Source organism: Delphinus delphis, chromosome 4 (assembly GCF_949987515.2).
Source record: "Delphinus delphis chromosome 4, mDelDel1.2, whole genome shotgun sequence".
In the NCBI taxonomy this organism is placed as follows: Eukaryota; Metazoa; Chordata; class Mammalia; order Artiodactyla; family Delphinidae; genus Delphinus; species Delphinus delphis.
This window is the reverse complement of record NC_082686.1, coordinates 74453195-74525283: the sequence shown is the minus strand read 5'-3', so window position 1 is coordinate 74525283 and position 72089 is coordinate 74453195. Positions and strand designations below refer to the sequence as shown.

At 45.3% G+C, this 72089-nt stretch overlaps 2 long non-coding RNA genes across 3 annotated transcripts in view; both read right to left on the bottom strand.

The window, feature by feature from the left end:
• Window positions 1-3504, bottom strand: part of LOC132424818 (uncharacterized) — a 6618-nt gene extending 3114 nt beyond the window's left edge. For both annotated transcript variants that reach the window (XR_009519275.1, XR_009519276.1), the window contains exons 1-2: window positions 2799-3504; window positions 955-1027 (exon numbers count right to left, since the gene is read on the bottom strand). This is a non-coding gene — a long non-coding RNA (uncharacterized lncRNA). The remainder of the gene's footprint in view (window positions 1-954; window positions 1028-2798) is intronic.
• Window positions 3505-27683: 24179 nt separating this feature from the next.
• LOC132424817 (uncharacterized) lies at window positions 27684-31075 on the bottom strand. The gene is made up of 3 exons (XR_009519274.1): window positions 30578-31075; window positions 29121-29270; window positions 27684-28125 (listed from the first exon to the last, which is right to left on the bottom strand). It is a non-coding gene; the product is annotated as an uncharacterized lncRNA (long non-coding RNA).
• Window positions 31076-72089: the final 41014 nt, after the last annotated feature.

The window sequence follows — 72089 nt, the reverse complement described above, 5'->3', positions numbered from 1 at the left end:
GAGAGGCGGTGCAGGGGGAGAACAAGGGAAGGAAAGGAAAAGGGAGGGGTTAGTATGTATGGAACAAGGGGCTTCCCACCAGCAGACACTGTCTCATTATCCCCAGCAAAGCCCAGCTTCAACCCTCCAGCCCCCTGGACCATTAGGCAGAGCCTCTGCAGCAGGTCCTGCCCGAGGAGGGAGAGAAATGGCCAATGAAACGTAAGGATAATTAGAGAGGCAAAAGCCGCTCGTTGGAGTTCAAGTTATGTCAATGTTTCCATTATATGCCTCACTTTTTGGGGGGTTTATAACATAGCTATAAAAGCTCACGCCAGCTGAGAATTTGGCAGGCCAGGTCGCAGCAAAGGAGGGACTGTTTTTTAATTCAACTCAGCTGCTCGTAACTTGGGGTGGGAGAGCACACTGTACATAACTCAAAGGGGCTGGTTGAAAGTACTGAGTACTGTACTGTTTTGCTCTCTGATCACCCCCTCCTCCTCCTGTCATTCCTTTGTGCTATCTCAAAAGGAACAACCTTATGGAAATGTACCCCGAAAAGCTTCCTGAGCCAGGAATCTACCTGCCCCTCTCCAAGTGTCAGCTAATCTGGCTTTGCTCCATTCCTAAGAAGCATGAGGGTCCACCCTTTCCAGAAAACGTGCAAACCATTTCACCCAAACCTCTACACAGAAGACGGTCGAGCCTCTGCAAGGGAGCTGTCTGGTACCAGAGCTTTTCCAGACAAATCTCAGTATTTGGGGTGGCCCTTTCCTACTGTAGAACAAGACCTGACCTGGTGGATAAGTATTACTCCCATCTCATAGATAGGCTTTTTGCCCTCTCGGGCACAGAGTGAAGAGAGCTTTCTCCACATTTTAGCCCATGGTCTCCTAAATACCTAATAAGGACAATCAGAAGCCAGGTGGCTGACAGCAGAGGTACAAGTAAAGCTCAGAATGGATAGGAACTTACCAATCCCTTCTTCCTTAATAGATGAGAAGACAGCACATCTGATTGATTCCTTACATTGTTATTGACAGTAACACTAAAGAAATGATAAGATGTGAGGTCAAAATCTCCAACAAGAAAATAGTAATAAGATGCAAGCAAGAGCATATATGTGCATATGCACATAACCATGTTAACGTATAATAGTAATAAAAAAATTAAACCACACGTGTACATGTTCTCATAACTATATTAACAAATATTTCTATGAACAATAGGCATATTTCATCAATATACACTGGCTTTGCTCTCCATTGTAAATCAATCCCCAGCCCCTAATGCTATGAAAGTGCTTTTGTAAACTGTGGATAAGTGACTGTATAAATGGATGGCATCGTTATCACTGTAGCACACATAACGTTCAATAAAAATTTGCCAAATGCATGAGTAAACTACTTAAGGTAATGTAACTGAGCTAAATAACAATATTTCTTCATATACTAAAGAAAATATTGTTAGCAATTGTAGTTAATTTAAGTTCCATCATATATACCCAGCTCTAATCTAAGAGCTAGTAATAAATGGGATTCCAGTCTTCCCTAGGGGTTCAGAGGGCTATGGGCCCATTGTCTCAACCAGGCAATGGGGGAATAAACATATGTGTCAGTGTGACTTGGAGGCTGGTCTCTTCAATACATTTGCACTAACCTTGACAGCTTGAGGTAGTAGAGCTGGGAGGGCCCAAGTATGATGAATGGGTGGGTGGGTTAAGAAGATATATCAAAGTCAGAGATGCAGGCTGGTTTACATAGTAGTCGGCATCCAATTGTGTTTTCTGGAAGATTACTAGTATTGCTCTATAATTTTTGTTTGATTAGAACTTCAAGGTCTTCAAAAATTTAGAAGTATAACTGAAGCCTATGTCTCAAAGTTAGGATACATTGACATATATACACTAATATGTATAAAATAGATAACTAATAAGAACCTGCTGTATAAAAAAAATAAAATGGGGCTTCCCTGGTGGCACAGTGCTTGAGAGTCCGCCTGCCGATGCAGGGGACACAGGTTCGTGCCCCGGTCCGGGAAGATCCCACATGCCGCGGAGTGGCTGGGCCCGTGAGCCATGGCCGCTGAGCCTGCGCGTCCGGAGCCTGTGCTCCGCAACGGGAGAGCCCACAACAGTGAGAGGCCCGCGTACTGGAAAAAATAAAAAAATTTAAAAAATAATAAAATAAAATGAAATTCAAAAAAATAAAAATAAATAAAAGTAAAAATCTTAGGACAGAAAAAAAAATAAGAGTTAGGACACAAAGCTAATTTGAACTGCTTCTTTCTGTAAGGAACAAAATCTGAACAAAAGTAAGATTGTCCATTACAAAAAAGATCAAGTTCAAACGTTATATATAGTACATCTATATGTAAATGTGGAAGGAATTAATTATTTAGATAATTAATAAATAACAATCAGAAGTCAGATGGCTGAGAGCAGAGGCACAAGTAAAGCTCAGAACAGATAGGGAATTATCAATTTTTTCTTCCTTAATAGAAGGAAAAACAGAAATTTATTTATTTTTATTTATTTATATTAGTAGGAAGAAATAATTAGAATGGTTGAGCTATAGGTCAGTGGGAAAATGCCAAGAACTTTTAATCAGGAAGCTTGAGTTGGAATCTAAGCTCTACCACTATATATTATGTCATCTTCATTTTTCTGAACTTCAGTGTCTTCATCTATAAAAGAAGTCAATATTAATTATGCCATCAGAGAACTAGAACAGATTGTATCAGTCAGGAGTGTGTTTGGCTGCAAGTAACAAAAGAAGAGATTATGGTGACTTCAACAAATGAAAATGTATTTTTCTCACCGAGAACAAGTTGAGGTAGGAATCCAGGGCATGCAGCTCAATGATGCCTTTGGGATCCAGGCTCTTCCTGTATCTCTGCCCTATCGTCCTTGCCATGTTGGTTCTCTTCCTCGTGCTTGTCGTCTCTTGGTCCCAAGATGACTAGTGTAACTGCAGCAGTATATACACATTCAGGAAGAAGGTGCAAGGGGCAGAAGCCCTTCTCTTTGTGAGTTGTTGTCAGTTGATTCACCCTTACACCTCTTGAGACACTACATGGTACATTCAGATCAATCAATGGTCAAGGGAACTGAGATTACCGTGATTGGTTTAGACCCATCATCATCATCATCTTCTGGCACTGAGGTAGAAGCCTAATACTGAAATCAAAGAATCTTTCTATACTACCAGAACAACTCAGGGCTCTGTCAGCAGGGATGAGGGGATAGCTCTTGGGTAAGCAACTAACAGGGTCTACGCCAGGGCAAAACAAGATAAGGTCGGAGTTCTCAAAGTGCACTCCCCACATCAGCAGCATGTGGGAATGTGTTAGAAATGCAAATTCTCAGCCCCCCCCCCCAACCAAACCTACTGAATCAGAAACTCTGGGGTGGGACCCAGCAATCCGTGATTTCACACAACCTGTAGGTGATTCTGATGACTGCTCTGGTTTGGGAACCACTGGGATAAAAATTGAGAAAAAAACTTAGCAACCAAGCTTGAGGACTCAGTGATCTTACTGAAATGTGTTGTTCATCAGAGCCTTCCTCTGGGAAGGGGAGGGGAAAAAGAGGAAGGGAAGGGAGGGAAAGAGAAGAGGCTAATCCTTATTGAGTACCTACTAAAGATGGACAAATGCCCTTGGTGGACATTTCACCTATGTCTTTTCACTTTATCTGCACAAACCCCATTTTCCCAGATGAGAAAACTGAGTGTCAGAAAGGTTAAATAACTTGTCCACAGTTATTCATCTGACACAGCTCAAATTCAGTGTGGTCTGATTCCCAGACAGCGCACTTCCAATTGTTACACCAAAAAGGGAGCAATCCCAGTAAACTTAGAATGACTCAATTTGTAAAAATGTGATTTAAACGTAAACTTATTGTTCCTTTGCTGGATGTTCAGAACCCTCTGCAGTTTTACCCTCATCTATCTTCCATCCTTACCTTCACTACAGCACCCCCTCCCCCACTCCCATATGCACATCCTGGGTCAGAGCCACACCCGACTCCGACTCCGACTCCTCCTCATCTCTTGGGCAGGCCCTGTAGCCTCAAGGCTTCAACTAAACTCCTACTCCCTGGAGTGCCCTCCCTTCCCTTTTCTGCCTGTTGAACTTTATTCTTCTGTAAATTATTAACAACTAAAATTGGCCCTCTTGGAGTGTTCATGATATAAAGCATTCAATAATTGTCTGTGTAAAAAAATGAATGCAAGAATGCCTAGTTTTAATTCTTACTCTACCAAGAGGCGTCGCCAAGTTTTCCTTTCTAACACCACGGCATTTTGCTTGCATTTATAATTTCCCAATCTGTTTCATGATGAGATGATATATCTGCCCCTGTCTCCCAACAAACGTGTGAACTCCCAAAGACAAGGCAAGGTTGCACTCATCTGACTACCCTCCACAGCACCCAGTACAGGGTCTGATACTTAGTAAGGACTCAAAAATGACATACATAGACTTGAACTATATAACATGAAATGTATATGTGCACTTCCAAGAACTAGACTTTTCAATTAGTTGATGAAACCTACCATTTGTAATAAATAAAAGCCTATTTCATACTAATGCTGTCGATGTGGGAGCAAAGCTTTCCTTTGGATCGTTCTAGTGGATTTTACTTGCCCAGTGCTTAGCTAATCCAATTCTGAGAATACAGAGTCACTGCTGGATGTTGAAATGGAGCCATTTTGGGAAGCTGAGGGGAAAACCTCCCAGTAGGAGCTATTTACGCACCTGCTGGATTGCCTATAATAAACGATACTGGCCAACTCACAGCACAATCTCTTCGTTCACCCTGTACTCTGACCATGCCTTCCATGACTGAATTTATTGGGTGACTTCCAAGAAGGTTTGGAAATTAAACATATTTTGCAGCCTCCAAAAAGTACCAAGGGACAACTTTAAAAGTGACACTGAGCCATGGATAATTACATTTCTTTAAAAAAAAGTCTTTAAAAGAACACCTTTTTACAATAAATGTTGGGGGAATGGAGAGCAAGGGTTGGAAGGAGGGATCAGAGAGAAAATGTGAACATGGTTAATACAATCTGGCACTTTCTAAGCAGATAATACCACAGATTAAAAGAAATCTTATAAATAGCAAAGAAGGCAGTAATGACATATTTAATCACTCTATCACTCTCTTTTGTCTCCTCAGGTATTCTTCAGCATTTTCTGGACATTCATTCCAAATAACTAACCAACAAAGATTTATGGAATATCTTCCATACCGTGGACCCAGCCTATAAGAAGCAAAAAGAGGAAGAACATCAAGAGAATGGTTGCCATTTCTTACATTTTTTTTAGCTTTTAAGAACTTAAAAATGCTTTTAAATACTGTCCTTGATCTCATTCAATCCAAGGTATTACTCTTGTTTCGCAGATAAGTAAACTGAAGAGCATATGACCAGGATCCCATGGTTTACAAGTGACTAAGTTGGGGACTCAAGTTCTCTTATATCTCTGTTCCTCTGCCTACAAAGACTAAGGTTGTTTTTAATAAATTTATAGCATACGGTATATGCTCTCACAATATGAAAAATGTTAAAGAATGTCTTTTACAGACTCCTGGGTAAAAAGGCATTGGAACTAATTGTTTAACGTCTTGCACACCAGATCTCCTCTGAAAGGACCCAGAGAAGAATTAAAAAAGAAGAAGCTTTGCAGGGAGGGAGGACCAGCACAGGAAAGCGTGCCTTCCGCAAGGTGGCAAGCCTGGGGCCATCCTGTTCAACGTGGTGCAGGTGGGCCCGGAGGAAGGAAGGCACTGAAAGCCATCTCACACCTCTGCTTCCTGAGAAACAGCAGGGGCTCCAGGAAGTAGGCGGCAGAGAGACTGAGACCCCACCAAACCTGACTGCCCTCCCCACTCCAGTGGTGAAGCTTTGAGGGCCAGAGGCAATGATGAAAAGGGTGATGCTCAGAGGAGGCAGAAAGTTATGAGTGAGTTAAGGAAACTTAAAAAGCAATAGCTAATTAAATTTTTCATTAAGAACAATAAAGAGTAGAATGGGCACAGCAAAAAGTCAAAATCGGAGGTACAGAAGAGAAACTCTACCATGGAATGAGGAGGAAAAAGACAAACTGATTGAAATAACAAGAGAAAAAATTGTTGGGTTTAAAGAACAGATAATACAGAAAATACAGATAAGAGATGTTCCTGGGGAAAACAAAAGAGAACAGAATAAACAAAACAAAATAACCAAAAATATAAGAGAAGAAAACTTTCCTGAGCTGATATAACCATAAGGATCAGAGTCAGCTGCCTGTGACAGAAATGAAGTTTAGCAACATTAAACTTCAAGGGAGTCTGGAAAATATGGGTTTTATTCCAAGCAGCTATGTGCCCATATGAAAATCAAGAATTAGTTTACTAAGAAGGAAAATGTGCATTTGGGGGAACCGCTACCAACCTCTGCCATAATTGAATAAAACTATATACTTCAGATCAAAAGATCCCACTGAGTACCTGGCAAATTACCTCAAAGATTTCAACTACTAGATATACTCAAGTTCAGAAGCGATAGAAGAATTTACAATTATCCAGGCAGATAGCCTCAGATAGCCCTATAACATTAAAGATCAGATGACAATACAGAAATATCTATAGTTTTGGGTACAAAAGATTGCCAGTTAAGACTTCTAAGCTCATCCAACTTGTCATTCATGTCTGAAAGAACTACAAGAAAATTTCTAGCTACTCAGAGACTCCTAAGTATATCACTCATATCCTTCTTGAAAAAAGTACTTAAGGTACACTCCAGCCAACTGAGAGATGAATCAAAACAAAGAATGGAGAAGTTCTGATGAAATGGAACTCATGTTGATTACTAAAACCATTTAAATATATCATCTAAATAATTTTAAAGCATGATTGTAAAAGAGTTTTTAAAGTACAAAACAATAATTGAAAGAGAAAATAATGTTAAAAAATAACATCTGGTATATATTTGTCAAAATTCAATGAAAATACACTTAAGATTTGTGTATTTCATTGTTTGTAAATTTTACCTCAAAGGGGTAAAAAAACTGCAAGCAAATATTAAATTCTAGTTAATAATATTCATGCTGAAATATTTAGAGTGAAGTATACTGATTTCTTCAATTTACTTTGAAATGCATTTTAAAAAAAGATGAGTTGGTGAATGGACAGAAGGATGGATAGATACATGACAAAGCAAGGAAAGTAAAATGGCAATAGTAGAAACTAGAGGCTGGGAGCACAAGCGTTCACTGTAAAATCCTTTCAACTTTTTTGTATGTTTGCATATTTTCATAAAGCAAAACACTGGGGGGCAAAAAGTACTATCTGAGTCTAAAATCCCAGATTAAATAAATAGAACAGGAAACTGAGTAAAGCAGGGAAGGGGGAAATAAAAGTGTGTTTATTTCATAACCTTACATAGGAAACAGTTGATAGGTAGAATTTTTTTTAATTATTAATTAGGAAAATAAAGTCCATATGTTTTTAAATTTTTCAGTGCAATCCAAATGGAATTTTGCAATAGGGCTTATATATTCCATCTCACTAGCAAAAAAAGGAAAACAAAGAAAAGAAAAAAAACCCCAAAATCAGAAAGCATAAGCAACTTTACTTACGTCAAATAAAAACTAACAGAGTAATTATGATAATACATGTAAATGACTTAAATTCCAATATTTGAAAAACTAAACCTATCCATATGCTATCCCAAGATATATACCTAAAACAAAGAAAGAAAAGTATCAGATTAAAGAAAGATAAACTAGCAAATACATCACACTCACAAATGTACAATCTATAAAAAAACCAGGATCACAATGTTTTTTATCCAAGTAGAATTAAAAGTGAAAAGCTTAAGTGAAATTTAGGTAAATATTGACAAAGCGAACATAAAGAAAACATAACTGTTATGAACCATTATATGCCACATAATATAGAATTTTAAAAAAATACAGCAAGAATTCTCAGAGATTCAGGGGGAAATCGATAGAAATCTAATAGTAATGGGAAACTTTCAGATAATGTCTTTGACAGTTCATACATGTGTATGCAGTACACATACAACAATATAATAGTCAAGAAGCACCCCAGGTGTGTTTCAATCAGTGCAAAGTTGATCAGGACAGTAACTCTGCTTGTTCTAGAGGGTGAATTGTTCCTAATGAAAGCGTATGTATGTGAACTTATTTGGCATCATACGACATGGATTTATACACGTAATTGGCTGACGCTATCAACAAACCCCATCTGCACACGTGCTGCTCACAAACCATTCTCCACCACATGTGAGATCCAACCAGGCCCATGAACTATAAAATCTAGAGACGTTTCATTATCGATTTAGAGGAAGAAGAAATAGCATGAGCTATAAGAACTGGAAAAGATTTCTTGTAACTATTAATATTGAGATATTTCAAAGCAACGGGTCCTAGTAGAAGATCAGATGACAGAATAAGGAGGTTTCAAATCTTCCAAGTCAGCTTTCATTCCCTAAGGCCAGATCCTCCTTCCACAAACAGAAATGAGGAAGATGGGAAGAGCAGTGAAGTTAAGGGAAAGTTGATGGGTGTCCATGAAGACATTTTGAATTTGTTATAATGACAAGATAGCCCACTGGAGAAGCTTTGCAGACTGATGAAAATGCAGAACGGGATCTGGATTGGAGAGTGACCATCACAAAAGTGAATTAAAGCCACACAATGCAAGTTACTTAGGAAGAGGATATAGGATTAGCAAAGCCTGCTAAAGCCAGGCAATGAGACACTTAAGTCCAGACAGAGAAGTCTGTGCATGACATGGTAGGCAATGTAAAGCCAGCCAAGGTTTTGAATCAGGGAAGTTGTTGTAATAGGAAATTCCAGTTTCTAAGCCTAATTTCACCTCCCTACGTGTCTCTCAGCTGATGCTTCTTCTGCCCTATGGGATAACACAGAATGCATCTGCTGCCGCGACAGCAGATGACACGTGACAATAGAGAGAAAAGCAGAAATAACATTTAGCTTTTGTGCGGTTCACAGGACTAGCAGGAAAAGCCTTTGGAGAAGGCACAACGCACTCTGAGAAAACCACATTAATCATCAACCCAGGAAACTGGAACACTCTATAAAACCATTGCTATAGATTCAATATTTACACAAAATCTGGAGGTTGAAGTTCTTGTCACTACAGGGAAGGAAAACAGGAAAAGCTGCCAGAAAGAGAACCCACTTGCAACCTGGACTCCCCAAATCCATCCTCAAGGGCAACATTCTCGTTTTACAGAGAAGGAAATGATTGCCAAAAGACAATGTGGCTTGACCAATAACATGTCTATGTACTTCGCTCTTCCCAATGGCCGTGCCCATTCTGAGTTGAGGAGACCGTAGCCTCAAGGGCACCATGACCTGCCCAATGTCACACAGCAAGTAAACATCCAAGCTAATAGTCCAACTCAGTCTGTCCTGCTACTCAGCCAGACAGAAAGAGAGAAAATTATCTGTGTTGTGTCTAAGGAAACAAACCCATTCAGAGCTCATTTGGTCTGTATTTTGGAAAGATGAAAACCCGTGGTTGATGGAGGAATCTGCATACACCCAACTGGGTTTGGGGTGAAGTCACTGGGACCCTCTTTACAATTTCTACCAAAAAAGTGAGCATCTGTGGACTTCCTGCAGGGGAACTACCCAGGGGCCTTACTACAGGCTGGTTTGGCTGGAGCCCAGCCCAGATTTCCTGGACCAGAATCTCAAGGTAGTGCCCTGGAACGTGAATTCCTAACGAGCCTCCCCAGTGGATCTTACACAAACCGAAGAACAAGAGCCACTGGGGTTTACATTCTTGACCAAAGAACACGGCAAGAGTGAAACCGGATCTTGTCCCCAAGCCTGGGGTCAGACTGAACAGGGATCATTGTCTTACCTTCAGTCCCAGGTCCTCACAGGCCCTTTGCGCCGCTGTTCACTGTTCAACTCAGCCCAGCCCAGCCCAGAATTAGTCCTTCTGAAGGATGTCCCTCTGCCATTTTAACTTCCCGAGCCTGTCATTATAAGCAGCTCTTCTCTCCTAATGAGGTAATTGGTGCAATAATACCACGGGGAAGGTGGCCCTGGCGTGCGGCTCAATGAAGAGAGGTGTATTAAATGATTTACGTTTCTTTCTTTAGCTGCCGCACTAGTTCTAGACTTGCTAAGTAATAAAATGTTGTTAATGAGCCAGAGTATGGGGCTCATTTGATTCTATACTGTAGCTTTCTAAGTAATTGACGCATTGTTCTTCCCTACCCTATTGTCCAATTTTTCTTTTCCCGATGCCGGAAGCAGAGAGACAGAGACAGAGAAACGGAGAGAGGAAACCACTCAAGTGTCAGATGGCAAAAGGGAGAACATACGTAAAGACTGATTCTCAGCTAGATTGTGACAGACCGACATCGAGAATGCACCTGAAAAGTTATCTCTTAACATAGGGAGTTCTATCCCTCTGGGAGCCCTGGTCCGGAGGGTCTGGTTGCAGTGTTTCCCGTTCTGTGAGCTCTGCTGTTCTCTGGAGGAGCCGAGGGGACACCTTAGTTGGGATCGTCTAGCCGTGTTACGCACAGTGTCGTCCATTGACCAGCATCAGCACCATCGCCTGAGAGCTGTTTGGAAATCCTGACTTCCGTGTCCCACCCCAAAGCTACTGAACCAGAATCTGGATTCAACAAGACCCTCAAATGATCCTTATGCCCTTTGAAATTTGAGAAGCAGTGGTCTAGATCTTTCCAGTATCAACGAGAACTTCCCAGGCCTCCCTCCGAGAGATCCACCCAATAGAAACAAGCCCATGCCCACCCCAGTGGCAGCATTGCTCTTTTCTTAAATGTGGGACGCTACTCATGGGAGAAAAACCTTTTTTTTTTTTTTTTTTTTGAGAAAAAACAAAACAAAGAAACCTAAAAGACCATGAAAGAGTTTCTGGACTTGAAAAGTTGAAAAGCCCATATTTCATCCCATAACCACTGATCTGTCCGGCATCATACCCAATGGCTACAGCTCCACTCTGCTAAGCCACAGCTGAACGAAAGGCCAGAGGGAAAACATTCTCTCTGACACGGGAGAGCCAGGAACGCCAATACAGAGGCAAACCTTCTCACCTCACAAAACGACAGCGGCTGGGAGCAGGAAGGGGCCTTAGACGTCGTTTCCCACCCTTTCACCCCGTAGAACAAGTAACTGAGGCCCACGGGGGACAAGTGATTTGTTCAAGCAACCCAGGCCTGTTAGTGGCAGAGCTGGCCAGGATGGGGCCCGGGTTTCTTGTCTCAGGTTCTCTTTCCATGGTACCAGGAGCCCTTGGGAAATCTGTGCAAGGACTATCTCCAGGCCAGCTTGCAAAGGCCATTTGCACCACGCGAAACTGTATTCTTCTAAAGCAAATGTATCATTACTCCGTTGTAACCACTGCTGTGGAGAGGCAATCCCGAGGAACCAGTCTGGCGGCTGGTCTCAGAATATTAGGCAGAAAGTGAGAACGTAAGCCATTCTCAAAAATTTGAACTGAATTCAACAGATGAGGAAATGGAACCAACTTTCTTTTGACTTTTTCTTTTTCATTCATTCTCCCCCCACCCCGAGGCCCACACCCCGACCCCCCCTGGCAACCACCCATCTGTTCTCTCTGTTCCTACGTATTTGGTTTTTTAAGATTCCACGCATAAGCGAGATCGTACAGTATTTGCCTTTCTCTGTCTGACTTACTTCACTTCACTCTCTTGTTCCTAACAGGCTGTTCCGTTCCACCTTTGGCCCTTTCACAGTTATCTGTGTGAAAAGACTGGTACCACCAACCCATGGGGATATCTCCACAACGGACCGATGGCTTGGTTGTTCAAAGTCACCATTAAAAAAAACAATGGTGAAAAAAATCTTCAAATGCACACAAAACCGACTTGAGGACCAAGACATAATCACATAAATGTCCTTTAAAACCAAAGTCTCAACCGGCAACCCCATAACCTCGTAGACCCCAAGAAACTCAGATCCAAAAGGACCAAGTCACCGCAGTGGAAAAATCCACGTGAGAAGACCTATGGTGAAGAGAGCGCTTCCCAAACGCCGCTGAACCAACCTCAGTCCTCCAAGCCCTCTTCTTCTGCCACCTCCAGAAGCCAAACCATATGCCAGTCTCCGCCTCGCCTCCTGTCCCTCTAATCCCTAAACTGTCAAACGTCAGCCTCCTGCTTATTCTCTCCGTGAAAGTGACATTTCTAAATCCGGGGCTCCTGTAATCGATCCCCTCTTCTTTTGTGGGTTTTTTTCTTCTTGGTCTTTCTAGTTTTTTCTTTTGGTCCTGAGCACCCTGCCATTTTCCTAACATGGAGCCAAGGGGGTGCGGGGGAGAGAAGAAGCCAAGGCCCCTTCCCTGCAGGGATGTGAGTGACTGCTGTGTTTCCATGGCTCGCCTTCCACTGTTCTCCGTGACCCCTGCAGACTCCCCTTATGAGTGAATGTCCCGGAATGTCTCTTTATTAGGTGTCTGGAGAAGTAAAGCTGTCGTGATGCCAGCGCCCCCTCACTGAGGACTTTATTAGTTTTTTAATTTTCTGTCTGGGTGCTCCTGCGGCATCAAACTTTCCACAGCTGTTAGGAGCTATTAAGCAGCCTCATCGGGCCCTTTCCCCACCCCCATCCCCCTTCTTAATAACATGAGATATTTCTGGACATGCCACATGGAGCCTTTAAAAGAAAGATACTTTGTCTCTCGGATGAGAAATTGTTGGGGGTCTGGGTGGGGAGAGGATGCGCTGGCCTAAGAAAAGCTCCTTGTCTTGTCTCATCCGCATCCCGGCTTAGGGCAGGGCTGTTCAGGCGATGTGGGGAACCGACTTGGGCGGGGCCCGGGGGGTGGCGGTGTAAGGTGGGTGCAGAAGTGAGAACCCACTCACTAGCGAGTAGGGAGCCAGAGGGGAGCTCTGACTGTTTTCAGAGCTGACTTGGCGTCCAGCCCAGAGCTTGATGCCTGGTTCAAAGCGTTCCCTTAAGTCTTAGAATGAGTGGACATTCTAAGACCTGCAGGGAAGAATAAAACAGAACGACTTGCAAACTTTCCCCTTGTAGGCACACAGCTGTGGCTCTGGACGAGAGGCCAGGACTATTGCTCGTGACCACCCCCCCCAGAAGGAAATCATGATCCCCACCATCCCCACGCTCTGCTCCTTGCCAGCACCCCTGAGTTGCCCCCAAGCCGGCCATCCACAAGACACCCTGTGTGTAAATCCAAAGATGGGAATATGCGCACCCACACTGACTCGCACAAGTATGCACACGCATGCACAGAGCAATGCATTATTAGACCAAGCAAACTGGCCCTTTCCCACCACACTCATGGATCGGGAAGGTTATGACCACTTGGTGGGCAGAGGACAGACTAAGGGGCTGGAGAGCCCAGAGAATTCTCAGCATCCCTCCCGGCTCCAGGCTGCCCGGCAATTTGCTTTCCCGTGGCCGCCTTTAAGCCTCCCTTTGAGAAGACCTTATTTGCAGGGTGAATGTGAAAGCCTAGAGAGAAGAAAACCCTTTGGTGATGCCCGCCTCAGGAACAATTTTGCTTCTGAGAGCAAGTTGGTATTTGGGGTTAATCCCTCTGTGGAAACACTGGGTTGAAAGCCCAGAGGAGGTCAGGGGTCTGATTACAGCTTCTGTTTACATATAAACTTCCTGGTCCTAAGAGACAATAGCAAGGGTGGGGGAGGGGAGAGGGGAAGAAAAGAAAGAAACGGAGAATTTTTTTAATTAAATGGCCTTCTCTCTTAAAAATAAAGTCAACAAAATGAGGTGGAGCTTGTGTAATCAAGGTTTGATTTTAATGTCTAGGTACAAATATTTCTTTCAAGTTTTTCAGTCAGGATTTACATAATAGGGTTGAAGCATCTTTTGAAAAAAATTTGAAATGTAATACCGATATATATGCATATATTTATGTGCATAAATATATTTAAAAAAAATAAGACAGTAACCTTAGTCAGTTATCTCCTGAGAACCAGCGGGCCAGTTTTGCTGTGTTTTTGAGAGTGGGCTCTGATTTGATTTTTGTTTAGTTTGGTTTGGTTTGGTCAAGGAAAGTCATGAAGACTCTACAACAGACGAACGAGCTGAAAACTATGGTATTTAGGCCAATTAAAAACTGCTATAAACAGACACATACTAGGAAAGCCTAGATGGCAGTATTAAAGCCATATAACCTCATTCTTTCAAAAGAGTTAAGGAGAAAACAATGCTTCCTCCACATGCTCAAAAACAGGCAAAGCAAAACTATGCCGTTGGTGGGAGAAAGGGGGTGGGGGGAAAGGAAAAAAGGGCCAAAATGGTCACCAAAAAAGAGTGGATCTTATTTTTAAGATCCATAACTTGAGCAATTTTTTAAAGGATTAAATTTAAAATCAAAATAGTTACTTTTTTTTTTTTTTCTTTTGAGAAAGAGACAAGGGTTTAAGAGTCTGTCCCGGACAACTAAAAACATGAAGCAAAAATCCATGAAGAAACCCTATTGCCTGGGACATTTACAACCAGATGAAACTCAGGTATGTAGGATTTAAATCCAACAACATCCCCTAATAAAAAAGAAATCCCAAATACTTGATCACTAGTTCCCTCTTGTATTTCTAACTGGTGAGATTTTTTGGAGGCTTTTGCAAATTTTAAAGATGTTTCTCACTTTTTACTTTATCAAATAAAAAGAAAGCATTTCTTCAGTAAATCCTCATCTTTCCACTTTGAGTCTCCACGTAAAGAATTTTGGAAAGCCAGACTCTACCACTCTGAAAATGAATTTGTCAACAAAAATATTTTTCAAAAAGCGAACAAAAGTTGACATCAAATCTTATAGGCCATTAATTGCCCCTCCAAAAGAATCAAGAAAATTTCTAATTCTTTCATTTTTCTCCATAAGTTCTGTGATCGCCCTAATTCATCAGCTACTGGGTTCCTGCCCTGTGTGCTTGGCCTTTTTCCTTTTATTCCTCTCATCCCCTAAATAAGAATGGTTTCTTGATATTTTCTAACACGAATTCCTTCAGAGCATCTGACAGCAGGAAGGTGGCTGTTTCAGTAGCAGGAATAAAGAGGAGACAAGGGAAGGAGGAGAGAGAATGACACAGACAAACAGTCCAGAGACAGACCAGCAGACGCAGAGTCCAAAAGTTCATGGGCTGAGGCAGTCCAGAAATGCCACGACTGAAGGCCTGCATTGTGAAGGGACACCTAACACAAAAGGTCTGCGTTTCTTAGGGGCCCTGATTTTCTGTCGCTCTCCCTTGCAGAACCACTTTGGAGAAGGTGAGGCATTTTGCCAGGCTGAATATGGTGGTTGAATAAAGGGGAAAGAATTCGGGACCCACTGGCAAATATCAAAGGTTGTCAGAGAGCAAGTGGTGAGTCAAAGGGTGACATCAGACTGTGTTATGGGCAGAAGCCGAAGTAAGTCTAACAATAGCTGCCCTTTGGAGTCCAGAAGGCCAGTGGCTGGGCTCTGGACCCTGTAGTGGACTTACGGCCAGGGTGACCATATAATTCAGCCCTCAAACAGGGCACTTTGGAGAGTAAAAGTCGGGAGTCTATCTGAATTATGCCGGGGCAACGCATATAAAACGGACTGCTTGGGCTTCCCTGGTGGCGCAGTGGTTGAGAGTCCGCCTGCCGATGCAGGGGACACGGGTTCGTGCCCCGGTCCGCAAAGATCCCACGTGCCGCGGAGCGGCTGGGCCCGTGAGTCATGGCCGCTGAGCCCGCGCGTCCGGAGCCTGTGCTCCGCAACGGGAGAGGCCACAACAGTGAGAGGCCTGCGTACCGCAAAAAAAAAAAAAAAAAAAAGACTGCTCCAGGCAAACTGGGGTGTTGCTGACCCTAATTAGAATCCCTCCAAAATCTAGGAGATAAAGTTTAGCTGCTCTCAGAATCTTCTCCACAAAGTTCAGCCCCCAGCTGAGTTCCTTTTCCCCAGAGGGAAAGCCTCTACGGTAACAAAGAAAGGGGCATGAGGAAGCGCCTTAGCCAAATAAGTGTGGAAAATGGACTGTTCATATTCTTAACCACTCTGGGAGACTCACAGTATATATACAGTCATCCCGCATGATTGGTGTGGGATTGGTTCTAGGACCCCTGTGGATCCCCAAACCCAGGGATGCTCAACTCCTCCATATAAAATGGCATAGTAGGGCTTCCCTGGTGGTGCAGTGGTTAAGAATCTGCCTTCTAATGCAGGGGACATGGGTTTGAGTCCTGGTCCGGGAAGATCCCACATGCCGTGGAGCAACTAAGCCTGTGCGCCACAACTACTGAGCCTGCACCTAGAGTCCGTGCTCCGTAACGAGAGAAGCCACCACAATGAGAAGCTCGCTCAGCACAGCGAAGAGTAGCCGCCGCTCGCCACAACTAGAGAAAGCCCATGAGCAGCAATGAAGACCCAACGCAGCCAAAAAAAAAAAAAAGGCATAGTTCAATCCACCCTCCACTGGCTACAGAGGGCCAACTGTATTAGCACGTTAGAGATCTCGAGAAGGCCTGAAGTGAACTAAACTACTTAGCATTCTTCAACCCAGAGTCTTCCCAAAGGTTTTGGACCACCATGAGATCTTTTGTCTGCTGAACAGCTAGAACATTCAGGCAAACACTGCTCTAAACCTTGGGAGGCAAAGTATAGAGGGAAGGGCCAGGAGGACAGGCCTTCTTCTCCGGGAGATGGAAGCTGGCAGAGTCCCTGGGAGCTGCCAGGGCTCCTGAGGATGACACAAGCACATGTTCAGCTGGGTGATGTCATGCAAGAACTTCCCCCGGTTGCAGCCAAAAGGCCTGCAAAAACAGGTCTGAAGCCATCCCATGCCGTGAGCAGGAAGCCTTTGAGTTCACATGAATGTAGGCAGGCCTCCCCAGCCCACACAATCCTTTTCCTCAGACAGCCACGGGGACTGCATTGGATGTGAAGGAAATGGTGAGTCCAACCCAAACTCAGCTGAGACACAGAGAACTTCTGTTTTCCTGTAAGCGTTCCTCTGCGGGGCGGGGTGGGGGTGGGGGTCCGAGGCTACACCTTATCCATCCCACCATGTCTCTGGCCTGTGTGTCCTGGGGGGAGTGCCTGAGGGAGCTTTGGGGATGCAGCCCCAGTCAGGGGCCACCGTAAACAAGAGGATGAATTCTGGGAAGGGAGGTGATAGGTGACCACAGAGGTTGGGAAGCAAGCCAGAGGCAGCCTGAGCACCAGGGGAGGCACTGTCGCTGGACGTGGCGGGCAGTATGGACGTGCGGTCCGTGAGGCAGAGGCTGCCTGTCTTGTGGATGCTCCACGGTTCTCACCTGGATTATGCCAGAATCCTCCGAGGCCATCTGCTTGTGGCCAGTCTCCCACTACTCATGTTTGTCTTTCATTCTGCAGCCGGAAATACACACACTCACAGAGGCCTCTCTGAGCATCTCGCAGTGAGTTGGTGGGCAGGAAAACCCTCCTGAAAGGTCGTGGTGATTGGGGTGGGGGGCAGAGATCAATATGACTCCCATCACCAATATCCCAACTTCTTCACGTGGCGCCCAAGGCCCTTCATGAGCCCCCTCTAAGACACCTCCCCAATCTCCCACCCCGGCTTCCACCCGCGTCCACTACCTCTACTTACACCCAGCTGCTCTCTGATCCCTAAACATACCGCTCTTCTCATAATCCCTTGCTTTTCCTAATGCTGTTCCTTGCCCACAGAATCCTTGTCTTCCCAGCAAGATTTTCCTCAGGTACTTTAAGACCCACCTGAGATTTCATCTCTTTAGCTGAACATCCTTCCCCTCTCTGCCCCTACACCATCTCCACTCAAGCAGAATTCAAGCCTTCCCCCTCGGTGCACCCACAGCACCTGGTCTGGCCCTCACCGTGGCCTAGGGGAGTCTCCTTGGTTGGACTCTGAGTGCCCGAGGGCAGGAAGTTGTCACACCAGTTCCTTTGTCCCCGTGCAGACCCCCAACACCTGTTGCACAGTTGTCAATAATGCCCAGTTCATGTGGGGTCATGCGCCAACAAACAGAGCTCTGTGGACTCACATTCAAGACTCAGACAGTTTTCCTCAGCCTTTAACATTTTAAATTTGAAAATAAAAGGCACCAGACACCTGCCTTGATGTCGGAATCTGAAAAGAATGATCAAAATGATGAAAATGTGGAAATGGACGAGGACTTCACAAGCATGGCTGAGCAAAAGGATGTCTGCTGGAGATTAGCATCCTGTCAATTCAGTTCCCAAGAGAAACAATAGTCTGAATGGCTAAAGCCCTTTTAAAGGGAACTAAAGCCCACTCATCTTAACCTCCGCCCCAAATGCATGATCTCCATGAGTCCTTCAGGAAGCAGGTGTAAACACCTTTGCAGACAAGTACCTTCAGCTCAGAGGGGCTTCTAAGATGGAAGAAATATGGGGCATGGGGAGGCAGCAAGGGCTGAAGAGAGAAAAAAGGAAATCAAGGAGAAAGACGGTATCTGGGAGGTGAGAAGAGGACCAGAAGGCTTGACAATAAAAACACAGAGCTTCATGGAACCCATAGTCCTGTCAGAGGAGAAGGGATCCCGTCTAAGGACTAACTGTGGCCCAAGGACCCAGAAAACAGAAGCGGGAGGCGAGAAGTGCTCGTCATCGGGACGTGGAGCTGAATAAGCAAGCCTGCATTTTTGCAGTTCTCTGGTTAATTTCAAGCCATAAAAATATGGTCCGAGACTCTGTAAAAATATTCCTAAAACATTCCACATGCTTCTCAAGGCGGAGGGTAATTGTTATGAACAAATCTCCACAAATTCTAGCACCAAGAGCAACAAAATGAGAATAAAGAAGGAAGAAGAAACATGAAAAAGGGGGCTAGTCAGAACGCAGAACGACAATGCGGGCATCCTCCCCTCCCAGCAAAACCAGAGGGCAGTGGAACTTTACAGCACCTCGAAGGCCTACTGTGATGGAGAAAGGTCCAGCAATATAGTCCTAAAGGATATTCTCATCATGGAGAAAGCTCTGGAGCACTGCTGAGTGAACTTCCTGTAGGTCGGATCATAACTTTGCAAACTCAGTCCTTGAGATCTAGGACTTGGAGGGACATCAGCTAGGTCAACCCCACTGTGTCTCTGAGACCCTTCCACGTGGGCTGCTTCATGAGGTGAGTCAGTTTCTGCTTCACCACATTTAGGTATCTTGACTTATAGAAAGTTCTGACTTATAATGAGCCAAAGCTTGGAGAGTAGGGGAGGAGGAGGAAAGGTTGGGAGCTAACAGAGCCGGCTACCCTTCCCCAGGATGGGTCCTCAGGTATATGAAGGCAAGTTTCATGCTCCTCACTAAGCATCCCTTCACTTTCTGTGACACAAGTTTTATGTCACTCCCCTGAGGACATGCTCTAGCTGGAACCGAGTGCAGAACCCTGGGGGCCAGACCTCACTCCTGTCTACCATTGTGCAGCCATTAGTAGACTCTTCTGGTACAACAACAGCTATACCTTAATGCACAAAGAACAAGGGTGCCACTCCCTCCCCCCAAAAAAAGAATTGGCTGAAAAGTTTCTGTTGTTCCTGCCAAAAAATCTATGGTGAGCATATCAGAGCCAGCATAGCTGCCACTGGGCTAGCATCACCCCCCTCCCTCTCTTCCTCTCCTTTTTGGTCCTTATGAGCTGAGATTTAGCCTTGTCGGGGCCTCCACTTCCCCCTCCCAAAGTAACCTTCATTCTGAAGGTGCCCTGCACTCCAATATGTACCCCTAACATAAAAGAGTTCCCAAAAGTACCACGGAAGACTGAGAGGCACTAAGAAAACCTGCATTACCCCCTTTAGTAAAATGAGAGCCCAACCCACTGAAGCTGGAAATGGAGGGAGGCTTCCAGACAGAACAGGCATGGCTAATCCCATAGCCTCCAACACCGGCTTCCTGAGACTGTCTTTCCTCTTGGAGCTCCTTGCTGGCCTCTCAGGTCAGGAATCGAGCCACTTCTCTTAATAAAATCAAACTCCAGCCCTCCAAGCTGGCCATGGTCAGAGACTCAAAAAAACAGGAGGGGGCTTCCCGGGTGGCGCAGTGGTTGAGAGTCTGCCTGCTGATGCAGGGGACACGGGTTCGTGCCCCGGTCCGGGAAGATCCCACATGCCGTGGAGCGGCTGGGCCCGTGAGCCATGGCCGCTGAGCCTGCGCGTCCGGAGCCTGTGCTCCACAACGGGAGAGGCCACAGCAGTGAGAGGCCCGCGTACCGCAAAAAAAAAAAAAAAAACCAGGAGGATCACTAGGAACCAGGGCAGGAAGATTCACCTGCAGGAGAAGAAATGGCTCTTTGCTTTCAGGCAGCACTGGCTGCTTAGTGACCATTTTTATATTCATCATCCCGTCTGGTTCTCAGCCGAATCCAGGGATACAGGTAGGGCAGGAGTTATATTAATTTTCCAGATGAGGAAACTGAAGCCTAGAGGAGAGAAAGTGATCTTTCCAAATAGACAACACATAAGAGAAAGAGTTGATTCTAGAACCGAGGTCTCTAGTCTCTGATGGTCACAGATGTACTGATACACTAACAGGCTTCACATGTCTCCATCTTAAGCACTTTATGCATACAGCAGCAGCCCAGTGAAAAGTTCTAAAAGTTGACTTTCTGAGGACCTAATGGGGCTCAAATCAAGCAGCTTCCGTCCTGCAGCTCTAGCCCTCAACCCACGATGGCGCAGTGATATCCTTTGAAATAAATGCTATCTGTGAGGGGCCCAAAGGAACACACAGCCACACCCTGGGGCACTGCAGGCCCCGCTGAGTCAGGAGGAGCATTCCCACGGGTGACCACAGTCGGCTCTAGGCTGTTGCCCTGGGAGACCAGAGAATCAGCAAGCAAAGAGCTGCCCGCCCTGCTCAGCCTCTCTGGGGCAATAGCTTAGCCCCAAAGCTGGCAAGCGCCCACCACTTGGGTGTGACTCGGCTGGGAGCCCGGCCCTGCAAGCCCGTTCAGGCCTCAGTTCCTGGTAACATGCTCATGCTTCGCCCTCTTGCATATGGGAGAAGAGTCATTAATCTGGCAGAAGCCCAACTCAGCAGCTGATTGGAATAGGCAACAGCACAAATGTTCACCAGACCAACCTTTCTTCCATGAGGTTATTCAAACGTGAGTTTTAAAGCTACTATTTTAAAGGACTGAATATCAGGTTCATATGATGTGTCTCTTCTCTAAATGAGCACATTTTCTTATTCACAACAGGAATACATTTAGTGCTCTTCTAACTAGCAACCTGGAAAGACACTCCTGTAGATGTTATTCAGCGAGTATTTCCCAGGCGTGCAGTCGCACAAACACGCAATGAGGGGATGGCCACGGCAAGGTGCCGTGCAAAGTGGGATGTAAACATACCAGCGTACTAACTTCCTCAGTTCAAATCCCACTTCACCTATGTAATAGCTTTGTGACCCTGGACACGTTACTCAACTTCTCTGTGCCTCAGTTTTCTTATCTGCAAAATGGGGATGCTAGCACCTAGCACACAGATTTATGTGAATTAAATAAGATGGTCATACCTAAAGCACTTAAAACAGTGCTCTGAATATAGTAAGCCCTTGATAAATATTAGCCTTTATTATAGGGATGGTTTTACTTAATCCTTTCACCCAAAGAGATGGGAACTATTACTATCCTTACGAGGCAAGTTTCCCAAGGTCATACTGCTAATAAGAGGCAAACTCAACACCCTAAACAGGTTTATCTGGATCCAACCCCATGTTCTTATACACTGCACTGAACAGCACAAATGCCTCCCAAGAACTCATGGTCTAATAAGACATCAGGGGATTAGTATTTGTTTTGTGCTATTTAAGTACCAGACACTTTGTTGGCGCTTTACGTACATTAACCTAAGTAAACAAATAACCCTGGTTCAAATCAAAATGTGTTTAGGGCCTCACCAAGTGCCACTGAAAGTCAGGGGATGGCAAGTGTCACACGGCCAGTCTCTCCAGGCCCCTTGTCTCTCCTCTGCCCCATGACGTCTCTATGGCAACCTCCTGGCTCCCAGAAGTGGCTCCTGCAGGCAGCCATAGCTTTTTTCCTTTGAACTCTTCTGATTTCACCAAATATCAGACCTGCAAGAACGAGCTACACACAAATCAGAGTTTATTCAGATTTCATCCCCCCAACCCCAGCCCCCCCCAGATTTCCAACTGTTTGGGGTCAGCTGTATTTTGGTTCTATCCTGAACAACCAGTATGGACTGAAAAATTGTTTTTTTCTTGCCCATCTCATGGGGGCAACTCAATGGGTAAAACAAACTATAACTCTAGGCACTGAACGTAAATAATATTAGTCAGGGTATTAAGTACTCAGAAGAGATAAGAGATTTCAAGGAAAAGTTGCCTTCACTAAAACCTAAACACATGGATTTGAACAACCATATTTAATATGAAGACTGAAGAAATCCATTTGAATGCTTCTATATAAAAATTGGGGAGACAATAAAGTGTAAAGAAGTTTGAAATGTTCTTTTTTGCATAATATAAACCTGCATGTTCAGCCTTATTCAATTTTGTTTCATATATATATATATATATATATATATATGCATACACACAGGAGCCTACACACCAAAAGCAAGAAATCCAACAAGATGTTAATAGCGGTTACCTCCGGAGCATGGGTTAATGGTAACTTTATTTCCTTCTTTATACATTTCTGTATTTTACAAGTTGTACAGTAAGTCCCATACATGGGAACCTTCTAGTTGCGAACTTTCGAAGATGCGAACGTGCATTCCATCAATGTCAGGTGTGAGTGAAATTGCAGCTTGCCCTCCATCCCCTATTGCTGACGATCCTTCAGCCCTACCACCTCCTATCTCCTTTCCCTCCTCCCATCAGTAACTCTCCTTGCCTGTTCACTGATGCCAGCCCCTGTATGCCAGCTGTTGTACTGGACTAATGTACTTTTCAAAGTACTGTACTGTAAGATTAAAAACGTTTTCTTTATTTTTTGTGTTTGTTTGTATGTATTATTTGTGTGAAAAGTATTATAAACCTGTTAGAGTATAGTACTATATAGCCAGTTGTGTTAGTTGGGTACCTAGGCTAACTTCGTTGGACTTATGAACAAATTGGACTTAAGAACGTGCTCTCAGAACAGAACTCGTTCATATGTAGGAGACTTACTGTATATAGTGAGGCTATGTTATTTTTATAATGTAGAAAGATACCAAAATGATTATTTCAGTTTTAAATTTGTGCAAAGGAAAACAGATATGTTCATATTAGCAATTAGTATTTTAAACTATGAGAAAGTCTAAGAAGTCAACTGTAATAGGAAAAGTAATAATTAAGAAAAACCAAGAAATAAGTTAATGAATATGAAGACAGAGTAGTATACAATTTATATTTATAAACTAACTCAGATTTTGCAACAAAGTACTAATGATACATGCTAACAAACTCTGGCCATTTGTATCCATTTACAAAAGGTATAATACTTGCAAATTTATCTCTAGTTTGAAGCAATGGTGTTTAATCTTGAGGAAGGGGAGTCATAGGTCCATTTGAGAATCGAAGAAGAGCTGCAAACAATAAACCTTTCCCCATAATGAGGATAGAAACACACACACACACACACACACCCCGCGAAGTTTGGCGTATACATTTCAAAGCTTCCTGGTCCCTGAAGCTCATCTACCTCTTCCCCCAGAGCCCATGAAACATAGGTCAAGAAACTCTGCTTTAAGAATTTTCCTTTCCCAATCCCCCCCAAGATTTCTATTAAGAATAATTTCAAGTACAGAAAAAAGTTGAAAGAATAGAGCAATGAACATTCACATACCTCCCACGTAGACTTAGCAATTCTTAACATTTTTGTGATATCAGGTTTATCTATCTACATTTTCACCGAAATATTGGAAACTGTCAACATTAGTAACACCCCCATAAATACTTCAGTATGTGCTCTTTAAGAATAAAGACGTTCTGGGGCTTCCCTGTTGGCGCAGTGGTTGAGAGTCCACCTGCCGATGCAGGGCATACGGGTTCGTACCCCGGTCCGGGAAGATCCCACATGCCGCGGAGCGGCTGGGCCCGTGAGCCATGGCCGCTGAGCCTGCGCGTCCGGAGCTTGTGCTCCGCGGTGGGAGGGGCCACACCAGTGAGAGGCCCGCGTACCGCAAAAAAAAAAAAAAAAAAAAAAAGAATAAAGATGTTCTTCTTCATAACAAGTGTATTACACCCAAGCGTATTAACAATAATTCCACAATATCTATTACCAAGAATTTTTTTAATAATCACAAAGAAGGTGAAGTCCCAGGAGAGCACAGAGACCTGGAGGTGATAATCTGCAAAGATTGTAAAAACGCTGTCCCCAAAAGAGAAATGTGCAAACCATCTCTATTTTGGTCCCCAGCACGTCTAGAGGCAGTAGCTGCCCTCCTCCACCGTGCCAGGCCCAGGCAGATCATTTGGCCCAAGGCCTTGGAGAGAAGAAGACCTCAGTGGAGCACCTGCCTTGGCCTGTGGCATCCCCCCACCAGGGCCCACATGCTCTGACTTGGGCTGGGCGGCAGACACAGATGCCCCTCTTTTCCTTCTCCACCACAGAGAAAGCCAATAACCCATTTCCTGGTGTCTTACTCCTCACCTGCCAGCAACGTAGCCATCAACAATCCCAACCAATTCCTGGGCTTCGTCTTTCCCTCGTTCTCCTGCCCGCTCTCCCAAACCTCCAGACAGCCAGCAGGGTTGGCTGAACTCAGCCAGACCCAAAAGACCTGGCTCTGCTGCTATTAATCCTCTCCATTCAGACTGGACTTATTTTATAGTGATTTCTAGATGCCAGAAAATTGTAGAGTTCAAAAGTTAAAAAACAAAAACAAAACCACTCCCTCCGTGCCCCACTATAACCTCCACATCAACTCCCAGTACAAACGCGTAAGATCCCCTCAGCCCATGGAACACAGCTCTGTCTGTGGGTATCCTTTTGACATGGTTATATAACTAGTGCCTCCCCCACTAGACTGAGCTCCTTGAGAAAAACAACCCTGTCCTTTTCAACTTTGTATCCTCTGTATAGTGGGTTGAATGGTGGCCCTCCAAAAGATATGGCCATGTCCTAATCCCATCAGTACCTATGAATGAGACCTTACTTGGAAAAACAAGGGTCTTTGCAAATATAATTAAAGATCTCCAGATGAGATCAGCCTGAATTATCCAGGTCTGTGGACCCTAAGTCCAATGACAAGTGAGTGTCCTTATAAGAAACACGTAAAGGAGAGACACACAGAAGGAGGAGAAAGCCACATGAAGCTGGAGGCAGAGCTTAGAGTGATGCAGCCACAAGCCAGGGAATGCAAGGACCACCAAGCTGGACAACACAAGGAAAGATTCTCCTCTAGAGCCTTTGAAGGGAGAGCAGCTCTGACAATGCCTTGATTTCAGGCTTTTGGCCTCCACGACTATGAGGGAATAAATTCCTGTTGTTTAAAGCCCCCAGGTTTAGGACTTCCCTGGTGGCGCAGTGGTTACGAATCCTCCTGCCAGTGCAGGGGACACGGGTTTGATCCCTGGTCCGGGAAGATCCCACATGCCGCGGAGCAACTAAGCCCGCGCACCTAGAGCCCACCGTGCCACAACTACTGAAGTCCTCACGCCTAGAGCCCATTCTCCACAACAAGAGAAGCCACCGCAGTGAGAAGCCCATGCACCGCAACAAAGAGTAGCCCCTGCTCGCCACAACTAGAGAAAGCCTGCATGCAGCAATGAAGACCCAACACAGCCAAAAATAAAATTAAATTTAAGAAAAAAAAAAAAACCCTCCAGTTTATAGTAATTTGTTACAGCAGCCCTAGGGAACCCATATATCCTAGTAGCACTGTCCCTGATAGATAGTTTGAATAAAGCGTATTTGTTGAAGAATTGAAAAAGCTGAGGATGTGGTTTTATACCTTTTTTCATATCGTATAGACAAGGAAGCATCTCTGAAGGCCACTGGAGTCTGGCTAACAAAGACCAAAGCATCGTTATTCTGGGGTCCACTGAACAATTTGTCCCTTAATGAGGTGTTTTAATCTCGCTTTATATTCATTGTTCTGCCCTCCTTGATTTTACTGTAAGTGACTGAACTGACTTCTGATGTATTGCCAGCACACCATAAATTGTGAGCCTCTTTCTTTAAGGCTGGGGATGGGAGGAACTAACTCTATTTCCCTGTTCAGTTATTTCAGGCAAGGGTGGGAGCAGCTTTTCTGTGCCAGCAGCATCCTGATTGTGATTCAGGATGTACGGCCTAAGGCAAACAGTTCCTCTTCAGATTCAATCAAATAGGAAGGAGCAAAGGCCCAAACAAGAAAAGCTGGGTTCTCTTTGTGTGCACAGCCAAGGGGTCCTGGGAAGCTTGCGAGGGATGACGCCCTATCTCAGGCTTAGCGCGACTGAACTGAAATGGTACTCAGGAAACTTCTGCACATATTCAGAACATGTTTCCAATCCCCCCTTACATAATCACATTCTGGACAATCTGAAAATCCACTGCAGTGGAAGTTAGTTGCAGGCTATAAAGACACAGGCTAACCAGAATTAAAACCTTGCTTTTATATCTCTATGCCTTGGAAAAAATTCTGCATGCAACTACTTCCATGCTGTTGATTGTGGTTTGTAAGAACCGAAGGATGGCTTCTGTGGACATTCTGTTTGTTGACACATGGTGCAACTCAGAACTGATTTTTCACTCGGTAAGTCATGACCCTTTCAAGGATTGAGAAATCGGTTTCGTGAGAGGTACCAGCAATTTTGCTCAAATGAAACAGAAGAGAATAGAAAATACCAGCATGTATCCTGCATAGTAAGGGTAAGCATTGTCCCATGAAATTTTGCTTCGGTTTCATAGATATGTATATGTCACTGGCTTATGAGAGAAAAGGTACTCCTTGCTGTGAGTCATAATCCAAAAGAGTATGAAAGCCACTGTCTTAGAGGATCTGCTGCACCAAACCAGAAAGCACTCTTTCCCGTCTTCTACGTCCCAGTTCTTGAGAGCACTGTTTGCAGTTATGCTGGGAACTTGATTAAGAGAACAATTCATCACACAGCTCATGAGAAAGGAGCATCCATTCCCCTATTGCTGTGCCTTCTGCCTTCAAGCCCCAGCATTCCCGAAGCCTAGCTCCCTGCTCCTGGGTCCTCCTTTCTACACCGTGATAGAGCCTCATCTGGCTCAATTCCATCTTCCTGGGGCCAACTCTTCTTCTCCCATCGTCCTAGAAACTCCACAGCTTTTCACAATTATTCTGAAACAGACTCAAACGTGGAGCCCCTAGAGTCTTTGAGGAAGAAGAGAAACCACCTTGATTCCTTCTCTAACCATCCCTTGTCTTTCTATACCAGTGTGTCCAATTTTCCCTTTTGCCCTTTTGCCAGAAAGATGGTCACTCTGACCTCCATTAAAAATTCTCTCTCCTTCACGAATTTGCTGACTCTCCTGGACCATGGTCCAATACTTCGTCAGATGTCCCAACACTGTGCCCAGTTTCCTACAGCACCTGCCTCATAGATCTGATACAAGCTTTCTGATCACGTATAAAGGCTGTAACTAGAGCTTTCTGATCACATGTAATTAAGAACTATAACTAACTAGCTTAGCGGAGTAGTATAAACTGGAACTGGTACTTTGGCATCAGCAGAACTGGGTCCAAGTTTTGGTGTCGTTGCTCTGCTGGCTGTTGACCTTGAGCAAATTGCTTAATTTCTCTAAGCCTCTTCTGTAAGTAAAATCAAGATAATACTAACACCTATCTCAAGGGAGTTGTTGAAGCCTGTTTTTTTGTATTTTTTTTAAGATTGATTGAAGTTTGTGTGATGAATTCCTCTTGCGCATCTTATGAATGGATTTCAAAAAATGTCTTTATTTTTTCAATGCTTTCAGGAATTTATATTACCTGAGGGAAATGTAAAAAATGGAGACTTTCTGAAAAATATGTATCGTCTAACGAGTCAAGCCATTCCTGACGCCTTACAATTACAAAAAAGTAAAAAGAAAGGAACAAGGAAGGAAAGAAGGCAGAGGTAGAAAATTCTCCGTATGGTCCAACATCTTGCGTCTGTACCACAGGGATCTTCTTGCATTAACACCAGACCAGGCTCATCTTTCTGCCAGCGGCATCCTCTGGTTTGGTGGGTCTGTAAATCTGTTTCAGTACAAAAGATCCACTTAATGGAAAGCAAGTGTGTTGAGGAAAAAACTGCACTCACATTTTCTTGTGCATTCTTTATGCAAAGAAGGAATGATTCAATAACCCAAAATAACCGAAGGAACTGCTCTTTGTGTCTGGAATTGGTCTTTCTTCTAAGGTGGCCGTTGATGATGTGGCATAAAAAAATAAAAAAAATTCAGTTGATTTTAAAATGGTTTTTAAAACCTTTAGTAATGCATCTGTAGCACACCAATAGGAAAAATACTAACACTTCATTTTTTTAAATGGTCAAAAACATCAACAGATAATTCAGAGAAGAAATAATGTTTCTCATAAATATATTAAAGTGTTTAAGCTCACTAATGATCAAAGAAACATGGAAAGGCAAAACTGAAACTCATCTGCGCTAATCAAATTTGTAAATGTTGAAAAAGATAATTAATGTTAGTGTAGGAATAATAAACCAGGCATTCTTCTCTGCTGATGGGATAGAAAGGATAATCCTTTCTGACAACAATCTGGTAATACAAACCAATAACTAGAAGTTCTGTACCCTTTGAATAGTAATTTAAATTCCATGAACACATTGAAGGGAAATAATCAGAGATGTAGGCATGAAGACATGTAGACATATGTACAAAAAGTTCTCATTACAATAAGTTCTGTAATAGTGGAAAACTTGACGGCAGCCTACGTGTCTAATAAGGAAATTGATAAATTAGACGGCTCATCAGTATAATGGAATCTTATACAGCATTATGTTTTCAAAATTTGTAATGGCGTGGGAAAATGTGAAGTGTAAAACTTTGCACATAGATGGTTCCTTATTTGATAAATACATAGATAAAAGAAGGTTAAAATAAAATGTACTAAAATATTAATAGAAGTTATCACTGGATGGTAGGATTCTAAGTAAATTTATATTTTATATATTCCCAAACTCTTTAGACTGGGTATGTATAACTTTTATAATTATGTGTTTGACTCACCACTATGTTCTACCAGAGCTGTAGCCAGGGGGAGTTGACCTAAGCATGGACATTTAGCTGTCAACTCCAATGTGCTGGATGGTTGGAGGATGCATGTATCACAAGTGATCCCATTGCGTAAGGGGTACAACGCATATAGAGATGAACAAGCTGTAAATGATGAATCAAGCAATACGGGATTCTGATCAGAGCAAAGCCTTCTACATGGTAAGTACTCAGTAGACTACTGAATTCAGCTTCAGTAACAGATAAACAGAACAAGCAGTAAATGCTACTGGAATCTGATGGACAAGAATCCTGTGGCCTGAAGAAGAAAAAAGAACACAGTCAGGGAAGGGGCTGTGGTAGGGCTGGTTCTTGCATTGGAGCTGCAAGGAGGCGTAACTGTGCAAGTGTGGAGGAGGGGGAGGGGTGATCTGTGGGAGAGACTGGCATTTCTCCTAGGCATCCCAGAGACAGGGTCCAGGCCCTCACTGGTCTATCAGTTTCCGCCTGCTCATTTCAGTCATGTTACAGCCTCCTTAAATGTTCATCTTTTTCCTGGATCGGGAAGGAACAAATGGAGGCCCAAGACTGCTAGGTCATCAGTCAGTGGCCATCGCTGTACCAGGCAAGGTGATGGCCTCTGCGTGTCCCACCCCTTGGTCCTGGTTTAACTGAGTGCTGGTTAGGGAGGATGCCAAGGAACCAGTCATCTGCACCACACTTTACAGAGTAGCCAGCTCTTCCAACAGAGGGTCTTTCCCTTAATCTCCCACTGGCCTGGGTAGGGCTCTCAGTTTACAGTTAAGGAAATGGGGGCTCACTGAAGTGAAAGGATCTGTTTAAGTTCAGAGCTAGCTAGTGATAAAACCAGAGCTTTAATTTAGTCTGGTGCTTTCCCCCTGTACTACAGGACTAAGTTGTGATAACGTTCCTGGAGAAATACTCTTGGGGTAGAAGGCGTTGACTACCTATCCCCCCTTTGCATGAGAACAAAGAAACCCTTCCAACGCTTGTCAGCACCTCCTCTGTTTCTTGAAGTCCTGGGTGCGCCAGCACTGGGGGCACCAGAAAGTAACACAAATAAAATGTAAAATATGGTAGGGGAAGAGTTCCAAAGGGAATGATCAGAATCCACTCTCTGCCTATGTTTTGTGGGCAGATAGGAACGCTTCCTGAGGGATTCCTCTTTGCTTCCATCAAATTCCCATAGAGATCTGTGAACCCAAAAAGACTGAGAATTACTGAAAGATCATTGCAACAGAACCAGGGTGGGATTCTATGGACCCTAAATTCAGCTCTGAGCTTCCTGGTCACCAGGGGAAAATCAGCCAAGTAATGATAAGGCAAGGACTTTCTACTACAAAAGAACTTTTTCACCACCAAACTATAAACACACACACACACACACACACACACACACACACACACACACACATATTCTAAGACAAACCAAAAGCCAAAATAGAACTCACCTGTAATGCTGTCCACCTCATGGAGTTACAAGGCAAGGACTGGTCAGGAGTCAAAGGCAGTTCTTTAGAGTAGAGGGGTTTAATTGTTTGGGTGAAATTTAAGAATCCGCATTAATACAGTCACAAAAATTCACAAGGCTGTCCAAGACATTGTAAATACTCAAAGATGGAAAACTTGAAGCCGAGGGAAAAGAGACTTGCCCCAAATATATTTGGAAAACCGTAGCTTAGTATCTACACCAACATGCTAGAGGTATTCATCAAGCGTTGCCCCAAAAATGGTCCTACATGATTCACTTCTATAAATAGACATAGATTTCATATTAACATTCAAATAAGGCTAGACAGCTGAGGAAGATGTCTTAGCCCTATGAAGGCTCTGGCTGCCGGGCTTGGTTTACTCTGTTGATCTGTCTACGGTACCTTCCTTCAGAGCTAGTGCTGTGGGGAGGAACTGCCTCCTTCCCAGGTCTATTTTTCCAAATCCAAAATTAACAGGATCCTAATAAATAAAGAGTTTGTGAGTAGAATTGGGTTTTTGGTTTTTGAGGGGGTTGGGATTTTTTTGTTTGTCAGTTTATTTTTTGTTTTTTAACCCAGGCATTCTCTTTTCCTCATTTTATTTAACCCTGGAGAAAAGAAGTTAAAACACATTCCTGGAGAAGGCGGCTAAACCACAAAACCTCCCCCAAGGCCTAAATCCCTCCTCTGTGTTGGTTGGTCTGAACTCGTTGGTTGGTTTAGAGTGAAGGGGCTCTTTCCTCTGGGGCCTTTGAAATAGCCATAATTAACACTTCAGTGAGGTTTATGACACAATGGTATCATGTACAGCAAGAGTCAGCAAACTATGTCCTGCGGGGGATTCATTGTTGCAACAGAGACCATAGGTCCCACAAAGCCAAAAATATGTACCATGGGCCCCTTTCAGAGGAGGTCTGCCAACCCCTCCACACCCTCTCAACTCCATCCCCAGCACCGCCCACCAAGAAGCAGCCTTGAGTTTTGATGGTCACGTGGGCCTTGGTGAGAACAAGGGCTTGAGATTTCTTCTAGAATACTGCCTGCAAAGAATACCAACCTACCGAAGTGGACTGTAGGGACAAGGGTTAGAAAGGTGACCAAAAAGAAAAAATGAAGCAAACAGAGAAAAACTCCCAGTATCAGAGCACTCCCACCGTATAAGATGCTGTGACTGCTGCTCCTTCTGTCCTCCCCTCCCCTTCCCTGAACCTCCTGGGCAACTGCTGGGTCTGGTCCCAGGTCCCTCTGCAGTCCCATCACATTGGTAGTTTGAGATCAGCCATGACAGGAGTATTTATACCACAAGAATCAACAGAGGCTACAAATCGGAAAACCCCTACACACACACCAGCCCCCATCTCCCCAAGAGCTGATGATTAAACATTCCCCAGCATAAGTATGCATTGATACATATCATTTTACATAAATGGTACCATGCATGCCTTGTGAGGGATGCTGGGGGCTACGCCCATCCCAGCCCCCAGCTGAAGGAGTGTTGGCTGCCGACAGCTCACAGCTAAGTCTCTCTCTCTCCAGGAATTGCCTGAAGCTGAAAGAAGCTGCCAAACCCCAGGTCTGCTCCCTTCCCGGGGGCACCCTCTATGCAACTACTAGGGTGAAAAAGCCAGATCCGTCCCAACTCAGAACAATCCCAGCTCCAAAATTCCCCTTGGGTTGAGCAGAGGCCTCTGTTGCAACTGCCTCAGAAAGAGAGGAAAAGACAGAGACAAAGAGACAGAGAGACGGAGACAGAGAGATTGTGAGGCCCAATTGCCCACCACCAGATTCTCTCTTCTTCACCTTCTCTTGTCTTGAGTGATCTGCTTCAGTTCATTTGTTCATTTGCTTACGGTTCTTTCTAGAGTATTTTTCCCAGACCGTTGCCTGGATATCTGGGTGATATTTTTATTTATTTATTTATTTACCCTGACCAGCAAGAAGTATTTTGGCTTGCTCCAGTGTTTTGTAGATGTCTTCAAGTTCCCATTATGGTAAGTGAGAAACATGACACCCACCTCTTTTCTTTTCTTTTCTTTTGTAATTAATGTTTTCCTCTTTGTAGTGAAGGGGGCAAGAGGTTCTCTTTACACCTGCTGTTCAAGAATTTTATCTGGATGGGCTTAGGTGTGTGGCTTTCAGTCCTAGTGACCCCATGAGTTCTTTTTAAACCAAAGACTCAGACCCGAGTCTTTTTCACTTGGGGAAGTAATCATCTGTCATTTGTCTAATTATTCCCTCTCCTTCATGTGTTTATTTTTCTCCTCCTCCCAGAATTCCTATTACTGACATCTTAGTCTCCTGGGTCCAGCCTTCAGGTTTCTGATTTTGCCCTCATGATTTCCATCTCTTTGTATTTTTGTTCTGGGCATAGGATGCTCTTGCATTTGATCTGTCAAGTCCATCTCCTGATTTAATTCATCCAGTTAGGAGTTTCATTCAAAATATGTTTAGTTCCAGGAAGTCTTTGTTTTCCTTTTCTACTGTGTTTGAAGGTCCTTGTTACTTCTGCTCAGGCTGACATTCTAGCTGTTTGGTGGGTTCCTCTCCCTCTGTGCCCCCTGATCCCTCTTAGATGCACACTTATTTTTTTTCTATCTGTTCTTTGAAACTCAGGGCCAGCTCTGTGAATTCCTTAGGTGACATTAGTCCTGTGAGTAGTTGCATATAGGGAGTCGGTCTCAATCATGGCACCAGGAGGGAGCAAACCTCTCAGTTCCACTGTGTCTCCAGGTTCAGCTTATCCTCAGCAACCTGGCGGGAGGGGGGTCAGTCATGAGTGCTGATGTAGCCCAGGACCCACCTCAATTAGAGCCTCATCCCCAATCTCTCCATCCACTGGCTCAAAGGGGAGAAAGCCTTGCCCTGACTCCCTTCCCCAAGTCTCTAACAGAGCCTCACCTGCCCTTGCTCCTCCAGGCTCCGCCCCCGTCATTCCCATTGGCTGCCTCATCAGGAGAGCACCAAGTTGGAACTGAGAGTCGAAGGCAGCCAGGGCACCATCATATGAAAATTTCCATCCCATGTCTTAATGTAAAAACAGGAAAAATTTGATCTGCTATCCCTGGCAAGTGCCTCATTTACTTCTAAGACGATTAAGCTCTTTGTTCTTGCTGGATTTTGGGGGGGAAGTCCTTCAAAGTTGTGTGCATTAATTAAATATTTTTGAATAATTGGATTTACTTTAAAATTGCACTCATTGGGAAAGTGAGTGAAAAAGGCAGATTCCAAAGTACATACATATGTGTATGTATGTGTGTATGTATCTCCCTCATCTGTAGAAATAGGAAATACATCCAGAAAAAAAGTTTGCATGAGGGCTTCCCTGGTGGCACAGTGGTTGAGAGTCCGCCTGCCGATGCAGGGGACACGGGTTCGTGCCCCTGTCCGGGAAGATCCCACATGCCGCAGAGCGGCTGGGCCCGTGAGCCATGGCCTCTGAGCCTGTGCATCCAAAAAAAAAAATTTGCATGAACAAACGCTAAATTGTTGTCCCTAGATGGTGAATTTATAATTTTTATTATCTTCTTTTTTCCTATCCAGATTGTCTAATATTTCTCTCTTATGAAAGGTTAAAGAATTATTCTGTTCAATTGTTAATTCAGCGAAATACATCATAAAATGTTTGATGCTTACAAGCAATTTTAGAGTGTAAGGAGGGAGATGGCAAGCAGTCCTTGGCCTCTCTCCACCTCTATGTCTGTACAATGAGAGCCCCTCTTGGGAACTCCATGCTCTCAGCGGACCCACCAGGCTATTAGTAACCTGTGGGGGCAAAGTAGAACCACAGACAGAAGCTTCTCACCAAGAGTCACCCAGGATGGTCCCCACCTAAGATACACTCAGGCCAGGAATGGGCTTCAGAAGCAAAGCTCAGCCACCCCTGATTCCCCTGGTCTCCCTGATTACCTAGTTCTGGCCCCAATGGACTGGACATTCTCTCAGAGCGGAACCACTTCCAGATAACTGTCGCATCTCCAGTTCCAGGAACACTGTCTGGCTCTTACTGACCACTCAGTAATACGAACCAGAACGTCCATACCAGCTAGACATCAGCCCTGATCTAAAACAACTTCTGAACAGGGCTGACCCTCTGGCAGAGGCTGCAACCCCATTGCTCCAAGCCACATTTTATGGAGTTCTTTTAATAGTCTCTCATGTAACCCATAGCCATATCATAAAACTAAACACCCCATTCTGTACATCAAGTCCACTGACTTCTTGAGCCCTAATTAGCACTGGGCTTTTCCCTCTGAGGGTTGTATTACGGTAATATTATAACCGACAGAAATGGAATCTTTGCTGGGGGCAGTCAAATCCTTCAGACTAACTGAGCTTATGCTGTAGTCACAGTGTCACGGTGTGTCACCCTTTCTCTGAAGTCCCTTTGCCAGCTTCCTATGAATCTCCCTCTTCATCTTTCCTTCCTACCCCTCCCCCTCTCTCCCCAGGGGTCCCTTCCCCTTCCCAAGCTCCTTTCATCTCTTTCAATGACATACAGCCTTGAGGGCTTAGATGTTTACCTGGAGTCACTGGACAGGATAGCCCCAACTCACCTCTGAGAATAAATTTAGCCTGTGGGTGATATCCCAGATGGAGAGGTTATCTTTAGCCTGGCAGAGGAGGGGAGTCAGTCTGGGCCATGATGTGAAACAGCAGAGGTGGAGAGAGGTGGGCAGGGGGAAGGAACGGAAACTAATACTCAAGGGTGGACAACAGCGAAGCTCAAGTGTACTCAAGTGGTGGAGGATGAAAAGGTGAAAAGTCGTGGTATGCCTCCTGAAATATGAGGCTCCTCCAGGAACACCCTGGATTAATGGTCTGTTTCATTCCGTCCATGAACTAGGAACCACTTTAACAGCAGAAAATATGGCTACATTATGGGCAGGCAGTATAAAACCACAAGCACTCATGTTCTTTAGAAAAACCAACAAACTCAGCAGGATCGGTGGTTTTCAAGTTTCCCCGTTCATATCTGTTTACTACTTGTTCATTAGTTTTGTTGCCTGCAGGTGCTAAAGGTTTAAGACGTAAGAAAAATGCATGGAAAAAAATTTACATGGAGAAATTACATTACCTGAATTAGGGGAAAAGCCACTATTATTCGATTTTAAAGGTCTTGGCTAGGAAAGAACTAGGACTCCTCTTCCTGAACAACTCAAGAAAGACTGCAGACTTTTCCCTAGAGAGATTGAAATAACTTTCCTTCCTATCATCCTGATATAAGAAATCCTCCCTTTTCACTCTCTAAAATCTTTCCTGCCATCGTTTATATCCACAGCCTCTTATCTGACCTTCCTTATAGAACAATCAGCAGAATCTTTCATCAAAACAACCAAGCACTTGCTAGTTATTATTAGGGGGAATCTAGGTCCTAGTTTGCGCCTGAGCTGGAGTCTGATGTGTCCAAGCACATCTGACAACTGCATGAGGGACCAAGGGGCTCCTGGGAGGGAGGGCGTTCTGGGGCAAAGGAGACCTGAGGGGGCCCGGGTTGACCCTGGAGGACAGTCTTGTTCATTGGAAGCAATTCATCCCAAGTACGCCTTGGTTAAACACGTTTTCGACTCATATCTGAGTTTTATCAAGAGCATCAGGACCAGAAGGGAAAATGGAAAAGACAATTTTGTTGGAGTTTTATGGGAACAGAGTGCAGACGGTAGAGCTTTGGGGCCACGCTACTGGAATGTCACACGAAGGGGAGATGAGCAAAGAGCCTTCTTCCTCATTCCCCAGAACTCTGGCTGCAGCGTGCCTAGGGGCAGCCATCAGGAGCAGGCCCTGGGGCTCTTGGGCTGTGCAGAGAGCCGGAGATCCCTTGCCCTAGGTACCTTAGGGTAGAGCACCACTAAGAAGTCACACTCAGGCAGTGAGGCCTGGGGCGCTCAGCTTCCTTTACCAGGTACTTATATAATTGTCACCTTCTGTCCTTTTCTTGTCTAGATTAAAGGATGCCAGTTCTGTCAACCAGTCTATGGAGGGCATCTTTATTTTAATGTCATATGAGTGCATTCTGGTCCTCGTTATTTAACTAGAAGTTACCTTATTCACTTCTGTGACTCTCCCTCCTACCAGTCTATAACAGAGTACAAATAACAGGAGATTTGTAAATACTTTAATGAGCACCTACTAGTAAATAATTTGCTGGTTTCCATCAGTTATACTCCTTAGGATCCACCCTGATTGACAGCATACTGGTACTTGCTAGAGATGGCCTAACACTTCCTGCCCTGTGGCCAACCATGCCTCTTTGGATCCTTTCTCCACTACCCATGGGCCAGATCAATCTTCTTCCGTATAGTATTTGAGATATCTACATTTTGCTACTACACAGTTTTTTTTGTTTGTTTGTTTTTTGTTTTGTTTGCGGTACGCGGGCCTCTCACTGTTGTGGCCTCTCCCGTTGCGGAGCACAGGCTCCGGACGCGCAGGCCCAGTGGCCATGGCTCACGGGCCCAGCCACTCCGCGGCATGTGGGATCTTCCCAGACCGGGGCACGAACCCGTGTCCCCTGCATCGGCAGGCGGACTCTCAACCACTGCGCCACCAGGGAAGCCCTACTACACAGCTTTTATTACTCAACATCACTCAGAATGGACAAGACTAGTTCTCCAGTTCTCAAGCTCAGTGGACATTAAACTTCTTTTCCAGGGTGTCAACAACCGTACCAACATCACCAACACCTGCAAGTGCACTGAGTATGTCCACAATAACCTCATTAAGTCATCATGAAAAAATACAAAAATATTGTATATATGTGCACACAGCATCTTGGGAAAAGAAACTCTTAACGATGGCTGCCCCTGGGGAGGGAGGTGATGAGTTGAGGAGTCTATGCTGGAGGCAGAATTTTCATTGTATACCCTTTTGAATCACTTCAAATTTAAATCATGTGCATGTGGTACTTTTCCAATTAAATTTTTAAAAAGCTGGTTCTAAACAAACAAAAATACAACAAAGAACGAGAGGCAGCTCTGACTCCCTTAGCAGTGGTGCTGACAGGTGCCCGTAGTTATGCCTTACCCTTTGGAGTCAAATGTCCACCACCATGCCACTGGCCCCATGGAAAACCTCACTGAAATCAAGACGGATTATGCAATGAAGTGCCTGGCTCCGGTCCCTCACAGCCCTTTCCCCATAACTGGGGCAACAAGACTTCCTGCTATGCCCAGGCTCCAGGACTCATCCTACTCCCAGTTTGGAGGGATTTTAAGGGACTCGGGGTTTGGGTGACTCTGCCTTTGTGTTCTCTTGGCAGAGTTGGTCCAGACCTTCTCTGGTGGGGACACATATCTCCATTTTTAGCTTGCTTGATTATGAAATCCAACGAGGGGTAAATGAGACACCTATGAGATCAGACGCTTTCTCTCTCTCCCTCATTTATTCACCAAATGCAGTTAGTAAGCACCTCGTATGTGCAGGATAGTAAACCAGGCCTGGGGCAGAAGCAGGTGAGAAGGGGAGGAATATCCCAGTGCCCTCCAGGAGTTCACAGTCTAGTAAGAAGGACAGATGGAGGCCAAACTCCCGAGCTTTACTGCATACAGGCAAGCGTGAGAGACAGGAGGAGGAAGGATTGCTTTCAGTCATTGGCAGGAAAATAAGGAGCCGCCAGGAGAGCTTTCAGGAGGGGATGACACTGTTCAGACTTGAAAACTGTTAGGATTACAGCAGTTGCAGATAGAGCCTTCCAGATCAAGGAAATGGCCTGGGAAGGTGACCTTCTTTTCACGCAGTATGAAGGTTCTGCACTACTGCTCTCCCATTCCTTGGAGAAAATACAAAATGGAAGGTGAAAGGAGCTGGGCCTGGAGAACTCAGGACGGCAGAAGAAGTTCTTTCCGTTTAAAACTGCCTTCCTCTGGCCATCATGCCTGTCTTGTGAAAACCTACTATTTGAGCCCAACCCTCATGATGCCCGCCCCACCTGCAGACAGTCCACTGTCCACCGTCTTTCCCAGGAAGGATAGGCCATCAGGCTGCTGCACTCTCGTTGCTCCCTATCTATTCTAGAGCGTCAGGGAGATTTCGAGGTTAGGTGCCCAGGCTCCGGGGCCTTTCTGCCTGGGTTCAAATCCCAGCTCAGCCACTGACTTCTGAGTCATCTCAAGCAAGCCACTGGCCCTCTCTGGGCCATAGTTTTACCTTATGTAAAATAGCATAATAATGGCAGCTCCCTCCTAAAGTCGCTCTGACCCGGTAAACAAGTTAATGCCGCCAAGGCGTTAGAGCGGCACCTGCCTTCCTGCCGGCCTCAGTGTCTGCTACGTATAGTCCCAGGGCTGCTGTTACACTTTACTGGACTGTCTGTCCCTGTGGACATGAGAACTTTGAGGGACAGGACCGCCCTCTTCATATTTGAATCTCCCCCCACGCCAAAACCCCCATGCTTAGAGGGGTCCTGCAAAGTAGGTGTTCAATAACTACCTTGAAGGGACGAACAAAATATGCTCATGAAAAGGAAAAGAAAAGTTGAAGTCCAAATGCAAAGACAAAACAACGTAGGTGAAATGATGGAGAAGGATCTCAAAAAGTAAGCGCAGGGGATGAGAATACACCACACTTCCAGGGGAGAAAAATCCCCATCATCCCTCTTCTACCTCTTAACACGGGGATTGCGCATTTTTATTTGAATGGTATTTTTCTCTTCCTTGCCAGCATCCCTGGCCAGGGCGCTCCCTTTCCTCCTCCCGCGCGGGGCGGTTCTCCCCTCCCCTGCCCGGGCCGGGCCGCGGCCGCAACCCTGACCTCGGCTCCCCCGCGGGGCAGCAGCCGGGCAGCCGGCGGGCGGGCGGGGCAGGAAGGGGGAGACGCGGCTCCGGGCACCCGAGATCCTTAACTACAGCTTCCAAAGCCCTGCTCGATCCTAATCAGTGTGGGAAAGGAGCGCGGGCCGGGCCGCCGGCCGGAGCCGCCGCCTCTTTTCATAAACTTTATCGCCGCGCGCAGCCGCTGATAAACCACCGTAAATAAACGAGCGCGGGGTGTGCGGCTGCCCCAGGCTGCCTGCGCCCGCCCGCCCGGCCCCGCGGCCCCGGGGGAAATGAATCACACGCCGCCCGCCGAGCTGGACAGAGTTCCCTGCTCTCCTCCTCTGCACACCAGCGCCATAAATCATCGGACGTTCCTCCCCTCCCCAGAACCCCTTCACCTTTTGTTTTATGGATTCAATAAAAAGTCCAGGAGTTTTCTTTCCGGCTGCCGGGCCACCCCTCCTCGTCCGGGGAGCTGAGTGTGTTGTCCTGGGTTATCCTCTTGCTTCAGGTCAAGTTCCTCAGGCCTGGGTTGGGCTTGGGCCTGTGCCTGTTTGCACAAATCCCCTTTGGCTCCTGCACGACCGGAGAGGGGCTGGAGCAGGGGAAGGGAGAGTGGGGAGGTGTCATCTGAAGTCTCCGGAGGCAGACGTGATGAGAACGGGTTCCCACACAAGTGGCCTTGGACACGTGTGTGGATGGATAGCTGGCTTCGGCCATGTCCTAGTAGGATCCCTGGGCTCTGGGCTTGTAGAGGATGTAGAAGCAGAAGGACTAGGGTCTGTGCACTATCCTGATTGCAAGGACGGGATGCAGCCCTCTCCACTCAATGAGAGTGTGTTCAAAAGTCCCTTAGATGCTATTCGGCAAATCTTTTTTTTTTTTTTTTTTTTTTTGTGGTAAGCGGGCCTCTCACTGCTGTGGCCTCTCCCGTTGCGGAGCATAGGCTCCCGACGCGCAGGCTCAGCGGCCATGGCTCACGGGCCCAGCCGCTCCACCGCATGTGGGATCCTCCCGGACCGGGGCACGAACCCGCGCCCCCTGCATCGGCAGGCAGACTCTCAACCACTGCGCCACCAGGGTAGCCCTCGGCAAATCTTTTGATCTGCATTCTTTAGTTCTTGAAATTTGCCTTGGGGTCCCACAAATGAACCATCGGTACAATTTGGAGATTGAAGCTTAAGGAAGACTGTCTGAGTAGGAAGGAAGACAGAAAGTTGTGATGTGGAGAGCAGCCTGAAGCACACAGCTCAGTCACAAGACCCAAGTCTCCCGCCCAGCGCTGCTACCTCCTGGCTCTGGGCCCTCAGGAAGCTGCCCCTTTCTGGTTTCCTCATCTGTCTGTCTAATGAGTGAATAATATCTTAAAGCATCCTCCAACTTTCCTAGTCTGTAGGAAATAACATCTTTCTTATGAATCACTACATTTCTGAAGTGTCTTATCAAAGGTCTCTCTGAAGAAACACTGTTAGGTCCGCTTGGAAGACACCGGGGCATGGCCAGTTTCTGTGACTGACGGCTCGCTAGTGACATTAACACCAGACTTTACCCCTCATGGAGGTTAGAGAGGTCCAGGGTCCCTCCAGCCAGAACAAAGTTTGCCTCTGGGGCAGAAAGACATTTAAATATCTTTAAAGATCAAACCCGGCACACTTCAACAGCATCAGCTCACGGCCTCTCTGGTCCCCTGACCTGACCATGGTTCTGCTTCTCACGGGAGGGACTATTTGACTCGGAACATTTAACCTGGAAAAGTCAACGTTTCCCTCAGTGGGAAGCAAGGCTGGGGAGGAAAGGAGGTTCTGATGGCAGCTCTGGGAGAGCAGAACCTGCCGGGCGTCCTGAGGAGATGCACTTTGGTTTAACGCTCTGCTCCCTCTCCGAGGTGGGGAAGTGGGTCGGGAGCCACGCCTCCAGCTGTGGCCAAGAGAAGGGGCTCACTCACGAAACAGAAATGGACAAGGGCCTCCTTCTTCCAGAACTCCTTTCTGACACCACAATGTGTCCCAAGGGAGCGTGTAGCCCCAGACAGGCTTCACTTCCTACTCCCTGGACAGAAGGCCACTCAGTCTCCTTTGCCTCATTTACATAATGTCAAGAAAAATGAATCTTATTGAATTGGCATTTGTTTAAAAATATTGGCAAGGGGTTTCCAACTGAGATGGGAGCTGATTTCGCAGAAAGGAATGAACGTTCACTTGATCACTGATTTATTATGTGAGTGTGATTAAGCCTCAGTTCTAAGCTTCAGTTTTCCCATCCATGAATCCTGATGATTTTTAAGGTTTCTTTCCACTCTGTCTTTGGGACTCTAACATACGTGGGATGATCATGGGTAGAAGTAAGAGTTTAAACTTTCCGGAAGAGAGGTAGGTAAGGGAAACTTATCTAAATATGACTCGTCCACGATTGTTCTTGCTTTCTAGTTTTTTCACTGTCGTGGAGGTCAGCAACCAAAGGGGGAAAAAAACTCACAAAGATAGGGCTGCACGTTAAGATTAGGCTAATCTGCCAGTTATTTTACGAGAATAGAACCCTAGGGGAGTGGTTTTGAACTTTGTACAGTCACAGAACTTTGTAGAATTTGATGAAAATCTCACGCTCCTCCCTCTCCCCTCCCCTCCCAAATGCGCATACAAATTTATTCTTGTCTTTGCAGGTCATTTCAGGGGTTCACAGACCCCTGAAGTCCCATCCAAGGACCCTGTTAAGAATCTCTGCTCCAAGAGGCTAATAAAATATTGACCCTGTGTTTCCTTATCTGTAAAAAGGAAATACTATTCACATCGAACTAGTTTCATAAAGGAGAATAAATAACCTGTGCTGTGAAAACATTGGTTCTTTGGCTGGCAAGCATATAATATTGATGCAATCCTATTATCGTCATCTGCCACAGTCATTCCCTATTCTGCGTCGTGGGGTGTAAATTTCCTTACAAGAGAGAAGCTGCCCTGTCTGTGAAATTCCCAAAACAAGGCCTTCTGGTAAGCCAGCACTGTAAGTCTTCCCACTTGGCTATTAGAAACCTAATGAGTCCCCATGGAGACTAAAGGGAAGGCTGGAGGGAGCTCTGCAGGCACTCGAAGGGCAATAATTGCTGGGGTAGGAATGCACCAAAGGATACCTTCCCGGCTTTGGAAGTCAGTGTAACTTTCCAAAGACTATTTCTTTCTCCCAGAGTAGGTTGTGATACTAGAGAAATGAGCTCACTGAAACAAAACCAACGTATAGGGAAAAGGCTTTTGAGGAAGTTAGCTAATACATTAGAATCAATCCATTTGGTACATGGTTGAGATTCCATGGTTCTTAATCTTCCTGGATTCACAGATTCTTTGAGGATCAGATGTAAGCTATGATTCCTGGCCCCAGAAAATACACAGCCACTGGACATATACTCTCCCTCAGTTATACTTACAATTTAAGAAACTTACAGAACCTTGCAGTTCATCTACAGACCATTAGATTCACGGAAGCTGCACTCCACCTCTTTAAGACCTATTCCGCCTTAATTGTTGAAGACTTTTGGGATCCGTAGATGATTCCATCTTGACTTCAGGGCCAAGCCTTTGACCATTTCCTCAGAGCCTCTGCAAACAGAGGAAGGAGCAAAGTGTTCTTCCCACAGCTGCTGTGAAAATAACTAGACTGGAGACACTCAATGTAGGTTGTGTTTGGAAAGTATAGTCCCAACAGCAGCTCTACCAGAAAATGGCATGAAACTATAACCCGATGGTTTTTTCCTGGGGGATGGGGAATGAGCCGGAATGGGAGGCCTGCATAGTACAGGATAACGAGTAGGGTATACTCAAAAAATGCAGATAGCACAGTCCCTGGAGAATTGAATGCTAAGGGTTTCAAGAAAACCTGGATGAGCAGCAATCTTCCCTGGGTGAGAAATGGTAGAGGAAGCTATGCATCTTTTCAGCAGACAGAGGGGCTGTTCCTGTAGCACCTGTGGCTTGCCTTACTGTGGTTCATAAACATTCACTGCCCTTCCCTGGGAAAAGCTGATCTTTCTCTTCCTCATTGCCATTGACCTTGGCCATGTGATTTGCCCTGGCCAGTGAAATGAGCAGGAAAGGCACCCATCACTTCCAGGCAGAAGATTCTAGAGCCAGCTCGAGGTTTATCATGCACTCTTCTCCATCTGCCACAAGACTGGCCATATTCCCAGTCTACCACTCCATCATCCTGGTCCCAGAGTAAAAGTGGCCTGGAGCAGTCCTGCTGCCAACCTATCAGAGACGTAAGGCAAGTGAATGAAAAATGCTTGTATGAACCATTGAGATTCTGGTGTTGTTTGTGACTGCAGCAGAGCCAAGCCTAACTTACTGATACAGCACCCTCCTTTGGAAAGGAGGAGAGACGGGTGCTCAGAATGGCCCTCACTAAACTGCAGGACTGCTGATGACAGCACTAGCCAAGGTCAACAGGGGTCATGTGCACACTCCTCACCCTTTCCATCCTTCCCTCTCCCTGACGCTGTTCACAGCACCCTCTCTATCCACCATCACTGACACTCTAGAGCTCATCTAAGAGCCAGTAGCCCAACATTCATGCCCCCTGCAGTGGGTTGAATGGTAGCCCCAAGAGATATGTCAATATCCAATCTCCCAGAACTTGTGAGTGTGACCTCATTTGGAAAAAGGAAACTTGCAGATGTAATTAAGTAAGGATCTCTAGATAAGGTCATCCTGGATCACCCAAGTGCTCTCTAAATCCAATGACAAGTGCCCTTATAAAGATGAAGAGGAGAAGACAGAGGCAGAAATTGGAGCGATGTAGCCACAAACCAAAGAACATTTGGGGTCACCAGAAACTAAAAGAGGCAAGGGTGGACTCTCACCTAGAGCTTTTGGAGGGAGCCTAAAGCCTGCTAACATCTTGAGTTCAGACTTCTGGCCTCCAGAACTGTGAGAAAATAAATCACAGTTGTTTTAAGCCACCCAGTTTGTGGTAATTTGTTACAGCAACCATGGAAAACTAATACTCCACCTTAGCAAAATATCCTCCTTTTGATATAATTGTCAAGGGCAAGGACTACAAACCCGTATACGTATGGATCAGGAAGAAAGCCTTTCCTTCTCTCAGCCCAGTCCCTAGGGCGGGGACGCAATTATGTTTAAAGAGGGGAGAATGCCAGCTCACAAAGCCCGACGGGTCTACTTCCTCTCTGAAGGAGACACCAGCAGCGGGAGAAGTTGAATCCTTGATTATGGGCTATGCAGAACCTGATGTTCAAAATAAATAGCTCCTGGAATCAAAGCTCAGAGGATGGTACATAGAATTTTAGAGTCTCGAGGATGGAGAGCGATCATGGAGTCCAGCATCTTCAGACAGAGGGTTTTTTTTTTTTTTTCCGCTTGTTTGTTTGTTTTTATTGAGCTATAGTGAATTTACAGTGTTGTGTTAGTTTCAAGTGTACTGCAAAGTGATTCAGTTATACATATATATATATATATATATATATATAGTTATACATATACATATTCTTTTTCAGATTCTTTTCCATTATAGGTTATTACAAGATACTGAGTATAGTTCCCTGTGCTATACAGTAGGTCCTCGTTGTTTACCTATTTTATATATAGTCATGTGTATGTTAATCCAAAACTCCTAATTTAGCTCTCCCCCACCCCGCCTTCCCCGCCACCCCGCTATCCCCTTTGGTAACTATACATTTGTTTTCTATGTCTGTCACAGACAGTTCTTAGAGGTGTAAGAGAGCTTAAAGGATTTTTGCATATTTGCTTGTATTTTGGTTTTATTGAGGACTGTGAGCCCCAGAGAGGGGCGCAGTCTGCTCAGGGTCACAGACTAATTAGGGATTGATTCCCACTCCACCATCCAGCACAGGAAGGCACTTACTGCTCCCAAAACTCTAGCTGTCCAGCCTCTGTGGTTGGAACAGGAACAGGGGACTCACTCCCCAACTGTTCTGCCTGGCTTACGTCCTTCACAAGCCCTCAACTCTCCTAGTTCGAGGGTCCCACTCCACATCATTTTAAACATCTTAAAATGTACATTCATCCCACATCAAATATCATTTCTATTTAAAATTTTTTTCAGGGCTTCCCTGGTGGCACGTGGTTGAGAGTCCACATGCCGATGCAGGGGACACGTGTTCGTGCCCTGGTCTGGGAAGATCCCACATGCCGCGGAGCGGCTGGGCCCGTGAGCCGTGGCCGCTGAGCCTGCGCGTCCGGAGCCTGTGCTCCGCAACGGGAGGGGCCACAACAGTGAGAGGCCCGTGTACCACAAAAAAAAAAATTTTCTTTTCATGGTTCTTTTATAATTTTTGCTTTTGAAAGTAATTGCCTATAAGTAACCTGTTTCATTTTCTACAATGTTCTCAACAATCCTGACAGACCCAGGAAAATCTAACCCTAGATAGTTTTCAAATGCAATGAAATTTTTATGAATACTACATTTCATGATTAGTAAGATCAATATCATGTTTCCTTTTATACAGATTTAATTCAATCAATATAGATATTAAAGATAATACAGGTATTGATTACCCCCATTTACAGAATACAGAAGGGCTACTTTCCCAAGGATACCCAACTGGGAATGAAAGAAGTCAAGAAGACTTCAACCCAGGTCTTCAGACTCTAAGAACAGCCCCCTTTCCACTGAGCCCAGCAGAGCTACCATTCAAAAGACTCACAGCCTTTCAAAGAATGAGGATATATAAAAAGACACAGAAGTCAGCCTCAAAGCACTCTCACTGGTCAAATCTGGGGCAATTTATGTATCAAAATAAATAATGATATTAATATATTATAATCATTAAGATAAAAATCTGTAAGTCCATACTGATAGAACTAAAGAAAGAGAGGAGAAAAAACTTTTTCTTACAGTAAAACACCAACTAATAAATGGAGAAATGATGGAATTAGAAAATTTGTCATTTAGCAACCATCACGGTAATAATTAAATCATCTAAGAAACATCAGTAGTTGTTAAAACTAATAGGTGAAAGTTTAAGAAATGGGAGATTTGCATAGTTTCAGAGTACTTCCACACAAAATTCTTATTAATTACAAAGAGAAAAAGAGCAACTTTACAATGAACTCAGGAGGAAATATCAAATGGCAAACGCAAATTGAGGGACATCCCACAAAATAATCAGAATGTGATATTCAATAGTATCAAAGTTATAAAATCAAGGAAAGATTGAGGAAGTATTCTAAGTGAAGGAACTGAAGCGATATGACAACTAAATGCAGCAGGTCCGCTTGAACTGGATCCATCTGCTATAACAATCATTCTTTGATTGTCAAAACTTGAATGGCATCTGAGGATTAGATGGTAGTAATGTGTCAATGTTAATTTCCTTATTTTAATGATTGCATTATAATTATGTAAGGGAATTTGTAAAAATTACACACTAAAGTATTCAAGCTCAGAAAAAAAGGTGTGGTTTTTTTTGCAATTTTTGTGTAAGTATGAAATTATTGTAAAATTAAAAATTTAAAGAAGAAATTCAGGCACAAACAAGTCAAAGTAGAGAATATTAAACATATTTTTGTCACTTCTTCCAGGAAGTAGGCTCCCTCCCTCAAGGACAGTGTAGTAACCTGTCAGTTGCGACAGCCTGGTGCAGGGATAGAAAGGATTACGTGCAATGTCTATAAACCAGTCCTATCTCCTCACTCTTTTTTAAAAAAATTTATTGAAGTATAGTTGATTTACAATGTTGTGTTAATTTCTGCTCTACAGCAAAGTGATTCAGTTATACATATATATATATATATATATATATATATATATATATATATATATATATATATCCTTTTTCATATTCTTTTCCATTGTGGCTTATCACAGGCTATTGAATATACTTCCCTGTGCTACACTGTAGGACCTTATTGTTTATCCATCCTATATATACCAGTTTGCATCTGCTAATCCCACACTCCCAAACCTTCCCTCCCCTCGCTAGTTTAAATTCATGATGGCTGGTAGTCATTTACAGTCAACTTTTAGTTAGCAAGCATTCTTTCATTTTACCTTTAAATTGGACCCATTCAATGAAAAAAAAATGTTCTGAAAAACAAAACACTTAAGGCTATTGAGATGGTTCCCATCTAAAAGAATACTTTAAGGTTTGGGGGTTTTTTTAAGTCTGATTTTGTAATGTGAATACTGGTTTTCTTCAAAAGGAGGACCACCAGAAATGAATGTGCTCTCATCAGAGTGTGGGATGAATGAAAGCCACACCAGCTCACCACCACACAGAACAATACCTTCCTGTGTTGGATTCTTCTGTGCTCTCTACTGCCTTCCCACTAAATGATCAACTTCCAATGAAATATCATACAGTGTATGTCTCTTCTTGTCTAAGGATGACTGGCTTGCCCCTCCCCCCTCCTTCCTCCCTCCCTTCCTTCCTTCCTTCCTTCATTGTCTTAATGCACTTCAGCATTGTCTGGGTTGATCAGTAAGTCTATTTTCCTTGCAGACTTTAGGAAATCTACAACACCTAGTGAACCTATCATTTAGCTTAATATAACCTGGGGAAGGCAGAGGAGAAAGAAAATTAAGGCTGGAAATGAGAGGAGACATGCAGTCAGCACATACCCATTTCCTTTGTGAAGAGAGAATGAAGTCTGCTGACGTCCAGAGCTCTGTGTGTGTGCTGGGGCAAACTCCAGCTTAGCTGTTTCTACTCTTCTTTTTCAAAGAAGTGACATGCCTGGGGAATGTTTGGAGTATTTCTACAGCATTCCATAGGAAGCTGCACTGACTCTCCATTCTCTCCCAGTGGAACAGGTTGCCCCCAAGTCGCGATCCTGCTCTGTTCCAAAATTTTTTAAAAATTATTATTTAGAACGTGGAAATCATGTTACAAATGATAGTTTGATTTCTAGATTAGCCACAAAGCTCCCCATAATTATTGTATAAAGTAACCAACACCTGCACACACACACGCAAAACCCCAAACTTTATCATGTGAACTGCTAAGGTGGCATCTTCAGGTAATGGCTGAGTCACGTGTTCAATGTTCAGACACTACCTTGATGTGAGTGATCCATGTTGACAAACTGCTCTTTCACTTAGAATTCTGATGTGAACAAGAACAGAGTGAGGGGTTCATGCTAGGCCATCCTCTCACTCACCCCCACAGGTATAGATCCCAAGAGCTACATTGAGTTTTCTACTCTGATCACAGTCTTGCTGTAATTTTCATTCCAGCCCTCACGGGTAACGTTCCTTCTTCTCTCTCTTTCTTTCTCTCTCTTTATCTCTCCCTCCCTCCCCCTCTCTGGCATAATCTGTTTTACTAAGCCCTGAGAATAGGATATTTGGGGAGAAAATGAGGTCTGAAAGGAAATTTAGGAAAGCACATCTCATTCATCATTTTACCCCTGAATATGTATTTCATTTAAGATGGGCATCTATAGATACTTGGCAGAATTCTCTTGTTTAACACAGCTTTTGAATATTCCATTTACCACGATAATGAGGAAAAGCAACAGGAAGAGAAGGAAGACCCAAGTAACTATTGGTATCACCTTATTTTGTGACCGCACTTGGTTATAAATTTATTAGATGTGACATGATTTAAGTTTCAAACAATGATAAGACCATCATCAGGATGATTTCACTGAAAGTACCAATGGCCCTGAAATTCTTATTCTGTGACAAAAAATGAGGGCAAATCTGTCTGGTATTCTCTCTACGTGTTCTTCCTCAAGACGAAGTTTCTAAAATCATCTCAGACATCGTGTAACATTTGCCAGACAGCTGTTCTAGGGAATGCCAAGAAGATAATCCTTGGGTTTATCATAGTCTTTTGTGTTTTTTCTCCCTTCAGTGAATTCTGGGTCTAGGCCAGTTTATTGACGCATGTTCTGAATGTTCAAAAAGTCCCTCTAAGGAGACTTCATGGTCCTTGAGGTCTTTTACGCCTAGTCTACTGACCTAGTTGAGAAGGTAGTTTGTTGACCTCTTGGCAAAGGGATTGACCTTAACTCTGTTTCTAGAGGGCAAATGTCTATGAAGATGAAGCTTCCACTGAAGATGTATCTGGTCTGCATGGTCTCTCTCCATCCCTGAGACAGCTCCCCTCCAGCCTGGATAAAACCCTGGGACAGGGAATTACAGACTCGATCTTAGAGCTGGAAGGAAATGCTAAAGGTGACTTGGCCCAGTATTCTCCTTTCTGAACTGTTGGTTACCCCCACTGTCTAACAGAAGTAAGTTTTCTAGAAAATGAAATTTAAAATTTTTTAAATTTAATTTTTATTTTATATTGGAGTATAGTTGATTCACCATGTTGTGTTAATTTCAGGTGTATAGCAAAGTGATTCAGTCTTACATGTACATATCTCCATTCTTCTTTTTTTTTTCGGTACGTGGGCCTCTCACTGTTGTGGCCTCTCCCGTTGCAGAACACAGGCTCTGGATGCACAGGCTCAGCGGCCACGGCTCACGGGCCCAGCCGCTCCGCAGCATGTGGGATCCTCCCGGACCAGGGCACGAACCCGTGTCCCCTGCATCAGCAGGCGGACTCTCAACCACTGCACCACCGGGGAAGCCCTCCATTCTTTTTTAGATTCTTTTCCCATATAGGCCATTACAGAGTGTTGAGTAGAGTTCCCTGTGGAAAATGAAATTCTTTTTACTGATAAACATGTTCAGAATCTCATGGATATTTTCATACACATGACTTCATCTTTCAGTCAAATGAGTTTATGGAAAGAATTTTAGATAGGGGAGGAAAGGATTTTGTGTGTTTACATAGACCTAGATATGAAAACTTGAGGTCAGCCCTTCTCTCAAATCTTCAAAATGCCAGTGTTCTTTGACTCTGCTGCTTCTTAAATCATCATCATCTGTCAGACAACAAAAAGGACAGTTAGTAGAAGAGGAAATAGGGGCATACAGTATGGACAGGGGACTGGGAAACATGCTGAACTCAGGCAGAGGCAACACGAGGGAGGAACGGTCACCACTCTCTTTGAGGTCCTGACAGATCGTTGCAGGAAGTCATTAAAAAAAAAAAAAAATGAGGGACTTCCCTGGTGACGCAGTGGTTGAGAATCCGCCTGCCAATGCAGGGGACATGGGTTCGAGCCCTGGTCCGGGAAGATCCCACATGCTGTGGAGCAACTAAGCCCGTGTGCCCCAATTACTGAGCCTGTGCTCTAGAGCCTGCGCACCACAACTACTGAGCCTGCGTGCCACAACTTCGGAAGCCCGTGTGCCTAGAGCCCGTGCTTTGTAACAAGAGAAGCCACCGCAATGAGAAGCCCACGCACCACGATGAAAAGTAGCCCCCACTTGCCGCAACTAGAGAAAGCCCGCGTGCAGCAACAAATACCCAATGCAGCCAAAAATAAATTAATTAATTACTTAATTTTAAAAAAATGAAATCTTGCCATTTGGGGCAATGTGGATGGATCTAGAAGGTATTATGCTCAGTGAATTAAGTCAGAGAAAGGCAAAGACCTTGTGATCTACTTAAATGTGGAATCTAAAAAACAAAACAAGCAAAACAAAATGAAAACAGACTCATAGATACAGAGAACAAATGAGTGGTTACCAGAGGGGAGGGGGTGGGGCTTGGGCCAAATAGGTGAAGGGGATAAAGAGGGAAAAATCTCCAGTTATAAAATAAATAAGCCACGAGGATGTCATGTACAGCCTGAGGAATATGGTCAATAACATTGTAACAACTTTGCATGGGGATAGATCGTTGCTAGACTTACCGTGGTGATCATTTCATGATGGATGCAAATGTCAAATCGCTATGTACTATACCTGAAACTAACATAATATTGTATGTCAACTATATTTCAATAAAAAAGAGTTAATATAAAACTACACTTTAATGAACCCAATATATTCAATAAATCATCATTTTAATATGTAACCAATATTTTTAAATTATTCATGAGATATTTTACGTTCCTATTTTTGTTAAGTCCTCAAGCTCTGTTAACTGTTTTGCACTTACAGTGCATGTCCATATGGACCAACCACATTCCTAGTGCTCAATACGCACCCGTGGCTAGTGGATGCCATACTGGACAGTACAGATCATACAGTGGTCAGGTCCACAGTGGTGCAGGAAACTGACCTGTCTTATGCTCCAAACAGAAGTCTGAGGGTTTAATGAATGAGCAGAATGGGCTGCAAAATAAGGAGATTTTCAGCCGCTTCAAGAGTAGTCAGTGCCTTCTGGACTTCCTAGAGTTGCCTTAAGGACTTGTGAGCAAGGTCCTGTCAGACGGTGCTTTTCCAAACTCAAGACTTTATGGGTTAACCAAGGGCATGACTGAAATGCAGAGCAGCCCAAGAGGGACACTGGCCTTCCTCACGCCACTCAGCTCTGACTTGGTAAATAGGACAAAGATGGGAACTCAGCTCAGCCTTCTATTCTGCCAGCAACTAGCTAGAATTTTGGCCAGATCATCTAAGCCCATGCCCAACAGGAATCAAATAGGCCTAATAAGAAATGTTATATTACCTGCCCTTGGAGGATTTTTCCTTCAGACTAGCAGGGATATTATGATTATGTAATATAAGGAAATATTGGTTGAGACAGAAAAATGGGGAAGCAATGAATGTTTGGTGAAAAATTCTGGAAGCCAAATGGCCTTGGAGGATTACTGACTTAGAAAACTGTATGGGAAGTGAAGCATTCCAACTCCCCAAAGGGTTTTAAAGGTTTACTCATGCCCAGGGATAAAGTAAGTAGCCTAAAGGCTGCTTTCCCACTGTAATAACACAGGCTGTCTCCTGTGAGAGATGTCATTTGAGTGTGTTGTTAGAAAGAATTCCATGGTTATCTACAAAGCTAAGGTTTGCCCTACCAGCACATTCCTCATGTTCCTAATAGTGACATCTGTTTACATATGACATCCATAATGTATATGAAGTCATTGGACCCTAACAACGTCCCTGTGAGGTGGGACAGAACACTGAGGTTCCCAGAGTTGGCAAAGTTAATGGGTTGTAGTGGATTTTAAAACCAATCTTCTAACTTAAAATCTACATAACTAGTACACAGGGTCACTGACATGTAATGTATACTTGGCATGTAGTCAATAAACACTTAATAAAAGTTGGTTGATTGAATTAATAGATGAATGAAAGAATGAATGAAAAATAAGAAACTGAGTCTCTTGAAATTCCTCTTGAAATTCCATTTCCAAATTTAAGTATGAGCTCACACATCCTCAGGAAGTGTCCTCAGGAAAGTGTTTTGCTTGATTAATATTTTTTAGGACCAGCAAAAAATATCTTTTAGTCTAGATTTAGTCTAGATTTCCGTATCAGATCATTATATAGTAGTTTGAGAACACCGATCTCTGTTGCTCCATGCCTTGTGCAGACGTCTCAGCAGTGAGCTGAACCTTAGGCAAAGTAGCCTTCACTGGGAAATGTGTTGTCCACAGATGACCTTGATCAGCTGCAGAGACAGAGGCAGCTGGGTGGAGAAGGTGCTGGTCAAGTCAGCCTCTGCCAATGCCTGTACTTTCCTGGCTTACCTGGAGGTGGAAGTTTCCAGGGAAGAAGATGCTGAAAGGGGGCCAAAGGAACTCAATAGACATACTGGGTAGAAGGAACAAACCAGTTAAGAGAGAAAATTGTCTGCCTATAGACTATTTTGTCCTTCAAATTCAAATTCACTTTCTCTATTTCTGGGGGGAAACGGTATTTCTTTATTTCAAAGGATCTCAGACTCCAGGTATTCCAGCTGGAATAAATTGAGAGATAATAATAACAAAAATAACTAACATCTGCATATCCCAGGTGTGATCCAAACGCTTTACCTGTATTAACTCATTTAATCCGCCAGTAGGTACTATCATCCCCCTCTGCAGTAATCCCATAGTGTACAATCCTGGGTTCCACTGCTGACATTGTCTTTGAGAACTCCAAGAGAATGGCACCCGCTGAAGTTCTGCAACCCTGCAGCCTTGCCCGTGTTACAGTGGAAGAGACATCACATATCCAGCACTTGCATTTTACTGATGGAGAAACTAATATTCAGTAACTCACCACACAGCAGGTAATTGACAGAGCTGATTCCAGAATCCTGACTCACTGGTTTTGAGGCTGGTGCCTGTGCAATCCGACATGTACTCCATTTTGGAAGCTGTGAGTAACTTCAGTATCCCTCCCTTTAAAGAGCTCACGACTAATAGTGGAGGCACAGGTCACATAAGTATGTAAAAACCAGCACAACTTCACATTCAGGTTCTGGTTAATGGTTCCATCATCTTCTGGTTGTACATGATTTCTTTTTCCTCAGGTCCCCAAGTCACCAATAGGTCTCCACATTCTTACATCTCAACAGAGCATAGTAGTTGCAGACATGTGCTCTGAAGTCACACCACTGTATGACCTTGGGCAAGTTTCTGTGCCTCAGTTCCCCTCTCCAGAATGTGGAGAAAATAACAGAACTTATTCCTAGCGTTGTTATGAGAATTAAATGAGTTAATTTTCTAAAGCAACAAACATAGTTCATGGCATGTAGTAAGCATAGTATGTGTTTCATAAAATGCTAGATTATTAAACAGCCTTCTAGCTTCATTTTTTTCCTACAATATCAAAATACTCTTGCTAAAACCCAAGTCTGCTTACCATCCTCCCGGCTCCACATTATCTAGTAGCTCTCAAGCGTTTGCACAAGAATCCCCTGGGGTGCTTGCAGAAAAAGGCAAACTTCTGAGCCACTCCCGGGATTCTGGTTTAGAAAGTCTGGGTGGAGCTCAGGAATCTTCATTTTCACCACATACCCACAAGGGATTCTGATGTAGGTGGTCTGATAGCACAGTTGGAGAGGGAAAACCTCCCAAATACAGTCCACTTTTAGCAGGGCTCTCAGTGACCCTGGTCATCTGGCCCTTGTCCACCATTCCAGCCTCACTGCTCAAAACCCTGCCCCTAATCCTGCCAGACAGACCTGTGTCAGGAAAAATGAAAAGCCATGTTAAAGTCAAGCCCAATTGCATTTCTCCATATGACTGCTGTGTTATATGAGATTAGGATAAAAATAGCTGAGTTGACACCCAGCAAAGTCTCTGTGGGCCATGCCGATGGGTCACCATGGGAACCACGTCTCTGTGACTTAGTCCAGAGTGAGCATAAAAGCTGAGAGGGACAAAACATATGGTGCTTCTGAGTTCCTGTTCTCTTTCTCAACCTCCCTTAGAGACCAGGCCCCTTGTTTTCTTCTCTTAAAGTAACTCAAGGGATTGTCAGTTCTAAATTTGGGAAAAGGAAGGTGAGAAGGGGCAGAATGGAGACAAAAGCAGGCCTGAAGCCAAGGGACAACTCGTGGAGATAAATGGCATGTTGAGGTCTAGGAATGCCCTGCTCCAGACTGGGAACTCATCCAAAGAAAAAACTATTTTTTTCCTTCATAGCAAAGCTGCTTAAACTGACTTGATGTTCAACTCCCTAAAAACTAAGTCTTGACAGACTAGTCCAAGAACTTGACAATACCTGTTTTGTCCAGTTATATAATCTAAGCACTTTTAAAAGGTGTTTAGATGGAAAACAAAAGTCCCTGAGCTTCCTTCTTAATGAATTCCAGGTCAAACCCATTAGTTATTTTGTATTTAAAGTTGACTTCATCAACCATCAGAAAAGCAAACTCCCTTCTCTGCCTGGACTGGGTTGAATGGTGTCCCCCAAAATGCATGTCTATGTGAAATCTGTGAAGGTGATCTTATTTGGAAATAGGGTCTGTGCAGATCTAATTAAAATGGAAGTGAAGATGAGGTCATACTGGTTTTCTGTCTTCCTTCACTTGGGTTGCTATAACAAAAATACCACAGGCTGGGTGGCTTATGAACAATAAAAATTTGTTTCTCACAGGTCTGGAGGCTGGAAGTCCAAGATTGGGTGCCAGCATGGTTGAGCTCTGCTGAAGGTCCTCTTCCCAGTTGCAGACTGCCAACTTCTCACTGTGTCCTCGTGTGGTAGAAGGGGCTAGAATGCTTTCTGTAGCCTCTTGTATAAGGGCACTAATCTCGTTCATGAGGGCTCCACCCTCATGACCTAAGCACCTCCCAAAGGCTCCTAGCTACTAATACCATCACATTGGGGGGTAGGATTTCAACATGTGAATTTGAGAGAACACAAACATTCAGAACATAGCAGGTGAGGTCATACTGGATTAGAAAGGGAACTAAATCCAGTCACTGATGTCCTTTAAGAAGAGAAGACACACAAAGAAGAAAACACCATGTGAAGGCAGACACACAGGGAAGAAAACCATGTGACAAAAGAGGCAGAGATTGGAGTGATGTTGGAAGAGGCCAAGGAATGCCAAGGATTGCTGGTTACCACCAGAAGCTGGAAGAAGGAAAGAAGGATTCTCCCCTAGAGCCTTTGGAGGAGCATGGCCCTGCTGACACCTTGATTTCAGACTTCTGACCTCCAGAACTGTAAGAGAATAAATTTCTGTTGTGTTAAACCACCCAGTTTATGGTGTAGAGTTATGGCAGCCTTGGGACCCTGCCCGACAGATCCCATTCTTGACGATAGAAAATTCATACTCTGCTGGCTTTCAGATTGATCATTGGATAATCATCAGGTCAGTTGAGCATGAAAACATCACTAGACTAAGCTCAGATCACAGAAAACAGTAAAAAGCAGGTTTTTATTTTTATTTATTTATTTACTTATAATTTTTGGCTGCGTTGGGTCTTCGTTGCTGCGCGTGGGCTTTCTCTAGTTGCGGTGAGCCGGGGCTACTCTTTGTTGGGGTGTGCGGGCTTCTCATTGCGGTGGCTTCTCTTGTGGCAGAGCATGGGCTCTAGGCACGTGGGCTTCGGTAGCTGTGGCCCACGGGCTTGGTTGCCCTGTGGCATGGGGGACCTTCCTGGACCAGGACTTGAACCCCTGTCCCCTGCATTGGCAGGAGGATTGTTAACCACTGCACCACCACAGAAGTCCCAAAGCAGCTTTATTTTTGAATCAGGAAATTTCCTTAAGCAAAGCCAGTGTGGGGTGGAGTTAGAGTTCCCTGCTGGACTCAAGTCCTTTGACAACAGCATTCCAGTTTCCTTTAGGGTCTGTCCTCTGCCCTCCGTGTATGCAGTTTGCATGCAATCTGTCAAAATGCCTTGACATCCCCTTACAAGGAGCTGCCGTCTCAGCCATGCGTTACTTCTTGAACTCACTTCTGGGATTTTTGAGCCAAGTACAACGACTCAGGAAAGAAGAGCTGCACTCCCTTGTCCATCCAGCTGCTGAGCCCCAAGGGACTGTCCACCAGCCTGGACACCAGGAGGTAATCAAGACTGGTTCTACTATCGCCAGAAGCAGTTTTTATTGCCTGCAACCCACAACTATATGGAGACACCTGCCTGTATCTAACCCCTAAACACCCTTGTCCTCTCATGGAGAGTGAGGACAGAAAGGATTCCTGGGAGGGTCTGATGAAATGTCACAATTGCCCCCCCCCACATACACACACAACTGCATCTGTTGCCTGAGTACAGCTAAAAATATAGTCATCATGTTCTTCAAAGAGCCTCATATACAGATCTTTGACATAAATTTATTTCAGAAATCAATACAGTGCTTGCAGAGTTAAAGCTACTGCCGATCTTAATGACTGTATTAGTTTGCAACTTGAGGTACATTTTTCCCTCCTCTTTTCTGTTGTTTTTGATCTTTGATGCTCGTTTCAAATATTTATTATAAAACTCTCCAATCTCAAGTGGAAATAGGTGAGATATAAATCATAAATAAATAGACACACAGGGAGATCAAAATCTCCATGAATCTTATCAAGCGAGATTCATAAGTGATCTAAATTTAGCTTCCAGAAGCATGGCATTTCTTCCCAAACGTAGTCTAATTGGGAAGAAGACAGATTGGATCACAAAATAAAACATGCCCCACCCCGTCTCCCTGGATGTTACTGACGTTTTCATGTTATCCCCAAACTCAGACACCATTACCTTCAAAGGCCTGCCTTAGATCCTGAAATATGTTCTGCCAAGCGTTCAGCAACATCATGAAATAAAGCAAATTCTTAAACCACCAGTCAGAGGTCCCAGGGGGAAAGGGGACCTCTCACCAGAAACTTGTGAAGAGGACAGGTCACACTGGTCTTGTTTTGTTCTGTTTTCATATTTTTTAACTGAATCGGTGTGCTCACCTGACAGGGCTGGCCCATCCGGAAGGGATTTCACTGGGTGACCATTTGGACAGAGAAAAGCCATCTTTGTTTTCCAGCCCCCATCCTGTCCCCGGGGCCTGAAAATAACACCAACACCAACTTCTCTCAAATCTGAGGAGCTATTGTGCGAACTTGAATAAGTCAGTTACTCTTTCTTTGCCTTGGGGAGGAGGAAAAAAACAAAACAAAACACAGACGGGACTCTTCGCAAAAACCAGACCAAAGGACTGAAAAGAGTAATATTTTCCACATTCGGATGAAAGATGGTATGTAAATGCAAAATGGGTCGCTGTACTTTATTAAATTTCGATTACACTTGAATTAGTTATAGGGTGACATTTTGACTGTTTCCTCCTTGTAATTCTCATAACTCCACCTGTCTGACATTTCCTTCCTCTCCGGGGCCCATGGAGAACAGGTCCCACTTTGTGGGAAGGAGACCACCCTGCAGAATCTCAAGAACACATTCCCGGGAAGGCTGTCACTGAGGCACACACAGGAAATTTCAAACAGTCTCAGATATCAAGAGGTTCATCGCTCCCCCCGGGGAGCTGATCATTCAAGAACTACTCATGGAAGAACAGAGAAAGTTCTTCATAAAAAAAAAGAGAAAGAATTCCAAATGCTTTCCCCTCCTAATAGCCCTTGGGGACAAAAACTAATTGAGTAACCAAAGAGACACTTCCCTCCTGATCTGAGTGGGCACTCAGAGAAAAAAATCACAAAGATGAAAAGCATAACACCCATTGTCCAGAAGAAATGCAGAGGGCAGTAAGTGGACTGGGAGAGGGGAAATAGGATACCAAGAACTGAGATTTATGAAAAAAGAAAAGACAAAAGGCAATGACCTTGAACAAACATAACCTTTACAGAGGCAAATGAGAGGCAGGGTGTTTATGAGGTGCCCACGCCCCATCCCCACCCCCGCCTTTTCCCTGGTTCACAGCCAGGCGTTCAAATGGCATCACATATGAGATTCAGCAGACTCTAGCCCCTACCTCACTTTGAGAAAACTCGTTCAAGCACAGATTCACTCTAATGCATATTCTTCTGTTTTGGATAAAATCCAAGGGGCATTGCCTGCCAAGTCCCTGAAGGATCTCGTTATATGTGGTGAGGGGAGGATGAGCCTTGCCCCCTAACCTGGCTCTGTGGTATTATGGGGTCATAAAAGAGTGGTGTTAGCACCTAGCCCCGAAGCACAAGCATTAGTGACCCTGCCATTTGAAGCCAGTGCTTTTCATTTCTCCCTAAAGTATCCCAAATAGGAGAGGAAAATGAAATCATATCCCCAAAGGCTGGCCCGCAAGGGTCCTGCGTATTCTATACACTCCCCTCCAAACTCCTCCCACCTACACTCAAGCCCAAACGTTCCCTAAAGCCTGTGGTTAAGCTTAAAAATTCCTGCAGGATTTGTATCCCACTACTCCATAATATATCTTGTCTTACTATAAAAATATTTCAAATTACTGCAAAGTGAACTTATATCCCATGAGGATATGCCAATTTTATCCTGTCAATTAAAGGATTTTGCTGAGTCACCACCCCAACAGGAAACCTGGCACCCCACTTTGAGGAGCATGCTCTTAAACAATCACTTCTCTTGGAGAGGCAGAATCTGGCCACTCTGGACACACATTTGGGCAGCTGCCCTATTTCACTTTCAGTTGTCACCAAGAAAAGCTTTTTATAGGTGAGCAGCATTCCTATAACCGGAGGCCAAGGGGGACGCTTCTCCAGTGGTGGTGTGCCTGCCGCTCTTTCCTCAGAGCCCTCTCTGGGGGAGCTGCAGAAACGTGATCTGTTCATGCTTAATCTCTCAAATCTTAAAATGACCTGCAAAGCTCTACATGAACTGCCTCCCCACCCCATCTCTCCAACCTCATCTCACAATGCTGTCTTCCCCTCAATCACTGCCTTCTAGCTTTGATCCCACTGGGCCTTCATTCTAAAAGTAGCACCTGCCTTGCTGCAAATTCCCTTACTTCGGAAGGAAGGAAATGGTCCCACCCTTGGTCCACATGAGTCCAAGGCTCTTCTCCAATAGCCTGCCCAGGTCCCCGGCTCATCTAGGACTTGCTCTCTCTGGGATCTTCCTGCCACCAGTCCTTAATCTTCTGGACACTCTAGCTGGCCCCCTCAACACCCATTCCACACTTCCTCTGCAACAGTCAGTCCTATACAACTGGTCCCAACCTAGCTCCAAGATCTAAATCAGGCACAGTGACCCTCTTCCTCTTTCCACGATTCAGGAGTGGGCACATGACTTCAGATCATTCAATGACGAAAGCTGAGGACCTTTGTTTGATGGTTCGAGGGGAAACAATCTTTACTATCTTTCTTTCTCTGCACATGGAAAGAAAGGAGGTATCCTGGGGGCTCTTAGTAGATACTGTATAAGCAGAATAAGAGCTTGTTTTAGGATGAAGCTGACACACAGAAGGCAAAGAAGAGGGAGAAAAAGAAACTAGATCCTTGGTTACATCCCTGAGCCACTGAATTAAAGCAGTATTGAGGCCTACCCCCTAGAATGTTTATTTTCAAGAGCCAATACACATCTTCATTATTTAAGGCAGTTTGATTGGAGATTATGGTAAATAAGTTTCTTGCCTTGGGGGAGTTAACAGTCCAATCAAGAAGAGAGGAAATGCATAACATAATGAATATTAACACTGGAGGAGGAAAAGGGTACTGAGAGGCATAGAGCTGGGTCACCTACTTCAAGCTTGGAGTCCAAACTTGGAAAAACCGACCAAGATTAGATGGGTGGATAAAATTAGGCAGGCAAGGTGAGGGCAAGAAGGAAAAGAAGAGGGAGGGTATAGAGTTCCACACAGAGACAAGAAAAGGCTTAAAGTGAGAAAGAACTTGGTGCTTTCATGAAACCAAAAATGGTCCCAAGATGTAGTCCTGTCTTAAAAAACAGTCACTGAGAGTGTGGTTACTTTAGATTCTACCAGGGATCCTGCCATCCCTTTTAAATTAGTTGTAGCCTGATGACCTTGGTGCCTTCTTCAGACAAAAGGCATCCTTGAACGAGCAGTGCAAGTAGAGGCAGCAGGTACTGACCCACCACGTCTTTGAGAGCCACTCACACCATCTCCCTGCACATCCCACACCTCACACTCCTCCCCTTCCCCCACACCCCCACCCCCACCCCCCACCCCCACCCCCCCACCCCCACCCGCATATACTCCCAGTACTAGCCCTACGCCTTCCTCTGTTCATCTGATCCCAATCCTCCTTATCAGCCAGGCTACGCATATCAGAATACCAGGTCAGGGGACTCTGGTGGTATCCAGCTATGGTCTATTCTCATCATTTGCAGATTCACCTATTTATAATCCCAAAGTCAATACTCAGGGCACTTTGGTGGTCATTCATGGATATTTGTAGAGGGATGAAAATTTTGCATTTTTGATGCCCACATTCCCAGCTGATACACACCCTGTGCCTTCTTGTTTCAGCTCTCATACTGTAATGGGGTGGTATTTAGTGCCACTTTTTTTGCATTTTTGTGTGGGTTTTTGTTTTGTTTTGTTTTTTAGTGATTTCATTGTTTAAAACAATCCCCAAGGATAACACTGAAGTTCTGTCTAGCGTTCCTTAGTGCAGGAAGGCTGTGATGTGCCTTATGGAACAAATAATATGCATGTTAGGTAAGTTTCATGCAGCTGTGAGTTGTAGTGCTGTGGGCTGCCAGTTCATTTCTTATATATATATATATATATATATATATAGTTAATATATATTGTTAATATATATATAATGTAATATATATTGTTTATATATATATATTTAAATCAGGTGTCTTTAAACAGAAACACGCAAAAAACAAGATTTGTATTGATCAGTCATCAAAAATGTTGTGACCAGAGGCTCACAGGAAACTAACCCTGAGTTCCCCCCAGGAGCAATGGTTCAGTATTTCCTAATTCAGTAATCACAGCAACTCTATAGAATACACTTACCATGAATTACAAGAATAGACTGTGTCGGATTATAGATTGCAAGGACTAGAGGCTGTGTCTCTGGCTCAAATGTTTGTTCCTATATGGGTTAGTATAAGTGCACTGCTCTAGCATATGGATACCCAAGTTCAGAACAGTTCAAATGCAACAGTTGTTTAGTTCTTATTCACACATCAGTTTTGAGTGGGTGAGTGAGTCAACCCAGTGTGTGACCCTCCTCCACTTGGCTCTGTAGGAATCTTAAAATCTGCAGGGCTAGATGGACACAGACATTATAATATGTGGTTTTCAAGGTACCTGGGCATTATCCTCATTTGGCCCAAAGGAACATGTGGGAGTGCACCTGAAATGTTTTGATGGGCCAGACAGGAAGTGGCACTCATCACTCCTGCTCACTTTCCATTGGCTAGAACTCAGTCACATGGCCATACTTAGCCACAAGGGAGTCTGGGAAATGTAGTCTGGCTGATGACCAGGAAGACGAGAACAAGATTTCCTTGACTGCTTGGAGTCCCTGACACGGTTGGTTTGTTTTAGGGACTCATATGAAGTTGGGTTCATACCAAGACCTGTGACTGCCCCAGGAAGATTAATAATTTGCTCCTTCCCCTTCAGTTCTTCTTTAAATATTTGCTCAAAGTTTATTTTGAGGCAAAACCAAGATCTGTGTAGAGACGGGGAGGAAGAGAGCTGTACCTTGACCTGAGGAAATCCTGCCCAAACCCTTGCTTTGGTTCCTGAGCCAACTCCAGGGCTGATGAAGATTCCCAGTCCCACTCTAGGGCTGCCTGAAAGTGTAGCCTCTTCCTAACCCTCGTTGGAATCGGAGCCCTTGGGTGTCATGCAGCCCAAAGGCTGAGGGAGGGTCCTGAAGCCCTTAATGAGGAGGCACTTCCAGGGCCAGGAATCCCCCAGAGGAACCACACAGGCCAGGCAAGCCCCCGGCCTCAGAGACAGGGTGGCCACAGAGGATACTGGCACTAGGTAGGGAGGCCGAGACCCTGGCCACTCCCAGGGGCAAGTGAGAGGTCACACCAGCCAGGCAGGGCCTGAGCTGGACCCGACTTTAGCCGACTGAGCCCCTTCCCACACTGTGAGGCCAACTGTAAGGAACCTGATAGGAATGCGACAGTGTGAGAGGGACTTTGGGAGGAGCCTGAGTCAGACCACCCTTCAGCCCAGGTCCTAGGGAGGAGGAAGGCCCTTTTGTGTTTTGGAAGCATTTGTAAGCGACCAGGGAGCTGCAGACCACCTATGAGGCCTCCTTACCTTATTGCTCCCAAAGTCAAAAGCAACGCGGACAGGTAATGCCCACAAAAAGGCACGCTAGCCTCTGTCCTCCCTCTTTGGTAGCTCTCCTGGGTGTCAAAAGAAAGACTCCCATTCTATAATCCAGCAGAATCATGGGGTCTGGAGACAACCCCTGAAAGAAAAATTTTTTTAAATCCCTGAAAAAAACAGTCCCCCTGAAAGAAAAAATCATAATAATAATTTTCTGTTGAGTGGCAGGCCCTGTGGTACACATTTGACATGTGGTGTTGTACTGAATTCTCACAATGACCTGTGAGGTAGGTATTCTAACCCCTGTCCTACTAATAAGGAAACTAGGTGGGCAAGACACTTGCCCACATTCACACAGCCAGAAAGAGGTGGAGTCAGGCCCTTCTGTCTGCCTGCTAAGCCAGTCTTCTTAAGCTCTGAGCCCTGAGGCTCTGACGCAGTTGGTCACTTGCAGTGTGGAGGCAGGGGAAGCCCTACCCGCAACCTTCCTGCACCTGCACCTCCCCCTCGTCCACAGCTGAGGCCTGTCTCCCCACCTAGAACCATCCTCACGCTGACCACCTAACAGAACGGCCCTGTCACCACCATGCATTCACTGGACTCGGCCCTTTCTCTCTGATGGGCTTTCAGGCCTCTCCCTGGCATGAATGCCATCCTGGTGCATCCGTCACTTCCCAGGTGCTCTGCTGACATTTGCTCACCAGCTGCCTGAGCTCCACTGTTGAAAGGGAGTGTCTCTAGGATGCTCAAGGGAGCCTCAGGGGGCAGAGCTAAGCATAGGAATGTTCTCTCCTCCTTGGTCACCTCCCTTCAGGTGGCTCTTGAAGAGACTTGGCACTGTACCCACATCTCAGGACCTATGACTTCCCCTAGCCTCCCCACAGGAGTTCAGAAGATAGCATGATCCATCAGTCAAAGAAGTTCGATATTAGGCCAGTATGGGGCAAGGATCTGGCCCATGCTTTCCCCTGGCTGGCTGCCATCAGTGGCTTCTTGAGCAACACAGAGATGCAGCCTTGATCTCCACCTGTGCAAACAGCACACAGGATGGAGCTGAGCCCTCGACAGGCAGGAAAGCGCTGGGGATTCTCTGGGCCCTGCCACTATCACCCTGCCACTTGACCTTGGACAACACGCCTCCTTTTCCGAACAAGATAAACTGGGGTTCTTTCTGTGGATTTCCATGGGCGGCCTGAACTGATGCAGTTGGCGGCGTTTACTTGGCCCATTCTCTCTGGAGGCAGTCACCACCTCTGGCCTCCTTTCAATCTTTTTTCCTCCTTTTCTTTTAAAATATATCCCGTGGATTAGTGTGGGATGAAACCAAAGAAGATTTTGTGACGGATCATCATTTAGGATGTTTCTTCTTTACACTCTTCCTAGGGTTTGGGGGAGGGGCCGGGGCATTGCTCAGGCCAAGCCTTTATTGGGGTGTTGCTAAGCCATGTCCAATTCTCCCCAACCTTTCTCCCCAACCAGGTCTTCTTTCCAAGGCTGTAGAGGAGTTGGCAGAGAAAGGCCAATCGGGTGCCACAGCTGTGTTCCCAGGAGTCTGGGTCGTGTCTGGCTTCCCAGATGCATTGGACTGAGTAACAGTGTGGTTAAGAGAGTTGCCAAACACCACAGAGCTGGGGAAGGCCCTCCCAGAGGGCAGGGATATTAAGAGCAGGCCAAAGGGCCCAGAGTCAAGTCCCAAGGAGGAAGCTTCTGGGGAGCCACGGAGGGTGCCTGGGGCTGGGGATGGCAAGCTTGCTCCGGGCCCGACTGCTGACAGCTCCCTGGAGAACACGTCACCCTGCCTCCCAGGGCCTCGGTCTCTTCCTCTGGAAAGCCAGCAGGTCAGGCCGTCTGAGGCAGTTACTAAATTGGTCTGAGCTCCCTTCCAACTCTGGGATTCTTCCACTACTTTACAATCTAGGGGTCCAGAAATGCACTCCATTTGCTTGGAGCGCCGGGGCCACACCAAACCTCAGGTGCAGCCCTGCAGCTCTCCCTCTGCTCTCGCTCCCTGGCAGCCCTTGCCAGGGAAATGGGATTCAGACCGTTCCCATCCACTTACCTTAAAGGCAGCCAAACGATGGCCTTGTGAAGAGGATAGATGCCTCCAAAGCCAGGCTGAGCCTTCTGGGTGGGCGACTTTTATGACTTCTCTCCCTCCTTGGGACCAGAAAGCTGCATTTGACCAACACTCAAGCCTCAAAACTTGCAGTTTGCCTGGAGCAACCCCAGGCATCTTAACCTTAGGGAACAACCTGCTCAGCCTCCACCAGACACTTGGAAGGTGAGGGGGGGGGGTGGACACGTCACACCCGCTGCCCTGTGACATTCTCATCCCCTCCCCCCTTCCCCCCAACCCCTGGCGGGGAGAGCTGGTCCCAGCCAGTGTCAAAGGGTCAAAACAAAGCTCCTTTTGCATGTGCATTTTCTTCCTCTATGGCTTAGACTGTAAAGTCATCAGGAAGCATGGTCTAGTGCCCCAAGCTCCAGACAGACGGCCTGACCTCTGTCCTGGCTCCCAGGACTGGCCTGAGCCAGACAGCGCACCCCCAGGACTGTCTCCTCCGCAAAGCAGCTCGGGCCTCCGAAGGCGGCATCACCTCTCAATGCAAAACACAGCCCCTCCCTCCTCCGGCAGCAGCCGGACTTAGGACCAGCCTACCTCTTGGGAGAGAGAATCACTGGGGAGGGCTGTGGAAGAACAGAGCAGAGTAAGAAAGGCTTCATTGTACTGGGGGCGGTGGGGGAGGGGACGAAGACTTCAGGGACCGTCTCTCTCATCTTCACTGTCTTCACTTCTCCACTCTCCCGGCCCTGAGGTCGAGGGTCCCTGCTCTGGGCTCCCCTGCACTTGGGCTGACTTCCTTTGTAGGGGAACAGCCCAAAGTGCGGATAAACAGAGGGGCTCATTGTAGACGGCTGTTGGGCATCTCTGGGGATCAGTAACACCTTCATCAGAGAGGTGCTTATGTAAGCATTCGCTTCCCTTCCCCGCGCCCACCCCTTAAATAAGCAGGCTACTTCCTCCCCTCCACCCCTCCCCTTGCAGCTGGGTCATTTTGCCTTCCTCAGGCTCGAGCCCGACTTCACATCCAGTCTCAGCCCTCAGCTGCCCCTGGTGCGTGCTGTGTCCTGCTCCTTATTTTTTTTCAATTGAAATATGTTTGATTTACAATGTCGTGTTATTTTCAGGTGCACAGCAAAGTGATTCAGTTATACATATATTCTTTTCCATATTCTTTTCCATTATGGTTTATTACAGCATATTAAATACAGTCCCTGTGCTGTACAGTAGGACCTTGTTGTTTATCTGTTTTATATACAGTAGTTTGTATCTGCTAATCCCAAACTCCTAATTGATCCCTCCCTCACCCTCTTTCCCCTTTGGTAACCATACGTTTGTTTTCTATGTCTGTGAGTCTGTTTCTGTTCTGTAAATAAATTCATTTGTATCATATTTTAGATTCCACATATAAGTGATATCATCTAATATTTGTCCTTCTCTGTCTGACTTACTTCACTTAGTCTGATAATCTCTAGGTTGCTGCAAATGGCATTATTGCATTCTTTTCACGGCTCAGTAATATTCCATTGTGTGTGTATATATATATATATATATATATATATATATATATATATATATATACCACATCTTTTTTATCCATTCATCTGTCGATGGACATTTTGGTTGCTTTTGTGTCTTCCGTGTTCTTCTGCTCCTCATGAGTTCTCTTTTTACACCTGCCTTTAAATGAGCCCCTGACCTGGCTGTGAAGGAACGCTTATGTCCCTGTCTGTGCTGGTGTGACAAGGTTTTTAGGAGCTGAGACACATAAGGTGAGGCCTCAAGGTTGCTGAAGAATGGGTCCCTTCAGTGGCCCTCTGCCAGGACTCTGGTGAGGATTTTCATCTGATCCTTAATCCTCCTTCTGCCCCAGTGGACAAACACACCCAACCCGGCTACCTACCGCTCAAAATCCCTGGCCATCCTGCTACCAAACAAGGAAATTTTGTGTGCCCTTCATCACTGACATGAGGTGTGCGTTTTCTTGGGGAGAAAAAGTTAGCAGGTGCCGGGGCAGAGAAGTCCACGAATTTGAAGAGGCAGGCCTCCTTGCTCCCAAAAGTAAACCACTAGACACAGTTTCATGGCCCTTAGATAAGACCTACAAGAGTGGTTCTCAACCCTGTCTACATGTTAGAATCCAGGCCGCCTCCCAGATCCATTAAAAGGAAATCTCTAGTGGTGGGATCAGGCATTGGCTAACTTTGAGAGCCACTGATCCGAAACAATGCCCCAAATGGCAGTTTGGGAAACAGCAGCTCAGACAGGGCAAGTGACCTGCCCAAAGTTAAACAGCCAGATGGGACAGAGCCCTGAACAGAAACTGGGTCTCTTAACTGTAAATTCATCTCTCTTCCTGTCACGGTTTCCCCTCTGGTTGCCTTAGGAGAGAAGGACTCAATTTCGGGTATGCGTTAAAATGATCTGGGGAACTTTTGAAATATACGCTGACAGGCTTCATCCTGGAATTCTCATTTAATTGCTCTGGAGTATGGCCTGGGTATACATTTTTTTTTTTGAGTGATTCTAATAGATAAGCATGATCGGAAGAAGCCCTGCTTTAAAGGTAAAACTCAGAAATCTCAGACAGAAGGGGAGGGAGAGAGAGAAGGGAAAAAAATAACGCTACAGAGGTCAGGGAAGGGAAGAATGTTCCTGGAGGTGGCGTCTTTGGGATCTGCCAAAATGCATGATGTTTGAGCTGGATCTGGAAGGAGAAATGGATTTAGATACATGGAAGTGGTCAAGGGCTTTCCAAGGCAGGGGACAGTATGAGCAGAGTCCCACAGGAAGGGATATGGGAGATGTGAGAGCTGAAAAGTGGACAAACAGGTCAATGGGGACTGGAGTGTGAGAGACCACGAACGCCACGCTCGGGAGCGTGCACTAAATTGTCCAGGCCACATAGCAGAAGCGCCTGGAGGGCTTGTTAAAGCAGAGTACCCGGCCCCAGCCTCAGAGCTCAGATTCAGTGGGTCTGTGCTGGGGCCTGAGAACGTGCATCCCTGACAAGTTCCCAAGTGACGCTGATGCTGCTGGTCCTTGGAAGACACTTTAAGGACCACTTGGCTGGGTCAAGGGAAATCACGGGAGGTTTTGGCTCCTGGAGACTGCGTTTGAGAGAGGGAGAGAGAGAAAGGAAGAGACTTGCTGTCAGAAAGAGAAAGACAAATACCATACGATATCACTTAAAACATGACACAAATGAACCTATCTATGAAACAGAAACAGACTCATTGACATAGAGCACAGATCTGTGGTTGCCAAGGGGGAGGGGGTGAGGGAGGGATGGCTTGGGAGTATGGGATTAGCAGATGTGAACCATTATATATAGGATGGATAAACAACAAGGTCCTACTGTGTAGCACAGGGAACTATATTCAATATCCTGTGATAAACCATAATGGAAAAGAATATGAAAAAGAATGTATATCTATGTATAAATGAATCACTTTGTTGTTCAGCAGAAAGGGACACAACATTGTAAATCAACTCTACTTGAATAAAGTAAATTTTAAAAAAGAAAGGAAGAGACTTACTAAGATAGGAACATGATCTGATGCAGAAAGAGAAAACAGGAAGTCCAGAGCAGGGGCTTCTGGTAGAAGTAACAAGGGGGGACCTGAGGAGAGCCTGGGCGGGCAGCTGGGGAGGAAGGGCATCTAGAGGATGTTAGTGGGGGAAGGCACAGAATATGGTGGCCAACTGCATTTGGAGGGAAATCGAGGCAGAGTCCAGGGTGAGTGAACTGGGGAGACCAAACAGCCACGACGATGACGGGAAAATTCTCTGAGCTGAGGAGGCAGGAGAAGTAGCAGGCATGGGGCAGCACCCGGGGCTCAGCTGGAATACAAACACTGAACCCTTGCCTCAAGCTGCCGGCGAGCCCATGACCTCTGACTTAGGCCCGGGGCACGCCAAAGTAAAGAAGGCTTGGCCCTGCTCCCCTAAACATCACTGCTTCTACCTTAAAACTCCTACCCTCTTGGAGGGCGGAGGTGGGCTGAGCCAGTGTGATCCTCACCCACCCCACAGAGCTTCGGGCCTGGAGGGAGGGGGAGAAAAGGGTGTGTCTCTTTCAGGTCAAATCAGGGAGGCAACTTTAGCAAGCGTGGGCGTGTTACTCATGCTAAAACTCATTTTGCTCCGAACCCTTACTGTTCATCTGCCTACATGTTTACAGAATGTGCTTGTTCCCTAAAGCAGGGATTCTCAGTCTTGGCCACATGTTAGAATCATCTGGGGAAATTTTAAAATGCCGTGTACCTGGCCTGCATCCCACGCCAATTAGAACAGAATCTCTGGAGTGAGACCCAGGCACCAGTATATTTTCAAGCTCCCTGAGTCATTCAAAAGTGCAACCAGGATTGAGAACTGTGCCCTGTAGGGTGTGTGTAGGTAGCCTTCAAATAGCGTATTTATGAAAATGCCACTTCCTCCCTAAGGAAATGGTTTGAATGTGTCTAGCATCACCCCGCCATCCCCCCACTCCCTCTTCCCACCCATGGGTACGGGTCAAGGCAGGTCAGCTTTCTGACCCACAGGCCTGCCCCGCAGTTTGGGGCTGGGGCTGGGGACCACGGCTGAGGTGGGTGGAGCTGGAGGCTGGGCCCTGGAAGGGAGGGGCTGGACCGCCCAAAGTCCAAGGAGGCTTGTACCCCAGGACGCCGCCCCGAAGGCAGGTGGACGGGGTGGGGTGTGGTTCAGAGCCAAACCCACAGGGAAGTTCTGAGGACCTGAGAAGCCTTGTGGTAGGAGGGAGCCGTGGGTGTGGGCGACGGGAGGGGTTCTGCATGGATGTTGGCAACTCCCAGAGCTGCTCTTCAGGTCCAGGTGAGTGTGGGGAGACCAGGAGAGGGCAGAGTGTGACAGGGGCCTGGGTCCTGGCCCTCCTCCCTGACTCAGAGTCCCAGATGCAGAGAAGATGAGGAAACTCTCCGGGGAAGGGTGAGCTTTAGGGCCACCGGGATTTGGGGGTCCTGAAACTGGTACAGTTTGGGGGGGGCATCTTTAAGAAAAAGCATCTGAAGTGTCAAGAATAACAGGGAGCACAGGGCCTTGGAAGGCGGCTGGGTAGTGAGGGGCCCTGTCACGAGCTTTATGACCTCCCAGTAAATCTGCTCTAACAGGCTAACATTTTGTGATGGGACATTAACTGTTTCCTTTCCAAAGCTTGTCATACCCTCCAGGGTGGTACTGGTGTGGTCCTCAAGGCACTGTGGTCTTTGGGACACCTGTCAGACCAGGAAGGCCATTTCTGGGGAAACAGAGCGGTACAGAGGTGTCTGTGGTCAGTCACCCAACACATCAGTGACTATGCCACCAGCAAAGCCCTCAGTGCCAGCCCTGCACACCAATCACTCCCTCCACAGACGGTAGGAGAACTTCCCATGTGTCAGGGCCGTGCTGGGCATGACAAGCACCACAGTAACTCAGACGTGGCCCCAGCTCTCAAAGATGAGACCCTGCCCTCAAGGAGCTCTAAGTGTGGTGAGGAGGCCAACTCAGGCTGGCAGTTACAGCCAGAGGAGCACAGGAAAGGCGCGTGCAGGGGCCTGTGAGCACAGGAGAGCGGGTGAGAGGTACTCACCTCGGGCAGTTCAGGAAGGCTTCCCGGAGGGGGCAACAGGAGAAGGAGCCTGAGAGAACCAGCCCAGCAGAGGAAACTCACCAGCCAAGGAAAGTTTCCCTGCACTGCGAACAGCCACAACAATATCTATTAAGCACCCACTGTGTACCGAGCCTTGGGCTCATCCTTCTATATCTATGAAAATGAGTCACACAACATCCTCACGAGATGGGTCCTATTACTATCCCCATTTTACAGATAAGGAAACTGAGGCACAGTGCCACTGAAGCATTTGTTCTCAATCTCACAGCTATTTAAGCGGTGGGTCTGAATATTAAAACCAGGAAGTTTGGCTCCAGGGCCCATGTAGGCACAAAACTATGAGGGGACAGCTTGGAGTATTTGGGGAACTGCAAGAAATTCAGCATGTCACACACAGGAAGCTCAAGGGAGGCCGGCAAGGAAGGGGGCTGGGGAGGCCCAAAGGGCAGGATGGGTCCTGAAGGGCCTGGAAGAACAGGTGAAGGAGTTGGGGTTGGTCCTTCAAGCAAGGGCGTAGCATGGTCGGATCTCGGCTTTAGAAAGGTTACTCTGCATAAAAGATGATTATAGAAGATGGATTGGAGGCCATCGGATGGAAGCAGGAAGACCTCTAAGGATGCTATAGCAGAGTCTTGGCAAGTGCTGGTGCAGCATCAACGGAGGCCAAGGGACCAGCTCCAATCTCCTCTGGCTCCAAAGACCAGCTTTACCAGCCTGAGTGAGGTGGGAGGGGGTGGGAGGAGGGAGGAGCAGCTTTATGCCACAGAAAGTGCTCTGGACTTGGAGCCAAGGGACACGAGTTCAATGACCACATTCCCACCGGCCACCTTCACAGATACGGTTGAATCCCTTGACCTCTCTGAGTCACAGTTTCCTCATCTGGAAAGTGGGCATAATAATTCTCGCTGTGACTCAATTTTTTGTGAAACGTAAACAACATTAGGTATGTGGAAAATGACCCACAAGTATTACTGGTAATCTAAGGCAAGCTTTAAAATGTCTGCACAATTAAGTGACAGCCCAGAGACCAGACGCTTCATCTCCTCAGGCTGAAGTGGTTTCCTTTGCCTGGCAACAGGTCTCACAGCTCACGCATGTTCCCACCTCCACAGGACCCACCAACCGTCCTCCTCCTTCAAAGCACGGCCCAGATGGTACTTCCTCCACGAAGCCTTCCTTCAGATCCCCAGGTGGAAATAACCACTTCTTCCCCAGAAGGAGCCCTACTTGCTGGCTCTTCCAGAGTCTCACCTCTGTCTTGACTTAGCTGCAGTTGCTGATGTATTCTGCTGCCCCCAGCCCCAGTGCCTGTTGGCTGGTGCCTTTCTTATTCCTCTTTGCCACACAAAGGACACACTGTGTGCGGTTTTGGTTGAATGATTAAAATACAGAGTGAGTGAGTGACTGGGCTGTGGTTCCACAGAGAAATCTGGGAAGACAGCAGCCTTGATCCAGTGAAAAGGGCAAGATGGTTCTACATAATGGCATGAGGGTCAGAGGCCTGGAAAGCTACCAGTGGCCTTTCAAATTCCCCAAAGACAGATGTGGAAATAATAACAGTGAGAATAACTGTATTTGCTCACCGTTATTGAGTACTTATTCTATGATTTGCTAAGTGTTTCACTGAACTGTCTCATTTAATCCTCACAAAAACCT